This window comes from Alnus glutinosa, chromosome 14, assembly GCF_958979055.1.
Source record: "Alnus glutinosa chromosome 14, dhAlnGlut1.1, whole genome shotgun sequence".
NCBI lineage: Eukaryota > Viridiplantae > Streptophyta > Magnoliopsida > Fagales > Betulaceae > Alnus > Alnus glutinosa.
The window spans coordinates 9,515,088-9,587,176 of record NC_084899.1 but is presented as its reverse complement, the minus strand read 5'-3'; the positions used below and the strand labels follow the sequence as shown (position 1 = coordinate 9,587,176).

The following is a 72,089-nucleotide window of genomic DNA, read 5'->3' as shown; positions in this document are numbered from 1 at the left end:
AAATCCTTACTCAGTTGCAGCATCCTTCGTTTGGGGGCCATGTCTACCTTTAAACACATTAAAATGGGTTAGATCCAATCATAGATAAAATATACAATATGCAGCAACATAAAGGATATGCTTAAAAATAAAATAAAATTGATGACTATAAGTAAATCATTCTAAACACCATATATTTGGACACAGTTTAATAGTTTAACCATATTTCTACATACAATTATTATGTTGCTTCGGTGGCCGATACATTAGTACATGCACAATCAATGTCATCAAAATCAACGTCTCCCATAACGTTAACGTTGAAAGGCTCGTGCTCATGATAATTGTTAGCCTCAACATAGTAATCACTTTCACCATTGCCAACATCATACACGTTTCTTGGTTTTGTCCTTACAACAACATCCCAATTTGGATGTTTGGGATCGTGGACATAATACACCTACGATCCTTGATTTGGTAGAACGAATGGATCATCGGTAATTCGCGCACCCGTGTGTACTAGGTTCTTGAAATTTAGAAGATCGAATCTATATTCATCCTTTTTGTATCCCTTATTCGGTTGAATGTCGACCCAATCGCACTTGAAGAGCACATACTGCGTCAAGTCGTAGTATGTAACCTCGATTATTCGAATTAGCTTATCATAGTAGGTAGGACCATCTTTAACGGTGACACACACCCCACTGTTTTGACTTTTTTTTCTTCATCAACATCCAGGGTGCGATACAACACGCCATTAACCACATACCACTTGTATTCTACAGCATCGAGCATTGGGCCTTTGGCATGACTTACAAGTTTCTCTCTCAATTCCATTATACTCTCTTCGTCCAACTTATCAACTTGTGATTAGGACAATTTATTAAAAAAATGATTTCATGATACTTTTTTAGGCACTTAATTATTCAAACGAACATTATTCTTACGTGTGACTTGTACCAACTACAGAATTGGTCCTTGTGTTGCTTCATCAACTTTTGATGCGATGTATGTTCCCTATTGTTTGTTTCCATTAGCGACTCCATGTGCATCCTATACGTCAACATAAGATGTATTGGGTTACTTTCCATTGCATTTATAGCTATATAATACGTATTTAGTAATGCAACTCACTGCGAAATAGGAGGTAATCGTCGAAATTGAATAAAATATATCGGTGTGCTTGCTCAAACGTGAGCACATCAAGTTTTAACCGCTTGCTCGCCCCTCTCGACTCATCTTGGTGTCTTGGGGCCTTGTTGTGGACCGTAGGCGCGTTGACTAAAAAGTGCGAGCAAAACATCAACAATTCGTCCATAAATGTAACCCTGTGCAATAGACCCTTCTGGTGCAACCTTATTACGAATGGTACGTTTATATCGACCGAGGCACCTGCATTAAAGTTAGACCATGAGACCGTAACAGAAGAAAGATATATAGTAATAGGCCATTCGCTTGAATAATAAGTGAACATAATTTTAATATTACCTCTCAACAGGATACATCCACCTGCAGTGTATCGGTCAGCCTAGTTTACATTCACGGACTAAATGTATACTACGTGCACCATAACTGTAAAAAAACCCAGAGGGAATATTAATTCCAATTTGCACAAGATTATGAGTATTTGATTCTCTAGACGATCCAGATCTTCCACCCGTAGTGTTTTAGAACAAATGTCCCTAAAAAACCCACATAGCTCGATTAAAGGCTTCACAACATCATCTGATAAGGTTTTTCAAAGTGCAATTGGCAGGAGTTGTTGCATGATTATGTGATTCTCATGACTTTTCAAACCCCTAACAGTACGCTCCTTGAGCTTGACACAACGTGACACATTTGAAGAATATCCATCTAGCACTCTAACATCATGTAACACTTGCAAGAAGTCAGTTTTCTCTTTTTTCGTCATTGTGAAACTAGTTTCGGGCAAATATGTTTTGCCGTTTTCCACGGTAAATGGATGAAGTTCTAGTCTCAAATTCATCTCACGCAAGTCTTAACGTGCTTCGAGTTTGTCTTTGGTTTTCCCCTTCATGTTCTATAGTGTCCCAAGTATGTTATCAACAACATTTTTTTTTTGTGCATCACATCAATGTTATGGTGTAGTAACTGATCTTTCTAGTAAGACAAATCGTATAATACACTTCACCTCTTCCAATCAACTTCCATGCTGGACAGCTTCTGTCTAGTACTTGCCTGTTTCACAACACATTCAAATTGTCTCATGATCTCATCGCCATCCGGCACTTTGGGAAGACTATCCATTTCTTGCACACCGTTGAATCGTCTCTTGTTTCTTCTCCATGGATGATCTAGAGGCAACCATCGCCTATGCCCAATAAAGCACCATTTTGTACCATAAGTTAGCCACGTTGATTGCGTTGAATGCCTATAACATGGACATGCTTTCCGCCCATGTGTACTCCAGCCTGAAAAATCACTGTATGCCGGGAAGTCATTTATCGTCCACACTAAGGCCGAAGGCCGAACGCATTGTGAAATATTTTTTTGAGGTTACATCAAAAGTGTGTACCCCTACTTTCCATAGTTCCTTCAACTCACTTACAAGGGGCGCTAGGTACACATCTATATTCTGTCCTAGTACACTCGAACTAGGGATAATCAAGCTTAACATAAAATACTGTTGTTTCATGCACATCCAGGGTGGCAAGTTGTAAGGTACTAACATTACCGGCCAAGTATTGTGACTAGATGACATGTTCCCAAAAGGATTAAAGCCATCTAACGCTAAACCTAGCCTCACATTTCACTGGTCTGATGCGAAGTCTGGATAACGTGAATCGAATGCCTTCCATGCTTCTCCATCGGCCAGATGCCTCAAAACACCGTCATTTGTACGGCCTTGAGTGTCCCACTTCATATGTGGCTATGTATGATATGACATAAACAACCTTTGCAGCCTTGGTATCAGAGGAAACCAATGCAACACTTTGACCGGGGTTTTTTTCAAACTTTTTGTTGACCCGTCCTCATTAGTTACATCATCCTTCCACCTAAACTCATTGCACGATATACATTTGTCCAACTTTTCATTTTCCCTCCAAAACAGCATACAACCTTTGCGACAAGCTGATATCTTCTCGTACCCAAGGCCCAAATCCCTTATGTACTTTTTCACCTCATATGTGTCTTTAGGCAAACTTGCATTCGAAGGCATCAACTCATTGATGAATTCAAGCATCATGGAGAATGATGTATTGCTCCAACCGCTCATACACTTCATATTATATAGACGTACAATAGCTCCCAATTTGTTATGTTTTGTATTTTCATGGAGTAGCGTATCAGTATCCTTTAGTAAATCATCTAATTTATTCGCCCCCTTGTTAGAGTCTTCAATTTCAGTCTCCACAGATTCGGATTCGGCTTCAACTCCCACTTAAGACCCACCCGTTTCTACACAAATATCGTGCATCACAAAAACGTCATTAAGCAGCATGTCTTGCATACCATTGGACCTGCCATGTAGTGGAATGCTATCCATGCACATTGTACTAGGAGCTTCAGATATTGCAACTTTATCAGCGGGAGGGACAAGTGGTTCCCCATGAATTATCCACTTGATGTAACCCTCAATAATCTTGGCAACTGACGTTAAATTGGCAAACACAACTTCATTGGACCATGTTTTGCCCAACAAACACTTCTTACAGGGGCACACAATGAACCCTTTTTTCTTCGAATGTTCACTTGTAAATTTCACAAATGCCATAACCTCATGAATATACTCTCGCGAACTTTTCGACTTTCTCATCTATTAGTATTTTATATTGGCTACATTCTGAATAACCAAAAACACTTTATGTAATGGTTGCGTTTTAACAAGATGGTCGGTTTTCAATTCAGAATCTTCATGTATTCAGACAATGTATCTAATCACAAGCTTCTAGAAAGATGTCTATGAAGAGTCCTTGCAAAATCCAAGACAAAACAGCCGGTTCCTGTGTAACCGTCCGGACGGGCCTTTGAAGGCGTCCGGACGCCCGTCAGTGTCCAGTAGATAACAATGAAGATGTCCGGACGTCAGAGCAACACCGTCCGGACGCTAGGTCAATCAGTATTCAACAAGGAGTTTGATTTCAGAAGTCGACACTATTTGGGAAGTCTCTGCAAGCCGTCCGAACGACGTGGCAACACGTCCAGACGATGTTCAGTAGTTTAGAATATTCCAGAGTTCCGTTCGAACGCGGAAAGGATTTTAGCGAAGACCGTTTGGACACTTGGTCAAGCCGTCCGGACGTGAACCTGATAAAGATAGAATTGCGCTGTTTCTGAAAGGATATCGTAGAAAACCGTCTTGACGAGGCTAATTTCTATCCGGACGCTCGCTAGCCAAAGCCCAAATCTTAGAGTTTTAGGTTTCTTGTAAGCCTATAAATAGAGGGCCCTAGGCTTGTGTTTTGTACAGAATTCAACAATGAATTCCATAGTGCTTAGAGAGGATGTTTAGGGAGAATCAAAGATCCACTAGCTCTCAAGCCATTGCTAGTGTGTGCTCAACTGTTCGTGTAAAGTCTGTCTTAGGGGTCAGCCTTAAGGTAAAGGAATCCATCAAAAACCCCTTCACATGGAAGATATGGTTGGGAAGTGTTCATGATGTGCTTCGTGTCAAAGTTAAAGGTATGACTACTGCATAAGGTTATGTGAGTACGAGTGTCTTGTAACTAGCTTTGTTTTTGGATAGTGGATTTCCTGGGTTTGGCTTCCTCGAAGTGGTTTTTTCTCTTCACAGAGTTTCCACTTCGTAACAAATATCTTGTCTTATTTAAATTTCGCATTTAAGATATTTGTTTACACACAAACACACACATTTGGTTTAAATTAGAAGTTAATATTTATTCTCAATTGGTATCAGAGCTTGGTACACTCTGGTTATGATTTATTTCTCGAGTGTGATCTTTTATTGACTTCTTTATTTCTAATGGAAAAATCTTGTGATATGAGTAATAATAATACTACATCTTCTTCACATACTATGCCTACTCATAGAACTATGTTTGTTAAGCCTGGCATGTCTACTCATTATTCATCTAGTAGGAATAGAAATAAAAGGTACAAATCTATCCCTACTGATAAGTCTTGAATTATTCGATTCAAGACCCTTTAATTTGCATTTGTTATGCCTAGTTCTTGTTGTATATATAATGTGTTGTTGTATTTTTTGTGTTTTGTCTTATTTTCAGGTCTTAATTGAAATCTAATTCAAAATACTTGAAATAGACTTGAAAATACATCAAGGGTATTTTAGTCATTTCCAGAGTTCGAGATTGTTCCTGCGAGTTGAAGAATTGGCTTAGGCAATTAGATCGATCGACTTTAAATGAGATCGATCGAAATAAAATTAGATCGATCGAAAGTTAGATCGATCGAAATAAAATTCAATCGATCGAAGTTCATCAGTCGAAGAAAAATCGATCCTGCGAAATGCGATCGATCGAACTAGGACAAGCTCGATTGCGATCAAACGAAATGCGATCGATCGACTTTATAATCGATCGATCGAATCTTCCGTCTTCCAGAAGATCAGATATTTCAAGATCTTTTGAATTCTTGATGCAATTGTTGGATTTTGTGGACAGAAATGGACGCTGACCAACTCTGAATACTTGGCTAGTATTAATTCTTGATGGTCTTTTGTAAATCCAATTCTCTATATATATGAGATGAAGGATTTAGGTTTAGACATGCATCTTTTGGGGATTTCGGATTTGCTCAGGTGTATCACTTAAATTCTAGTATTTTTCATTTCCTTTAATGCACGTTTTCTGGGCTTAGTTCCAGAGAGCTTGTCTCCTTTCTTTTTCTTCCTTGTTCTTCATGTTCTAGCTTAGGTTTTATTTTCTTTTGTAATCCAAATTTTATGATTTTAATCTAGTTATTTTTAGTTCATTTTCTTCTTGTTCCTTTACTGTTTTCCTTAGATTTCATGCATAGATTATATTCAATTATGCATAGCTAATTTAGTTCTTAGGGTTTGATCAAAATCCTATCCAAAAACCATGAAGTGTTCTTGATGTTCTTGAGAATTTCTTAATATGTTTGATGATTGTGTAAGGCTAGAGGATTGCAAAACCCATGCTAAAAGGTTTTGCCTTCAATATTTCAATCTAATTATTCATGAAAAAGAGTTATGCTTGTCTATGAGTTTGCTTAGATTCATGATTAAAACCAACATTTTTGAAAGAGAATGATGTCTTGTGCAATGATGCTTGATGAGTGCCAAATATTGTCTATTTGGACCCCTTGATTTACATAAGTTAGACCTTTAGCCTTGTTTTTTTCTGATGCTTTGGTTAGTTTTTGTGTTTTTATGTTTTGTAGGTTAATGAGTGAGGAATGGCAAAATTCGGAAGTTCTGAAGAATTCGATCGATCAAACTTAAAAGTCGATCGATCGAATTTTTCCCGAAGTCGATCGATCGAAATTTCCTAGAACTTACTTTTGCAGAAGCGCGCCAGAACACCTAATCAGGAGCTTCTCCATGACAAAAAGCAGTTCTCCCTCTGATTTTCGCAGCAGAACACGCTGGTTGCATGACCTTGGTTGTCTCTAGCAAGAGAAGAACCCTAGAGGGGGTTAGAGGAGTCATTTTACATGGGTTTCTAACCCTAATTTCCCTCTATTCAAGCCATAGCCATACCTCCTTGTTGAGAGAGTTCAGAGAACAGTAGCTAGGTTTAATTTTGTGCATTTTGTAGTGTATTCCAGTAGCTTTTGTTCTTAGACACTTTCTTTTTGTAAAGCTTTCCTTTTATTTCTATGGTTGTTCTTCATTTTCTTGTGGTGTTCTTAGTCATGGAAGGCTAGTCACCTCAACTAAGGTTGAGGATGAAACCTTTCCATTGATGACACTCACACTCTTGTTATAATACTTGCACATTTGATGATATATCATATTTGTTATTCAAGTTCTATTCATTTAAATGCTTAATCTTTTGCAATGAATGTGGTTGTTGGTAGATATAGGACATTTAATGTGTTTCAACCGATGGATACATTGTTTTATCGGTTTGAATGATGATATCCATTGTGATTTATTCATTGAATGGATACATTGGATGATTTGATTTCAAATGGGTACTCTTTGTGATTTATCTTTGAGTTGGATTCATTTAATGGTTCTAGAGTATGTGGTTGAGAAACTTGAATGACACCCTAAGCTTAATGTTCTTTGGGTGTTCAAGTGGAAACCAAGAGTGTGAGTTATTGGATTTGGTTTGATAGATTCCTTAGCCTTAGTTCCTTTTAATTTGCATATTTCATTCCATCTCTTTTATTTAGTCTTTTGCTCTTGAATCAATCCTCAAACCTTTGGAACTAGGTTAAAATGAAGTTGATTAAACAAGACACCAACATTTGACCATTTCCCTGTGGATTCGACTTCGCACTTGCATAACGCTATATTGCAAACGATTCGTGCACTTGCGAGTACTCATTAAAACACACATCAAGTTTTTTGACATGATGTGTGTTTTCTCATTAGAGTCACCTTATAGGGTATGCTAGGGAGCACCAGTCATTTCATACCTTTGGTAGTGTAAAATGTCTTTCCATTGTAGTTTAATCTTTACATGGAATAGACCGGTGCAAAACTAGATACCTTATCATTATGGCCTAGTTAGGGTTTGCATGTATTGTGTATGCTTATTAGGAGGTGTTGTAGAGTAGTAAGCTAGGGAGCATTAATCACTCCACACCTTTCATAGTGTAAACGTTTTTCAATTATAGACTAATCTTTACGTGGAGTTAATTAATGTAAAACTAAGTGCTTTATAACTACGTCTTAACGAAAGTGTTTTCATGTCAAGGTCATCGTAATGGTTGACACCCATTACGTGCTCATATCATGCATATTAGGAAGATCCATATAGACTTTAAGCATCTCATTGGTTGAGGATTGGACAAGATCAATACCCTAAGTTTTCTTTAAGTTGTTTTCAATTTCCACTTTCATTTCTTCACTTTATTGTTGTAGCTTCAATTCTACAACCTTTTCTCTTATTTTTACTCTTAAGTTAAGTTAGATACGTTCCTTTAGATATCCTATTACGCAAAACAACCAATAATCTCTGTGGTTCGATCACCCTTACTATAGTACAATTGATTCGTACTATTGCAAGTGGTAAACTTATAAATGTAAAATCCACATAGTTGATTAGCGCACTACCAATTTTCGGCAACAAGAACTAGGTCTAACAAATGCAAATTAAGGGGTCTTAAATCGAATAATTCAAGACTTATCACCTACTTGTCATTATTGTGGTATTATTGGTCATACTCATCCTAACTGCTTTAAAATACACTCTCAGAAGCCATAAGTTAAAAAGCATGTTCTTAGGGATAATGAGCCTAGTATTAGAAATCAGATCAATAATCTATGTGATCAAGTAAAACTCATCAGTGAAAAATTAGAGAATCCTATCCTTTCTAAGAAAAATTATGTTATGTCTAAAAAGGAAAAAGATGTCTCGAATAAACATGTTTGGGTTAAGAAAAGTGACAATCTATGTTTAGTTGCTCATACCGCTTTAAAAGTCCTAGATACTTGCTTGTGGTATTTGGATAGTGCTTGCTCCAAACATATGACAGGTGACAGGGCACTCCTCAAAGATATTCAAATGGCCAGAGGAGGAAGAATTACTTTTCGAGATGGAAGCTAGGCCAAAGTGATTGGAAATGGGCAGATTAACATTCCAAGGATAGAAGTATCTCAAAAAGCCCTATATGTGGAGGGTCTCAAGGCAAATCTTCTCAGTATCAGCCAATTGTATGATGATGACCTAGTTGTCCAATTCTCTTAAAAGGAATGCAACATCTTTGACAGCAATGGAAAGTGGCTAATGGGAGGAGAGAGGACTAGTGACAACTATTATGGCATTCCAAATCTCTCTTCAGATTCTCAAATCATCTGTAATAAAGCTACCATTGATGAAAATGAGCTATGGCATCAGGTATCATTTAAACTTCACCAACATGTTCAAAATTGCAAGCAAGGAAGTTGTCAAAGATCTTCCTAAAATGAAAGATACTGGGAAAGGAGTTTGTGGTCCATGCAAGCTGGGAAAACAGACTCGTACTGCTCATAAGAAGACATTAGGTATCCTTATTTCCCGTAATTTAGAATTGTTACATATGGATCCCATGGGTCCCACCCAAACCTCTAGTCTCGGTGGAAAGAAATATATTCTGGTTATTGTAGATGACTATTCCCGGTACATTTGGGTTCTTCTTCTTCGGGAAAAATATGATGCCTTTGAAGCCGCTCAGTTGTTGTTAAAAAAAAAATCAGATAGAGCAAAATTATCCTATAATGAGGATTCGCAGTGATCATGGCAAAGAATTTAAGAATGCTTGGTTTGAAGAATACTGTCACTCATATGGCATTTAGTAGGAGTTTTCTTCTCCTATTACTCCTCAACAAAATGGGGTTGTGGAGCGAAAAAATAGAGTTTTCTAGGAAATGGCTCGAGTAATGATTCACTCTCAAAATCTTGCTCAACATTTTTGGGGAGAAGCTATAAATACTGCATGTCATATCATCAATAGAGTCTACTTGAGGCCAAAAACTAACAAGAATCCATACGAGATTTGGCAAGGTAAGAAACCCACTATTAAATATTTCTGGACTTTTGGTAGTAAATGCTATATTCTACGAGACAGGGAAAATCTGGGAAAGTTTGATCCCAAAAGTGATGAAGGCATATTCTTGGGATACTCCACCAACAGTCGTGCCTACAGAGCCTATAACACCAGAACAGAAACAGTGATGGAGTCCATAAATGTGGTCATTGATGATGAGATTAGGACACATAGCAAGGGGGAGATTTCTCAGTCCACCCTAGAGACATTACCTTCTCCCACAGATAATGTAAGCGAGACTTCCTCTATAGCTGTGAAGCCTGTATCTATTCCTCATGTCTCTCCTACAGCAGCAGATGTTCTTCATGACTCAACTGATGTTGTACCTACTGAGGAAACTGATCCTACATCAAATCAAGATTCAGAGCCGATAAATCCTTCGATTGAACCCGCCTCTTGGGTCAAGCTCAATCATCCTTCCAGGCAGCTTCTTGGGAATCTCAATGAAGGTAGATGGTTGAGAAGCAAAATAATCAACCACTCTAATGAGGTTGCTAATCAAGTTACTTACAATTGCTATCTAGCTCAGTTTGAACCAAAGAAAGTGGAAGAAGCCTTACAAGATGACAGCTGGGTTACTGTTATGCATGATGAATTGCATCAGTTCTCTCGTAATGATGTCTGGACTCTAGTTTCCAGACCATTTGATCAAAATATCATCGGCACAAAGTGGATTTTCAAGAACAAATCAAACGAACATGGGACGGTGATGCAAAACAAAGCACGGCTTATTGCTCAAGGGTTCACTCATATTGAAGGGGCAGATTTTGACAAAACCTTTGCTCTAGTTGCCCGCCTTGAATCTATCAGAATTCTGCTCTCTATATCTTTCCATCTAGGCTTCAAGTTTTAACAGATGGATGTCAAGAGTGCCTTTTCTGAATGGCATTCTTTAGGAAGAAGTTTATGTAGAGCAACCAAAAGGATTTCTGGATCCTCACTATCCTCAACATGTCTACAAACTGAAGAAATCCTTGTATGGTCTCAAACAAGCTCTACGAGCATGGTATAAGAGATTAGCCACTTATCTTCTGGAAAAAGGTTTCACAAGAGGATAGGCAGATCAGACTCTCTTCATCAAAAATCAAGCAAATCACAAACTCATTGAACAAATCTATATAAATGATATCATCTTCGGAGCAACCCTAGATTCTCAAGCTCATGAGTTTGCTGAAAAAATGAAGCAAGAATTTGAGATGAGTATGATAGGTGAGTTGACCTATTTTCTTGGGATGCAAGTCAAACAAACTTCTGAAGGGATATTTATTTCTCAAGCTAAATATGCAAAAGATCTGGTGAAACGTTTCGGTCTGGATGGGAAAAGCCATGCTCGTACTCCCATGAGCACAAATGTCAAGATTAGTGTTGATCTAACAAGCAAGCAAGTAGATCCTACTCTTTACAAAAGTATGATTGGGAGTCTTTTCTATCTTACGGCAAGCCGACCAGAAGGAATCTCATCTTACTGCCGCATCATCAGGTACATAAATGCCACTGTTAATTACGGTATCTATTTTTCTAGAGAAACAAATCTTGTGCTTGCAGGATACTTTGATGCAGATTGGGCTGGCAATGCTAATGATAGGAAAAGCACCTCTGGTGGTTGTTTTTATGTTGGTACAAATCTGGTAGCTTGGATGAGTCAGAAACAAGCCTCAATTTCTCTTTCCACTACAGAAGTTGAGTATATTGCTGCTGGAAGTTGTTGTACCCAATTATTGTGGATGAAAAAATTACTCTATGATTATGGCTTCACTCAAGACACTATGGTCATTCACTGTGACAATACTAGTGCCATAAATATTTCAAAGAATCCAGTTCAGCATTCTCGGACCAAGCACATCGACATCAGGCATCATTTCATTCGTGATCTTGTCGAGTCCAGGGAAGTAGCTCTAATGTTTATTCCCACAGAAAATCAATTGGCTGATATCCTCACCAAACCTCTTGATGGAAGCAGGTTTGAATCTCTTAGAAAAGCCATTGGCATTTGTGACATGTCCTAGACATGTCTTTGCTTCATGCTCGGATAAGACTCTTCTATTTCTCTTAAGTCTCTTCCGTGGGGTGCATGATTTTGTAAAAAATAAAAATAAAAATAAAAAAAATTTGGGGGAATTCGATGCAAGGGTTTTGCTAAAACATTCTTTTCCACTATCTCATGAATATTTATCTATGTTGGCAGTTCACTGTGCTTTGATAAATTATACATTCATATGGTTAAGTTTCTAAATCTGATATGTGCTAATTTTTCCTGTTGCATCTTTATTAGATAATTGATTTTCTCATGCGATGAAAACTGTGCACTATCCAAAGGTTCCCTAAGGTTTTCTTTTCTCTCTTCTGACTTTTAGCTTCTGGATTTTTTTAATGAGAGATTTTTTTTGCTAAGATGGTCAAAATGACCAAACTAGTTGAACCTAGAACCCATAAATTATGGCATTCTTTCTAGGTTGCATCACCAAGTGATACAAAGCATTCAACCGAATAAATATAGATAAATAAAAAGATCCACTACTTTTATGCTATAAATCTGTTCTTGAACTTGTCCCTATAGAAATAATTAGTGACCAAATCATTGTAGAAATAGACGGTCACTAAAGGACAAAGTAAAAAAAGAGTACTGCAGCTTAGGGGGAGTGTATCAGATGAAGGTGGCTAGGCCCTAGTAAAATAAGGTTTGACTTTTAACTGATCTAACATAGATTTTCACTTTCTTTTGAAAATCCGGTTGCTTTAAGTCATATCAGTGAACTTCATACCTTATTGAGAAAGCTTTCACACACACACGCATTGCATGAGTTAAGTTTACTGTTGAAAAAGTTCTATCTGCAGAAAATTTTTGGTCATTGATTACTTAACTCTTTTCTATATGCTTGCATATTTTTTACCAGCTATCTGACTTTTTTCACAGATTTAGATCCATGTGTGTACTGTTTTCTCGTTGACGGCCTAACCTTGTTCGGTTCTTCTATTTTTGTTTTTGGTTATGGTATTAATTAATACTCTGTTTACCCTTTGTCATTGTGTGACAAAAAAGAGGGAGTATTTTTTGTTTATTTTGGTATTTAGACCGGGAATGTATTTCCAAACCGGTCAAGTGTTTTTGTCCCAGAATGGCCAAAGGGAGAGTTTGTTAGTATTTTAATTGGCTACATTCTGGATAACAAAAAAGACTTTATGTAATGGTTGCAATTCAACAAGATGGTCGGTTTTCAATTCAAAATCTTCATGTATTCAAATAATGATCAAATCAAAGAAAGTAACTAATCACAAGCTTCTAGAAGATGTTCATGAAGAGTCCTTGCAAAATTCAAGACAAAATAGCCGGTTCCTGTGCAACCGTCTAGACGAGCATTTGAAGGTGTCCGGACACCCCGCAATGTCTTACAGATAACGATGAAGACGTCCGGACGTCAGAGCAACACTGTCCGGACGCTAGGTCAATCATGGTTCAACACGGAGTTGGATTTCAAAAGTAGACACTGTTTGGGAAGTCTCTGCAAGCCGTCCAGACGACATGGCAGCACGTCCGGACGATGTCTAGTTTTTCAAAATATTCCAGAGTTCCGTTCAAACGCGAAAAGGATTTTAGCGAAGACCGTCCGGACGCTCGGTCAATCCGTCTGGACGTGAACCTGATAAAGATAGAATTACATTGTTTCTGAAAGGATATCGCAGAAAATTGTCTGGATGTGGCTAACTTCCGTCCGGATGCTCGACAGCAAGAGTCCGAATCTCAGCAGTTTTAGGTTTCATCTAAGCCTATAAATAGAGGGCCCTAGGCTTGTATTTTGTACAAAATTCGATAGTGAATTCCATAGTGCTTTGAGAGGGTGTTTAGGGAGAATCGAAGATCTGCTAGCTCTCAATCCGTTGCCGGTGTGTGCTCAACTATTCGTGTGAAGTCTATCTTAGGGGTCAGCCCTAAGGTAAAGGAATCCATCAAAAACCCCTTCAGATGGAAGATCTGGTTGGGAAGCGTTCACGATGGGCTTCTTGTCAGAGTTAAAGGTATGACTACTGCATAAGGGTATGTGAGTATGAGTGTCTTGTAACTAGCTTTGTTTTTGGATAGTGGATTTCCTGAGTTTGGCTGCCCCGGAGTGGTTTTTCTCTTCACAGAGTTTTCACTTCGTAACAAATATCTTGTCTTATTTAAATTCTGCATTTAATATATTTGTTTGCACACAAACACACACACTTGGTTAAATTAGAAGTCAATATTTATTTTCAGTTTCATTGATTTAGTTGTTTCCTAATTGGTTAGCCATAATGACTTACATTTTGTCATTGCTTTTTGCCTAAGAAAACAATTAATAATGACACAAAGGACTCTCTATGAGGCGAAGTCAAATCTAGGCAAAAGAAATATAAGTATTACATTTTGTGATTAACACATAATGTTAGTTTTTGTGTTGGCTGCATTTTGTTGGACAAAATCACTTCTATGTAATGTTGCTGCTTTCACAGGGATGCTGCTTTATCCAGAGTCTATTCTTCAGCTATGTTCTTCGAGAAGATTCTGTGAAGTTTTCAAGGATTTATTTCGGTTCCCTGTCAGCCGTCCGGACGACGTGGTATTTCGTCCGGATGCTCATCAGTCAGCAACATCCGTCCGGACGACGAGATCTTTCCGTTCGGACGCCCATTAGTGTCTAGAAGCTTCGAACAGTTCAAGATTGCATCCGTCCGAACGTAATGGCAAATCGTCCGGACGCTCTTAAGAGTTCGAGAAAATCCCAGTGTTCCAGCGCATCCGTCCGAACGACGTGGTTATACCGTCCGGACGCCATTCAGTGTTTGACAGGAAATAGGGTTTCTGCCTCAAGACACAGTTATGGGAAGACGGCTGCTACCGTCCGGACGATGTGTGATCCCTTCCGGACGATGTCCTCTATAAGGCAAGAACGTGCATACCAAGTTCAACCGTCCGAACGTCATCCTTCATGGTCTAGAAGATCAAGTTTCATATATGGAAATTGCGTGCACCAGTTCAACCGTCCGGACGTTAGCCTTCAAGGTCCAGACACTCCAAGCCTTATTATGATAATTTCGTGCAGCCGAAGTGCAACCGTCTGGACGCTAGGGTAACACCGTCCGGACGCGGCCTTATTATGGAAGCTTTCAATGCTATCTTGGACAGGCGGTTGCAATTGACCATCCGGACGCTCGGTCAAGTCGTCCGGACACCCTCGGGTATTTTGTTCATAACGTTTTACACAAATATCGAATTGGGACGAAATTGGCTTCATTGGAAAGCTTAGAAAAAAATGCTCTAATTTGAGCGTCCAGATGGACCCTAGAAGCGTCTAGACGGCATCCGTCCAGACGGAAAGATTTGCCCGTCCGGACGGCCCTACAGAAAATTCCAGAATACTTTTCGGACAAGTAAAACTTGGCCCGTCCGGACGGCCCAAGGCTCTCGTCTGGACGCGCGTGCCTCAAAATCCGTTTTTGACTCAAAATAGGGTTTCCTAAGCCTATAAATAAGAGGCTCTAAGCTACTTTTAAGACAGAATTCGGTGGTGAATTCTCTATAGCTTAGAGATGTGATATTTCCTCTAAAGCCTTGCCAAGTGTGTGATTTGATCAGCTGTGAAGTCTATCTTAGGGGTTGGCCCTAAGGTAAAGGATTCCATTGAAGACCCTTCAGGTAGGTGAACCTGGTTGGAAAGCGTTCGTGTTGGGTTATACGTTAGAGAGAAAGGTACGACCACTGCATCAGGGGTATGTGAGTGTTACTGCTTTGTATCTAGCTTTGTCTTCTGAATAGTGGATATCCTGGGTTTGGCTGCCCCGGAGTGGTTTTTCTCTTAATTGAGTTTCCACTTCGTCAACAAAATATTTGTCTCCTTTAAATTCCGCATTTAATATTTTGTTGCACACTGTTCACACACACTGTTAAATTTAGAAGTCCATATTATTTTTCACATAACATCAAAGTCAATGCTTTCATAAAACTCATTTAACACAACCACCTCTACATGTAGCATGAATTCGGTTTCTACATGCTTTGATGATTTTATGAAATCCAAATGATGCATTCAGTCATAATCAAATCATAAAAATCATATTGAATGAGTTGATGATAATCATGCTACTTGTGCTATATGATTCAGTCATATCAAAGAAAAATGCTTGCAATTGAAAAATTCTACTTTAGACCCCAAGTTGTTTAAACACAATATTCTCAATTCAATTATCATTTCAGCCACCACATATCAAAACCAAAATCTAAGAAATCAATAAATTAATCAACACAGATTTTAGTAACGAAGTGGAAACTTATTTGAAGAACTCTTCAAATATTAAAACCATGTGATCAAAAAGAGAAAACATGATTTGTATGCATTCGGCCACCCTATAAAATATCATGTTTGTTGTTCAGATCTCATTTTCATATTCTAATTAAGATGTTTAAAAATTGGTTAAGCCATAAGAACATCATGTGATCATATATATGAACATGTCAAGAAAAATACTACTTCATCAAATGGGCCAACCAAGAAAAACATCATGTTATATATTTTTTAATCAGATTTTCTGTGACTTTAAAACATTAGTATTACAACTAAAAACACTTTTTTTTTTTCTACAATAACCATAATTAAGCAGTTTAATTAAACCCTAATTAAGCAGTCAAAGAAATATAAGTATTTCAGCAATTAAACAACTCATACTCAATTACTGCAATATACTAACATCTATATATAACAAGCAAAACAAAAAAAAAAAAAAAAAAAATATCCAAAAAAAAAAAAATTACCTTTAATGGGCGTCGGCCGACGTCGAGGGTGGGGCTCCCGAGCTGAGAGGACTAGGGGTGGCGCTGACACAGAGAGAGAGAGAGAGAGAGAGAGAGAGAGAGAGAGCCGGATGTCCTTACTCGGTGGCCGAAGAAGGTGAGGTAGGGGATTTGAGAGAGAGAGAGCGTCGGAAAAGGTGACCTGATCTACAGCTTGCCGGAGAAGTTGACCTAAGAGCTCGCCGGAGAAGGTGAGGAAGGGGGCCGGCTGGGTCAGAGAGAGAGAGAGAGAAAGAGAGAAGTGAGGAAGCTAGATTGATATCGAGCAATCTGAAATTATTTTTAGAAATAAATTTCTGAAAACCGTCCAGAAATATACAGTCGGTTTGAAGAAAACCGTCTGGAAATAGAAATTTCCAGATGATTTGTTTCAAACCGTCTATATATTTATAGACGGTTGGATGGTTTGCTTCAAACCGTCTGAAAATTTCTACTTTCGGATGGTTTGCTTCAAACCGTCTACATATTTATGGACGATTTACTAAAATGTCCATATTTATTTCTTTGTAGACAGTTTTTTAAAAACCGTCTGTAACAGTTTAATTCTAGATAGTTTTAGAAACCGTCTAGAAAAAACCGTAGTATTACAACTAAAAACACATTTTTTTCTACAATAACCCTAATTAAGCAGTCAAAGAAATATAAGTATTTCAGCAATTAAACAACTCATACTCAATTACAGCAATATACTAACATCTATATATAACAAGCAAAACAAAAATAAAAAAGGAAAAAAAAATATGCAAAAAAAAAAATACCTTTAATGGGCGTCAGCCGATGTCGGGGGTGGGGCTCCCGAGCTGAGAGGAGTCGGGGGAGGCGCTGACACAGAGAGAGAGAGAGAGAGAGAGAGAGAGAGAGAAGTGAGGAAGCTAGATTGATATCGAGCGATCTGAAATTACTTTTTGAAATAAATTTCTTGACGATTTTAGTAAACCGTCCATAAATATACAGTCGATTTGAAGAAAACCGTCCGAAAATAGAAATTTCCAGACGGTTTGTTTCAAACCGTCTATATATTTATAGACGGTTGGATGGTTTGCTTCAAACCGTCTGAAAATTTCTATTTCCGGACGATTTGCTTCAAACCGTCTGTATATTTATGGACGATTTACTAAAACATCTATATTTATTTCTTTGTAGACGATTTTTTAAAAACCGTCTGTAACAGTTTAATTCTAGACAGTTTTAGAAACTTTCTAGAAAAAACCGTCCATAATTAGTAATTTCTTTTTTGTAATGCCAATGCAAAATAGCATTTTGGAAAAAACTTTACTTAACACCTCTGATCTTTCATCACTTTTGTAAAAAAGTATCAAAACTTTAAAAAGTATCAATTTAGTGTATCTATCTTTCAATTTTTTTTTCAATTTCAACACTCCATTAGAATTTTCCGTTAAATCCTATCAAAATTCTCAAAGTGTACCCCTGTGTTTATTTTTTAATAAAAAATTATAAAAAATTTCAAACATTCAAACATAGGTATTTTTGTAAATTCCATTAGATTCTGACCAACACCTAAATCCGAGCAATTTTTTTCTTTTTTATTTTTCCTAAAAAAAATGGGTATTTTGGAAATTTAGAGGCTAGAATTAGGTTTTAATTATTTATATTTTTAATTTATTTTTATTATATATATTGATAATTGGTTACCTGATTATTAACTGGATTTCTAAATCCCTATAACAGGTAACAGCAACCGGCCTAGGCAGTTATCCGATTGCGGTTATTACCAGTTATGCGGTTATCCAGTTAGTAGTTGTTAACGGTTATTAGCGATTAACGGTTATTAGCAGTTAATAACCACCACGCTTGTACACCCCTACTCACTATGGCCTTATAGAAGAACAAAAATCAATTTCAATTATGATTCTACAAATAATTCATTATTTGGAAGAAATTTTTTTTAAAAAAAACCTTTAATTTGTGTTTAATTAAACCATGTATTCCATGTGAGCCACACTTTAATAATTAAGATATTTTTAACATTCTCCCACTTGGCCCTAGCCTCATGACACATGAATTTATTTATGGTGTTGGTGATAATTCAATATTTGTCATAACTTTATTTATTCCAATTTATTCATGGAATACTCCAACTCACTTAAAAAATACTACATATGAATCATGATGGTAATTAAAACTATTATATTATAATTCATCCTTTCTATATTACAATGTACAATACTTCCTAATTGAGTACTTTATGATCAGTCTACACTTTAGGAATGAACTTCCAATAAGTCATTTGGATCTAACTATATTTATATCCCAATGGATAAAATTAATAAATATGCACAAAACTTGATGTTATCCTTTATTTTATAAAGTTATGTTATGATGCTTTGGTATTTTGCTCTGGCTTTTATGTTATGTAGCTTATGTTAGTTTTTGGCAGCATTCTGTTGACAAAATCACTATTATATAACGTTGCTGCTTTCACAGGGATGCCATATATTTCAGAGTCTTCAGATATTCAGAGTTTATTTTTTTGATGTGGAAAAAGCCGTATTATGACAAGTTGCAAGTGTCACAAGCTTAATGAAGGCTATTTCAATGTTCAAAGAAGATTATGTGCAGATTCCAACTCAGAGAAGACCGATCCCAAGCAACCATCCGGACGATGTGGTGTTCCCGTCCAAACACTCTTCAGTTAGCAACATCCGTCCAGACGAAGAGAACTTTCAGTCCGGACGCCCATCAGTGTCTAGAAACTTCGAACTGTTCAAGATTGCATCCATCCAGACATAATGGCAAATTGTCCGGACGCTATTAAATGTTCGAGAAGAATCCTATGTTCAAGTGCATCCATCCGAACGAAGTGGCAATACCGTCTGAACGCCATTCAGTGTTCAACAAGTAGTTGGATTTCATGTTAGACACGGATCGGGAAACAACAACCGTCCGGACAGAAGGGCAACACCATCCGGAAGCATTTCAGGCTTACAAGAAGATTTCTGCGCATGTCTCAGTGTTTTTATCATAACTCTCTGCTCAAGTATCAGGTTGAGACGAAATTGGTGTTGTTAGAAAGCTAAGAAAAAATCCTACAACTTGAATGTCCGGACGGCCTCCTAACAGCCCACCGTCCGGACGGAAAGAGAGTAGCGTCCGGACGGCCTCCAGGATTGCGCTGTTCCTGAAAAGATATTGCAGAAATCTGTCCGGACGGGGCTAAATGTCGTCCGGATGGTCCGCAGTCATAGTCCAATTTTGAGCAGATTTAGGGCTCTGTTTCTGAAGTATATCACAGAAATCCATCCGGATGTGGCAAATTTTCGTCAGGACGCTCGACAGACAGAGTCTAAATCTCAGCAGTTTTTTAGGTCTCTTGAAGCCTATAAATAGAGGGCTCTAGGTCTGTGTTTTGTACAGAATTCGGTGGTGAATTCCATAGTGCTTTGAGAGGGTGTTTAGGGAGAATCGAAGATCCGCTAGCTCTCAAGCCGTTGCTAGTGTGTGCTCAAGTGTTCGTGTGAAGTCTATCTTAGGGGTCTGCCCTAAGGTAAAGAAATCCATCAAAAACCCCTTTCAGGTGGAAGATCTGGTTGGGAAGCGTTTGTGTTGGGCTACACGTCAGAATTAAAGGTATGACTACTACATAGGGTTATGTGAGTACGAGTGTCTTGTAACTAGCTTTGTTTTTGGATAGTGGATTTCCTGGGTTTGGCTGCCCCGGAGTGTTTTTTTTTTCTCTTCATAGAGTTTCCACTTCGTAACAAATATCTTGTCTCATTTAAATTCCGAATTTAAGATATTTGTTTGCACACAACACACTTGGTTTAAATTAGAAATCAATAAATATTTTCAGCTTAGACATGTGGCTATCTTGCTTATGAGTAGAAGAGATGTACCTTCCGCAACAATGTTCTCTGACCAGGGGGTCCATGTAACTCTCTGAGTTATTTGCTTGATAAATAAGCTCGAGAATGTTATGGTGACACTCTGAGTTAATTATTAGTTAATTAATTTCAGGGGCATTATAATATAACCCTTACATCATGGAGAAAAATATATATCTTGAAGTAGATTTTATACTTTCTACACATCTAACAAAATCTGAATCCGAATCCCAACCATTTGCAAATGGTTAATGTGTATGTAGGTCAAGCTATAGTAATTGGTTTTTTGCAAATACCGTATAAGTTTCTTCATAAGTCTCTAGTGTTCTAAATTAACCTAGGTTGCTTTGGTATTGACCCAATATTCCCAATGCCAAGCCAATGTTAGTTCTAGTGCAGGCTTGTGCATACATTAGGCTGCCTACTACAAATGTATATAGAATACTTTTTATCTGCTCTTATTCCAAATTCATTTTAGAGACATCAATCTTTACTGAATTTATCGCCTTTAATAATAGGTGCTACAGAAGATGTATAGTCCTCCATTTTGAATCTCTCTAAAACCTTTTAAATGTAAGACCTCTGAGACAGTTGTAATACTCTTTGTTTTATGTCTCTACGAATCTTTATGCCAATAAAATAAGAAGCACCTTTAGCCAAATTCTTCATTTCAAAGTTTTGAGAGATGAAATATTTAGATTCATATAGCTAACCTAAATCATTGCTTGCAAGCAAAATATTATATACGTATAAGACCAAAAGGATAACTTTATTCACACTGACCTTAAGGTACATATATACACTGATCGACAAGGTTCTCAATAAAGCCGTCTGAAGTAATAAACTTGTAATATTTTATATACTATTGACGTGAGGCCTGTTTTAGCCCATAAATAGATTTCCTTAATTTGCAAGCCTTTTTACTATTATCATCAAAACATTTATATTGTGTCATGTAAACCTCTTCTTCAAGATCCTCATTCAGAAAAGTCATTTTCACATTCATTTAATGTAGCTCAAGATTAAAATGAGCTACTAATATCATGATTATCCTAAATGAATCATTTTTAGACACTGAAGAGAATGTTTCATGAAAATCAATGTTTTTCTTTTAAGTAAAACCATTGGTTACAAATCCAACTTTATATAGTTCAACATTACCAGAAACATCCCTTTTTATTTTGTAAACTCATTTGCGCATGCTTATGGTTACAACTCCTTTTGATAAGTCAATAAAATCTTAAACTTTATTTTTAGCTATTTATTCCATCTCTTCCTTTGTGACATTGAACGAGAACATGAAATTTCTCAGCATGAACAAGACTTGATTTTTAATTTTGAGCCTTTATAAAATGGGGGCCTTAGTTGCCTACCCAAAACCCAAGTAATCTCGTTATATAGAAGCCTCATTTTGTTGTACCTAATTGTCCTACGTGGCTTTCCAAAATTAAAAATCAAGTCTTGTTCATTAGCCTTTTGAAGTGGACGCCCATGATAGAGATCGTTCATGAATCAGACATTTAATGTTACAATGTACTCGTTTATATTAAACGACGAGTTATTTATTTATTTATTTATTCATCGGACTGCATTTTGCCGTCCTCTCCTCATTATATATATGATGCATTTTATTACTTAGTTTTCCCTTTTGGTATTTGGAAAAAAGTAAATTAAAAATCAAAAAAAAAAAAAAAAAAAGGAGACGGGGGAGGGAAATGCTTAGGGAATTATATGCTTACAACTACTGAAAGCATAATGCGTGTTAGATATTATATTTTTATGAGAAAAGTAGACATATCTCTCTCAAATTATAATTTTATTGTCAATGTCTCTCTCAAACTACCAATTGTATCAATATTCTTTCACAAACTACAAAAAAAATGTTAATGTCCCCCTAAAACAAACAAAAAGAAAAAAAAAATACCATATTTTTTTTTCAATAAGAAAAAAATGTCCTTATAAATTTGAAAAAAAAAAAAAAAAAAAAAAAAAAAACTAAAAAATAAATAAATAAAAAACGAAAAATTTTAAAAAAAGAAAAATATATATAACTGAAAATTATAAAAACATTTTTTTTATAAAAAAAAAAATGAAGAAATGCCGGTTTTCATTTTTTATTTTTGATCTTTTTTTTTTAATAACTTTTTGTTATTTTAGATTTTTTTAATAATTTTTTTAAAAAAATTAATAATTTTATGAATGATATTTTTGTCATTATGGTGGACATTTACATGTTTTGGTAGTTCAGAGGGGACATTGACACAATTGGTATTTGGTAATAGTTATGTGTATTTTTTCCTATTTTTATCTTACAATTATTAAACAATATATATATATATATATATATATATATATATATATATATATATATATATATATATATATATATATATATATATTTTATAACAAGGATTAATCCAATGATTAGTTGATAGTGTCACGTATCTCAATATTATTGAACAATTATAGGATAAAAAGTAGCCTCTAGCATTATTCATGGTGAAATAATTAAAAGTATAGGTTTGACTAGTTACGCATCATAATTATTTAACCAATTATATATTGTCACGACATTTTATAAATGACTTTGTGGTAAATACTGTAACAGCCCTAAGAGTAATATTTGAAACTACATTTTTATTCCATAAATATTGTAGTCATAGTCCCAACTAAAGAATAGATTTTTTTTTTTTTTAAGAAAAAAAAAAGAGGGATATAAGAGTTGGTTGAGATTGCCACATGAACATCGTAGAATAATTATAAGATAAAATGTAGTTTCTAGCATGAGAAATGCTACACACTCCCAAGTGCACACTCTCTAATATGGTAGTTAAAATCATCATTAGATCTAAATTCAATAATAATACATTCAAATTTTAGGAATGCTAGAACTCCTTCTAGTGTTCTTCTAATGTCCATTTGGAATGAGATAAAGGTAATTAAAAAATTAAAAAATTGCATCCATGTCATCTAGAAAGACATGGATGTAATTTTTTTTTTATTACATTTATGTCAATTCAGATAGATACCAGAATAACACTAGAAGAAACTCTAATATTCATCTTCAAATTTAATGATAATTTTTATTACCTCATTTGAGAGTCTTTCTAATACTGTTGGGTCAATTATATTCAGGCATTTTGCTTTGTTACATTTAGCGCTAGCGTATGCAAAGGTGAAAGTTTAGGTTGGACAAGTAAATTTTACCAAATAAATGATATTCTTCTTAACTAACATTGAATGGACGAGGTTCTGGATTCTGGTGGTTGTCTTTGGGTGAAAGACAAAGTCATCTTATCCATTCCAAAATCATAGAGATAATTATGCTCAATATCTCAAAATTATAACGTAATACAATGGCAACTTCTAATTGGGCTGCAGTGCCACATGTATTTTGATGGTGCACTAACTCAAACTCTAGGAATGAGAATCTTTAATCTTATTAATATTAATTTTTTGAGTTTTACTGGTGTCTTGATAGATTTGAATCAAGCTATAATTCAATCAGACTAAAGGGAGTGCTTGCGATTTCTGTTGTCTAAACTTGTCCTATGCAACTCATAGAAAAACAGATACTACTGCGTCCTATGGCAGGCCACTTCCATTTTGTCCAAAGGTGTGGGTCAGGCCACCCCTCTTTTTTTAAAATTTTTTTTTTCTTATTTATAGTTTTTAATTTTTATTTTTATTTTTAATTATGCATAAAGATACATGTCAATTTTTTAAGGCATGTAACGTGAATTTTCTTAAATTTTTGGATAAAAGTTTGACTAAAGTTGGACAGAGATGGTACCTCCATCCATTTCCATCTTTAGTCATAAATGAGATACCTTCTATAAAAGAAATACTTGGTTATACACTCTCATCTCACTCCTATCCCACTATTGCCTATATGAACCAATAAATGTGAGAGATAGTAGAAAGAGTGTAGTGGGACCCTGATTTTTTAACATGGTCCACGTAAACAAGAGTGAGATAGTAGTGTGATTGAAGTGTACAACCAAGTATTTCTCCTTTTATAATATGAATTGTACTCCAAAAAGCAAAAAAATAAAGTCATTAAACAAAAAATGGTAAGAGTTATTTAACCCTTAAAATAAATAAAAAAAAAAATGGAGTGATGGGAGTAGTGATGGGTCCATTTTGTTTAAATACTGAAAGAAATTGACGTGAGCCATTCCCATGTCGTTTCTGCTATCACAAGAGAAGAAGTGCATTCACCAATCCATCAATTGCAACAACGTCCGTCTTTCCCCAATCTTTTTCATGGACAATGCTTCAAGTTTCCTTCTCCACACCAACAAACCCTTTTTTGTTAAGAAAAAAGATGACTACATTTTGATGTACTAGTTTTAGAAGATTCTTAGCTCTCCAATCAAGCTCTGCTCAACCCACTTTTTAATGGTCTCACATATTTTAACTAAGTGGTTTATCCAGTAACGCTTTTAAAATTAAAATAAAAATTAATTTTTGCTATCATCTTATCTTAATTGTATAATAATTTTATGACAATTTAATAAAAAAACGATATTTTTAAAATAAAGTTCAAAATAATATATATATATATATATATATATCGCCGTTTAGCAAGAAAAGATTACGTAGGCAGCTAGGCAAATCCCATTTTCCTCAAAGCCAGCAACACATGGCCCACTTTCAAGTTGCAGCCAAATCACGTTATTCTAATCTGCAAAGTACCAAAGCAAAAAGTTTATCCGGAAGAGAGAGAGAGAGAGAGAGAGAGTAACATCTTTATATATATATATATAAGTATATTTTCAGGTATGTTTTTATAAATAAATAAATACATATGAATATCATTTGAATGTGTGTGCAAGAAAATAAAAAATATATAAAGCAGTTGTGTCCTCCACTAACCTCAGTTCCCCACATATTGATGGCGTCCATTGGCAGACTCCTAGTAAACCTCTGTTTCCTACGGATATATGGTCTCCAATGGCAGACTCCTACTAAACATCAGTTTCTTACATATTCATGGCCTCCGTTGCCAGACTCCTACTAAACCTCTGTTTTCCACACCACATTTTTTATATATATAAAGACTCGGATCTTGGTTATTTGATTTAATCTGAAAAATGGCTTCTCAGATTTGGGTGATGGGCATCTGCGTTTGGATGTGTGTGTTCAGCTGTGGCTTCATTTCTGTGAGCTCAAGGACTGTTGGATATGGGGCTGTTTTCATTGATTGGAAAGCAGCCATTGGGAGGATTGATGATGATTTTGTTTGTGCAACGTTGGATTGGTGGCCGCCTGAGAAATGTGACTATGGAACATGCAGCTGGGGTCGTGCTTCTCTGCTCAATCTGGTTTGTTAATTTCTCTTTGGTTCTTTTGTTTTTGAATATTTATGTTGATAATTGCTGCTGCTGCTGCTGCTGCTGCTGGGTTGTTATGTCTTTCTCTGGTTGATATGAGGAAACCGTGATTGTAATTATATTTCATTGATGGGATTGATTCATTTTTCATTTTTTTTTCAATTATATTTATATACACACATTATGTTTCTGTTTTTTCCCTGCATCTGTTCTAATTTCAGTAATGTGGAGTCCTATTTTTGTAAATTGGGTTCTGATTGGATTCTATTGAATTTGTATTATACAGTTTATACTATTCAGTCTTTTTTTATTATTATTATTATTATTATTTTGATCTATTTATTTAGTGTCAATATAATTTGGAAAACTTTTAATTCAGACGCTCATTTCTTCTACTGGACGGATATATATTTCCACATTTTAAAAAAAATTATATTTGCATCTTCAGTCTAAGGATATGGGGTCAGAAGACTATTAATTTCTAATATTCTTTATGTTTCGAGAGTTATTTATTTATTTGTTGACAAATTGATGATATAATGCTTCAATTTTATTTCATCATTCTCATGTGCAGGATCTTGGCAACAATATTCTATTAAATGCCATAAAAGGTGAGAATAGCTTAATATTTAATTGTTTTTCTTTGTCACGTACAGGATTTTCTCTTAATTATCTACTTATTTGCTTTCTCCATTTTTTTTTTTTAAAAAAAAATAAATAAATAAATTTGGAGTCTAAAGATTATTACCATCGAATCCGGTGCAGCTTTTTCTCCGTTGAAACTTCGACTGGGTGGGAGTTTGCAAGATAAGGTGATATATGGTAGTGAAGAAAAGCAGCAACCTTGTATTCCTTTTGCCAACAAAACCTCAGAGATGTTTGGTTTCACCAAGGGTTGCTTACCCATGCATAGATGGGATGAATTAAACAACTTCTTCAACAAATCTGGGTAATTCACAACAATTCATTCTTCCTTCTTTCTTTACCTTCAAATTTTAATCTCTACCCACTTAATTACCGCACTCCTAAGATTCCATGGTTTATTTCAGGGCTAAGATTATTTTCGGCTTAAATGCTCTCTATGGCAAATCTATTCAGTCTGATGGGTCTGCCATTGGAGCTTGGAACTACACTAATGCTGAATCTCTAATACGTTATACTGTCAAAAACAACTACACCATTCATGGTTGGGAACTGGGTAAGAACTATATTTAGTGTATACGACTGTACGTCGTACAACTTGATGATATAACGGGATCTAATGCATGTCTTTGTTGGTCAGGAAATGAATTGAGTGGGGATGGAGTGGAAACAAGAGTTGCAGCAGATCAGTATGCCTTAGACACTATCTCTTTGCAAAGGATAGTCCAAAATATTTACAGTGGGATAGAGCCGAAGCCCCTGATCATAGCACCAGGAGGATTCTTTGATGCAAACTGGTTCAAAGAATTCTTAGACAAGGCAACCACATCTTTGGATGTCGTCACCCACCACATATATAATCTAGGAGCAGGTACAGCAGACTGATTTTTTGACACTTATTTTTCAGTTTCTAGTCCCACAAAATAGATTTAATTGGATAGAATTATTGACCAAAATTACAGGAGTTGATGAGCACCTCGTTGACAAGATCCTTGACCCATCCTATCTTGATGGTGAGGCTAATACGTTTAGGGAACTCCATGACATCCTCAAGACTTCTGCAACTTCAGCAACCGCCTGGGTTGGTGAGGCAGGAGGGGCTTACAACAGTGGCCACAACCTTGTCACCAATGCATTTGTGTTTAGTTTCTGGTACTTGGATCAGCTTGGAATGGCATCCGCCTACAACACAAAGACATACTGCAGACAGTCTTTTATTGGCGGAAACTACGGTTTACTTAACACCACTACCTTTGAACCAAATCCAGACTACTACAGGTTATTGAGAAATTAGTTTGATTTTTCTTAAGCACTATAAGGACATTGTGCTTGATACTCTGCTTTCTTCACTGTACAGTGCTCTTCTTTGGCACCGACTAATGGGAAGGAAAGTTCTGTCGACTAGCTTTTCTGGGACAAAGAAAATACGTGCTTATGCGCACTGCGCAAAACATTCTGTAAGTTTCATCCATATTCAATTATGAAAACAGCTACATTTACTCTATTTATGATCTGATTAGGTTCTACATCATGCAGAAAGGAATCACAATATTGTTAATCAACCTAGACAACAGCACCACTTTCCAGGCCAAAGTAGCCTTCAATAGTAGTTGGAGTTTGCGACACCAGCGCAGGGCTCATAGAAGCCGATACAAGCACAAGACTTGGGGTTTAAGACATAAGCACAGGTTTCATAAAATTCGACCAGCTCATAGAAAAATTGAAAGTGGAAGAGAAGAATACCATCTAACAGCAAAAGATGGGAATTTACACAGCCAAACGATGCTGCTAAATGGAAATGTTTTAACTGTAAATTCATCTGGGGAAATACCTCCTTTGGAGCCTTTGTATGCAAAATCCTCGAACCCAATAAAGGTAGCTCCCTTCTCTATTGTATTTGCTCACATCCCAAATCTAGTTCTCCCTGCTTGCATGTAGGAGGGCACTAGATGGAACTAAATTTGGTGCCATCTAGTAATCATATAAGTTAGAGAATTCAAGGGAAACAATTTTATCCTTTTTTGTTAGTGAAGTATAATTCTTTTTTTTCCTTGTAAACTGCTTTTAATCAATATGAAGTTCTTTCTTTCTATCTCAAATATATCACTTTGGTGGCCTACCAAAGAAAGTCAAATATACAAGACTGTTACATGAGATTCAACAAAGGACACTGCGAATACACGTATGCTATCTTTCCTATGTAGTTATACAACTAAATGGGGGCAATCAGTGATGAGCCAATATCCACTCAATGCCATTTAACAAATCAACTTAGTATTGCATTGTGTCGAGATGGCTTCGATTTGGTTGATTCATTAAGAATATTAAAACGAAAGAATGGAAACAAGGTCAATCTCTCTTGGAAAATGTTTGAGGCTTACTGCTGGCGAACAACAACCATACGAGCGAACCAGTCAAGTAGAAGAAGATTGACGGTGCAAATAATGACATCTACATAATACAGAAAAAAAAAATTATAAACTGAATAATGTAGGGTGAAATGTGAAAGATACGAGTCAAAATAGAGAAAATAAAGCTAGAAAGACAGTACGTTGAACTTACACTCCATGAATGAGTTAAATCAAGAAGATATCCTGTGAGGGCCACACCTACGATGCCAGGTACTGCCCCAACTGTGTTGGTAATACCCTGAATGGAGAAATTTCAAGGAATAACTAACCATTTATATCATCCACAATTGAATTTGTGAAGGTTTAATTGTTTAGAGTTCAGGGAAATTCCTTAGTTGGCTGCACAATTTAGTAAAGTAGGGATATGCTTCAACATGAAGCGCATGCATAGGCATTGTAGAGGAAACAGTGCTATGCATGTGTTGAAACTATTCAAGGAGTTAGTTACGAGTCTACCCAGGATTCCAGAAAATGACAATGATTTTAACAAAGAGCTTAAGCCAGGATGCTAAAACAGGGATGAAAATATGCCGGGAATATTCAACAAACTACAAAGAAAAATTATTGACTTGACTTATCATGATTTTATTTTGATCAATAGTTTGTCATGGTTGTTGTAACATTATTTAAAGATAGCAATATCTTCTTCAATTACTACTTGATGATTAGAGCCAACTCCTTGCACAAGATGGTTAAATACTTGTAATATAAGCAGTGCTTCACTAAGACTGACTGGCTGAAAGAATGAGATTGATAAATTAGAACACTAGATGCAGCGAATTAATTCAGGAACAAAGCTCATGTCCTCTTCTGCACCCAAAAAAAGGCTGAAAAGAAACCTATTACCATTGAAAGAGGTATAAAATTGATTAAACAAATTGTAATGGTAACATGTCATGGATAAACCAACAGATTATTTATACAAGAACCATATATTGAGTTGAATGGAGATTGAGCTGGCAGAGGAGTATGAGATTAATCAAACCAGAATCATACATCTGGAAACTCATGAAGGGATACTTAATAAGAAGTACTAAAAGAGAGAAATTTGGAATTTAGGATGTGTAGTATTACATACCAAAAGTACACTTGCATATTCAGGTGACATATCTTGGTGGGTACAGTAAAGTCCTGTGCCAATCATTGAATTAATAGTCTGCAGGAGGACATTTATCTCCAATATCTTTTGGCTCATACAATCAGTTGGATTGCTAAATACCTGACAGGGCAAAGCTTGAGAGGGCTAAGCCACCAGTGAGAATCCCCACCATTTCCCAATGTGGTAATCCTAGATCCAGAGATGATAGAGTCATGCAAATTGCAGGCGACAAAAAGGCAATTGATTGACAAATCTTTCGTACCTGCATGAATGGAAATAAGTGAATCAGAAATGTTAGGAATCATTTTTTTTTTTCTTTTGAAACAAGCAAATAAAATTCAATGTTAAGAATGAAAGTCATATTAAGGGAAGTTCTAAGGCCACAGCCAAAATTGGCTTGGAGATGCTGTTTGTTCTTATATATCACATGATGCTCCATCCCCCGCCATTTTGGATGCGGATTTAGCATTTTCCTAATATTACAAGCAATAAAAAGTAATCATGGAAATATATCAACTACAAAATTCACATCTATGGCAATTACATTAGCAATTCATAGAAAAAGAATACATATCAGTGTAAGAGATTGTCTTTTTGATTACTGAGGAAACGTAAACTAATCAAATAGATTGGACTTCTTCCAATAACATCATGATTAATATAGGGAGAAAGAAGCAATGGTTCAGTCTCTGCTTACTGTAGTGACTTCCACCCCATTAGCAATCAAGTAGTCAGCAAATTGCGCTGCAACACCAGTAACAAAGATCGAAGCCAGTGGAGGAAGAATAGAAACCTGAAATGCAGTAAATCAGATTCATAAGGACAAGAATTTTAATATAAGCCTTATGTTAAGGAAACCCCACATCAATTGTGCGTGTGCTTTGTTTTCAGTATTTGTATTTGTTAGACTCTCCATCTATTAGCTTAAGCTTTTAGGTTAGATGCTCTAACATAGTATCATAGTCCAGTTGATTGTTCTTGAATTCCATATGCTAAGCCCGTTTGCTCTGTTTCAGTTGGGTCATCAGGATTGTACATCTTGGTCTCAGTTTCTATTGGGTCTGGATGTAGGCGTGTTTTAGAAATCCCACATCAGTTGAGTGCGTACTTTGTTATGGGTATAGATATTGGGTCAATCCACCTGATAGCTTATCCTTTTGAGTTATGCTCTAACAATTTATGCTTGCAATCAAACAGTTAAAATGATGATATCCATGCAACTTTCATACATATAATGGGGAAAGGCTACTCAAATTAGGAGCATTTCAAGCAAACAAAAGATGCTTACATCACATTGTAAAAATAACTTGACATTCCGAAATGTTGCTCCAATGACCATAACTACGAATATAGTTCCAAATTTATCAATCAACTGTTTAAGCCATCAAGCAAATTATTTGTGATCATCTCATGAGCACATTATCTCATTCTATGCAATGCTTACAGTTAATGTCTATTTATCATCTCCAACTTGCTATTACTTCAGGCAGACATTTATGATTCCATGGGAGGCATACTCTTAAGAAATTAACATCTTAAAATGTGGTATTTTGGAAAATGTGTTGAAACAAATTTCTTGTTTTTCTGGGGGCACAATTGTGTACAACTCCTTTTAGCTGGGTGACAACAGTTTTCTCCCAACACTTATCCAATTTGATCATATATAATGACTCGTAAAGCATGATTAAATTTAAAATATGTGACAGCCTGGTGTTTTGAACTGAGTTTAGAGATTGAGTGATTCCACTAACCTAATCTTTTAAGAGAGAAAATTGACCTCTCCAAGGATGAATACAAATTTCCAAACAACGTAAATCCTTATCCATCTTGTTTTATTGCTTTTTTCCTCTTGCCCCTGTGCTCACCCCCTCTCCATATTGCTTGTTCTTTTCTCAATATGGTGCTCTATGTGCAACAATACGTGGCATCATCGGTTCAAAAAAATAGATGCTCAAACATTTCAGAAATTAGATCACCAATCCATCACATTTTGTTAGTTTTATTGGCTTCATTCTGTTGACAAAATCACTATCATGTAATGTTGCTGTCTTAACAGGGATACCGTTTATTTCAAAGTCTTTAAATATTCAGAGTTTATTTCTCTAATATGGAAATAGCCTTATTATGATGAGTTTCAGTGTTACAGGCTTCAAGAAGGCAATTTCAGAGTTCCAAGAAGATTCTGTGAAGTTTTCAACTCAGCAAAAGTCGGATCCCTTGTTTCTGTCTGGACGGTCCAGTGAAGCGTACGGGCGCCCTCCTGTGTCGAGAAGATTCTTTCAGTTCAACGTTGCATGCGTTCAGACGTCAGGGCAACACGTCCGAACGCTCTTCAGTTTTCAAGAAGAATCCAGATTCCAGTTTCAGACACGGATTGGGAAGACAGCTTGCAACCGTCCAGACGCCAGGACAACATCGTCCGGACACAGCCTTAATATGAAAACGCGTGAAGCACGTTATGGAAAGGCGGTTGCACAATTCACCGTCCAGACGCTCTATGATTCCGTCTGGATGTCGCCAAGAGAAATCCGAATCAGACTTGTATCAAGTCTTCTAAGCCTATAAATAGATGCCTCTATGCATGTATTATTCACAGACTTCGGTATTAAATTCTCTAGAGCTTAAAGAGGGTGTTTAGGTAGAAATTATGAAGATTTGCTAGCTTTCAAAGTGCTGCCCAGTGTGTGGTTCTTGTTCGTGCGAAGTTTAGCTTAGGAAAGAGCCATAAACTAAAGGAATCCATTGAAGATCCCTTCAGGTATGAGACCTGGTTAGGAAGTGTTCACATTGGGTTATGTGTCAGAGTGCAAGGTACGATCACTGCATCGGGGTATGTGAGTGTTACTAGCTTTGTCTTCTGAATAGTGAAATTCTTGAGTTTGGCTGCCCCAGAGTAGTTTTTCTTTTAATTGAGTTTTTACTTCGTTAACAAAATATCTATCTCATTTAAATTCCACACTTTGATATTTTGTTACATATTATTCACACACACACACCGTAAATTAGAAATCTTTATTATTTTTCAATTGGTATCAGAACTTGATACACTCTATTTAGATTAAATTCTTGAGTGTGATCTTTTAGACTTTTATATATTTTTACCATGTCTCAAACTCTTAATTTTGTTCATGCCTTTGATGGCACGAATTTTGACTATTGGAAAGCTCGTATACGCTTCTTTTTAAAATCTATTGATGTTTGGAAGATTGTTGAATCTAGTTGGATTAAGCCTGAGGAAACAACTAGCGAACGCACAGTTGCTCAACCAGCGCGCGATTTTCCAATGATAAAGCCCTCCATGCTCTATGTCAAGCGCTTTCACCGTCTGAATTCGCAACAATTTCAAACAGTAAATCTACTCAAGAAGCGTGACAAATCTTAGAAAAATATGAGGGCACCAAACTTGTTAATCTGCCAAGCTCCAGCTATTGATTTCTAGATTTGAAGAAATTAATATGCTAGAGGATGAGACATTCAGTGAGTTTTACACCAGGATCAACGACCTGAGGAACTCGATGGTGAGTCTCGGGAAGACAGTCTCGGATGAAAAACTCATCCAAAAGATTCTAAGGTCTTTGCCATAACGTTTCAGGATCAAAGTTACAACTATTGAAGAAAGCAAAGACTTGGAGTCAATGAAGATTGAAGAGTTGGGAGGATTTCTTCAAACTTATGAGTATTCCCTGCCTCCAGTCAAGAAGACAAAGGCAATTGCCTTCAAGGCCTCTAAGAAGAAGGCCAGAGTCTCATCTGAGGAAGACTCTGATAATGAAGACGATGCAGTGGCAATGCTAGCCAAGAACTTCGGGAGACTGATGAAGAATGATAAATTCAAGAAGTTCACTGAAAGACTGAAGAAGGCCCCTAGAGAATCTAAGCCAGAAGAAGCTGAGAAGAAGGATCTAAGAGGTCCCAGATGTTTTGAGTGCTCAAGCTTTGGGCATATTTGAGCTGACTGTGGGAATCTCAAGCAGGCTAAAAGGAAGGCCTGCAACGCTACTCTCAGTGATGAGTCAGAAGAAGAAGAAGAAGAAACTCCTGATAACCTTTGTGGCTCCACATGAAGATCAGGAGGATTCCCAATCCTACTACTCAGAGCGCAGCGATGAAGACGGGGAAGAACTCAAAGATGCCTATAAAGTCCTCTATATAAAGTTCTTGAAGCTAATGAAGATTTGCAAACAACATGTGCATGAGCTAACAGTCCGCAAACTGAGAAGAGTTTCTTAGTGCTCAAGATTCAAGATCTAGAGGAGAAGTTGTTGGAAGCACAACTACAGTTGGAGAGGGTCACTGATGAGAAACTCACTCATATGCTATTAATTCAGAAGAGTCCAACTAACAAGACCGGACTCGGGTATGTAGCTTCTACCTCTGATATCCCCTTTACTTCAAAGACTGTGTTTGTCAAGCCCACAGTCCCCGAGCCTTCACCTGTCTGCGTGGATAAAGGAAAGGCTGTCATTGGAGGAGAAGGTCCAACTGATACTGAAATCATTAAGAAGCCTCCTACCAAAAGAGGCCCTCATATATGCTATCACTGTGGTGTAAGTGGTCACATTCGACCTAGGTGTCCTCAGCGTCAAGGTCAAAAGAAGCTATCAAGACATGCTCCATTAGGAACTAGACCTCCCATATGCTATCACTGTGGTGTAAGCGGTCACATCTGACCCAAGTGTCCTTAGCATCAAGGCCAGAAGAAGCTATCAAGACATGCTCCATCAGGAACTAGACCTCCAGCAAGATATCAAGCTCCGCAGCATAAACGTCAACAACAGCGATTTGTTCCTGTTAATCAAAAATGGATCCTAAAGAAGAACACATCAAGACACTATAAGGAGACTCTGCAGACGCCCAAAAGAGACCCATCTTATGAAGGGCCGCCCTTTTTTAGTAGTTTTATAAATAGCTTGGTAAGATGGATGGAAAACCAGTTGAAAGACAATCAACCATCACCACAGCAAAGGCAGGATTGGGACAGAAAGGATAAAGACACTCACCCCTCGAGGGGGAATGGACCCACCTAATTAGTGAGGTCACACATGCCTAAGATTTTGGTTCCTAATCCTAGAGCATGTCAGGTTTGCTTGCATTGCATTAGATTTTTCCTATCATATATTTGTTCACATGCTTTGCATTCTTAGGAACCATATTTGTTTTATCCCCATATTTTCTTTTACTATCTTGAGGAAAATTTCTTTAGGCATTTGAAGGGGATGACAGAAAAAGCACGTCGGGAGGCTGCTTTTTTGTCTTGGTATTTCTAAACCTCTCTCCCTGCGAACAAAGTTTATTTTACCATGCATGCTAAGACTAGATATTATATCCTTTTTTCCATAAACATGTTTTTGTTGTTTTTCTGCCTTATTTTTTTTTTAAAAAAAAAAAAAAAAAAAAAAAAAAAAAGAGAGAGAGAGAAGATGCAAAATTTTATTTTTTTCTTGTGATAACTTTTTATATATCGTATGTATTTTTGCCTGATATCTCAGTTCATTGTGCATTGATTGAGTATGCTTATATATGATTGAGAGTTTATGCCTGATATCTGCTAAATTCTCCTGTTGCATCTTGATGCTAGATAGTTGCTTTTCTCATACAATGAAAAATTGTGCTCTATCCAAAGCTCCCCTAAGGTACATTTTTTTTTTAACTCTAATTTTTAGCTTCTGAAAATTCTGATGAGAGATTTTTTTGCTAAAATGGTCAAATTGACCAACTCGCTAGTTGAACCTAGAACTCATAAATTCTAGCATTCTCTCTAGATTGCAGCACTAAGTGATAAAAAGCATTTATTTTAAGTTTATGGATAATTAAAAAGATTCACTGCTTATTGTGCTATAAATCTGTTCTAAAACTTGTCCCTATAAAAACAGTCAGTAACCAAATCATTGCTGAAATAGACGGTCACTAAAGGGATAAGTAAAAAAAAAGTGTTATATCTTAGGGGGAGTGTATCAGATGAGGGTGGCTAGGCCCTAGTAAAATAAGGTTTAACTTTTGACTGATCTAACATTGATTTTCTCTCTTGTTTAGAAAATTCATGTTGCTTTAAATCATATCAGTAAACATCATACCTTATTGAGAAAGCTTTTACACACACATGTATAGCATGAGTTGAGTAATCTATTTAAAATTTCTATCTGCAAGAAAATTTGTGCTTATTGAATACTTAACTCTCAATTATATCTTTGCATATTTTTGAATTGTTATTTGACTATCTTATCAGTTAATTATACATGTGTGTACCGAAGCAAATTTTAGGAAAAATATTTTTCTGCATTTCAGTATGGAGCGTCTAGAGGGACATGTTCTTACGTCCGAACACGCGCAGCCTTGCCGAATGGTGACATGGCAGTAGCCCTCCGGACGGGTACCCTACAGGTTTTAAAATCGCATCTCTTTCTCCTGTGCCGCACAACTCGATTTTTCTCACATTTTTGTGGTTTATTGCGGTTTTGTGCGATTTTCTCACAAGTTTTCGCCATATTTCATCCTCTTTTGTCTTTTTCTACTTATTTTCTCCATCCGAGGTACTTTATTATGTCTTATATATTCTTCTCTTGTGTTATTCATTGTTAAGAATATTAGAAGTATTTGGGGAAATCTTGAGATAAATATTGCATGAAATTGCTTATATTTTCTGCTACTGAGATTGGGTTATATTTTCTGTCATTTGGTTGTACTATTTTGGGCTATTTATTGCATTTTACGTATTTTTGGAAAGTCCATTTTACTGCTATTATAATGCCCATTTTTCGGTTGAACTAACGGGATTTGACATTTTTTTTGTTGGTATTATTGGGAATATTTTCTTTGCATTTTGTTTCAGAAAAATGTCTTCAGGCAGCTCTCAGTGCAGGGTCAGACAAAGGACAGAAGAACGAATTGTTGCCACCAAGGCTCGCATGGAGACTAGGTAGGCCATCCTAGAGAGGAATATTCTCCGAGCAGATATTATAGTTGCTCCATTGGACTTCATTGCCCAGATGATTCAGGACAATCACTGGGGATATCTCTACAGCTGTGCATGCCCGGTGTATCCCCGGCTAGTGCAAGACTTTTATGGGCACTTGGAGGTAATTCAGGATGATGACAGTGGGATCATTCTTTAGACTACTGTTCGAGGGCACACCATGCAAATTGACCATCAGCTTCTCAGCTCTGTAATTGATGTCCTAGTGTTGCCATTTCAGCCAATCCATTCTCTGATGTATTGGAGCCTCCTAGCTTTGAGCATCTTATGGAACATCCCCAGGGCAAGGAGCGAGCACATTCTCATATCAAGATCAGTGCATTCTCTCCACAGCACTGCCTGCTTGCGAAGATTGTTTTACACAATCTATGGCCCACAGCTCGTAGGAGTGAGCTCGTATTGAAGAGGCTCGATTTCTTTATGCCCTGGCTATAAGGATGCCTTTTGGTTTGTGTAAGCACATTCTGAACACCATGCTTGAGATGAGAGACGATCATTCCACAGGTCTAGCTTTTGCGTGCTTAGTCACGCAGATCTGTCTCCAGTCTGTGACAGACATCTCTGTTGAGCACAGGATGAGAGTTAAGGATCCCCTTGGGAATCAGACTCTCATGAAGTCAAATGCTCGGTTGCGATTTGAAGGTCAAGGAGAAGCACCTCAGCCTCCTCCAGTTCAGGTTGATTAGCATACTGCAGCCTCCTCATCTCAAACAGCTCCACCTCCTCCATCTTATGATGATAACTTTGCTCAGATCATGGCTGCCTTGAATTCTATTCATAGAGAGGTTAGCACTATCAATGTTCGAGTCGAGCAGTGTCAGATTGACATCAAGGAGTGCCTTTTGTTCCATCATCCACATAATGATGATGATGATCGAGTGCTGTGATCACTCTTATTTTTTACAGTTGTTTGTTGAACTTCTGTTTATTTGGGCTATTTTTGAGACATTTTACTTTTATTCCTGTTTTTCGATATTTGTAATTTTATAACTGTGGATTTTATATACTCTGTTTACCCTTATCCTTTTGAGACAGCAAGGGGGAGTATTTTTATAACTGTGGCTTTTCTATACTTTGTTTACCTTTTGCCCTTTTGAGACAAAGAGGGGGGAGTATTTTTATTTTTTGACCGAAATTGTATTTTTAAACCGGTCAAGTGATTTTTCCCCAGAATGGCCGAAGGGGGAGTTTGTTGGCTTCATTCTGTTAACAAAATCACTATCATGTAGTGTTGCTGTCCTAACAGGGATACCGTTTATTTCAGAATCTTTAAATATTCAGAGTTTATTTCTCTAATATGGAAAGAGCCTTATTATGACAAGTTTCAGTGTCACAAGCTTCAAGAAGGCAATTTCAGAGTTCCATGAAGATTATGCGAAGTCTCCAACTCAGCAAAAGTCGAATCCCTTGTTTTCGTCCGAACGGTCCAGTGAAGCGTTCAGACACCCTCCTGTGTCGAGAAGATTCTTTCAGTTCAGTGTTGCATACGTCTAGACGTCAGGACAACACGTTTGAACGCTCTTCAATGTTCGAGAAGAATCCAGATTTCAGTTTCAAACACAGATTGGGAAGACAGCTTGCATCCGTCCGAACGCGGCCTTAATATGGAAAAGTGTGAAGTGCGTTATGAAAAAGTGGTTGCACAGTTCACCATCTAAACGCTCTATGACTCCAACCGGACACCGCCTAAAGAAATCCGAATCAGACTTGTATTAGGTTTTCTAAGCCTATAAATAGAGGCCTCTAGGTATGTATTATTCACAGAATTCGGTATTGAATTCTCTAGAGTTTAGAGAGAGTGTTTAGGTAAAAATTGTGAAGATTTATTAGCTCTCTAAGTGCTACCAAGTATGTGGTTCTTGTTCATGTGAAGTTTAGCTTAAGGAGGAGCCCTAAGCTAAAGGAATCCATTGAAGACCCCTTCAGGTTGGAGACCTGGTTGAGAAGTGTTCACGTTGGGTTACGTGTCAAAATGCAAGGTACGATCGCTGCATCGAGGTATGTGAGTGTTACTACTTTGTTACTTTGTCTTTTGAATAGTGGAATTCCTTGGTTTGGCTGCCTCAGAGTGGTTTTTTCTCTTAATTGAGTTTCCACTTCGTTAACAAAATATGTTTCATTTCAATTCTGTACTTTGATATTTTGTTACACATTATTCACACACACACTGTAAATTAAAAGTCTATATTATTTTTCACATTTGATCTCATGAGATACCACTATTCTTTAGATTTTCAAGTTCTGGAAGTAGCATTTCATTGGGATGTTATAGATGGCTTTAGTTTGCACCAGTATTATAGTAAGCAAAACAATTTTGGTCAACCAGCTTTCATACCCTGCTTAAAAAAAAAAAAAAAAAATCATTACCTTTTTTTTTCATAAGCAAACACAATTTATTAAAAAAAAAAAAAAAAAAAGGCAAAAAAGAGCAATCTAAGTACACTTTAAGAATATAAGAGAAACACCTAGCTAGTAGAAGAAAAAAGATCAAGAAAGACATGAAAGCTAGAAATATTTATGTCATAGGCAATTGTCCAATGATCAAGAGTCTCGAAGAAAAAATCCTTAAGTTCTGCCGCCGTTTGTTCGTGGTCTTCAAAACACCGATCATTACTTTCTCTCCAAAGACACCACATAATGCAAGATGGAACCATCTTCCACATTACAACATTTCGAAGCCTACCGAAATACCCTTTCCAACAAGCAAAAAGGTCTACCACACAACTAGGCATAATCCACGCCAGTTCACTGACTCCCCAATATTGTTACACATTCATCACCAATCAAGCACAATACCATGCCACTTTCTAAGATTTCCATGGTTAGAATCTTCTGTAGGCCAGCCAACCAAGCAAAGAATGTCATTCTCAAGGGAGCCTTATTCTACCAAATACTCCTCCAAGGAAAATGAGTTCTATCATGGGAAACAAGGACATTATAGTAAGATTTAACCTCAGTCATCAAACAACCCTTCTTAGAAGGTACCCAACAAAGCTTGCCTTTGCCACCTTGTGTTAATCTCAAGAAATACAACAAATTTAAAAACGAGGTAAAGAAATCCACCTCCTAATCATGAGCCGCTTTAAGAAAGTTAACATTCTATTGATGAGAATCATTAAAAAACTCCAAATGATCTGCCATAGAAGCATCCTTACAATGGCCAAATTGAACGAGTCTGGAAAAGGTGCCTTGAGGGTCTGATCCCTACACCACACATCATGCCAGAATCTAATTTTGGAGCCATCACCGACCTCAAATATAGTATGACTAGAAAACTCCCACCATCCTCCCTTGATATTCTTCCAAAGCCTCACCCCCATACACTTCATTGGAACATCACCCATCCCACACACTGCCATATTTCGAATCTACAACCACTGTCCATAAGGCCTCTCTCTCATGAACACAACACCAAAGCCACTTCCCCAAAGAGCTCACTTGAACGGAAGTAAATTATGGACTCCCAACCCTCCTTCTGAAATCGGAGAACACACGTTAGACTAGGTAACCAAATGGAATTTGAACTCTTCACCAATACCACCCCACCTAAAGTCCTATTGCAACTTCTCTCTGCGGTTGGTAACACCAACCGAGAGGGGAAAAAGAGACATGAAGTAGTCAGATTAGATAAAGCACTTTTAATCAAGGTCACCCTCCCATCCTTTGAAAAATACATCATCTTTCATCCAGTCAAACAACGCTCTATCTTCTCAATAACACCATCCCATATAGATTTGGCCTTAAACAAAGCTCCGAGCGGAAAGCCTAGATATTTCATAGGTAGAGAAGAGACCCTACAACCAAAATGCTAGCTAAGCCTTCCACATTATTGAAATTGCCAACGGGGACCAACTCTGATTTAACTAGATAATCCTAAAACCTGAAACCGCTTCAAAGCATAAGAACAAAAAATGCAAATTGCAAAGGTGATCTGGATTTGCTCTGCAAACAATCAAAGTATCATCCGCAAACAAAAGTGAGATTTTGAAGGGACAAACATTCCTAGACCCTATTGAAAAACTTAAAAGAAACCCCATTCATCATAGCATAAATCATTATACTTAACGCCTTCATAACAATAACGAATAGTAAGGGGTACAAAGGGTCTCTCTGTCTAAAATCATGGGAGTTACTAAAAAAGCCCGGTGGGAAATGATATATAATGCTCAATCCAATTACATCATTTCTCCCTAAAGCCGCATCTCCTCAGCATATAAACAAAAAATTCCAATTTACACAATCATATGCCTTTTCCATATCAAACTTGCAAAGCACATCTGGGTCCTTGAATCTAATCCTGTTATCGTTATCAATGCATTCATTCCCGGATGAAAGCAATCTAAGGCTTATAAATTATCTTCTCCACTTCCATTTTCAACTTGATAGCTAGAATTTTGGCAACAATTTTGTAAACAACCCACTAAGCTAATAGGTTAAAAGTTCTTAATATCAACAGCCTCAGGAATCTTCAGAATAAGAGTGATGCGGGCATTGAAATTTTTTTGAACAAACCTCTAGCGTGAAAATCATGGAAAACACTCATGATATCTACTTAAAGAATACCCCATCAAATTTGGAAGAACGCTATAGTAAAATTGTTAGGTCCCGGAGCCTTATCACCATTCAAAGCTTTCACCACCTCAAATACCCCATCTTCCTCAAAAGGTCTCTCCAACCAAATGGCCTCATCCTTCCCAATGGAACAAAAGAAAGGCCATCCAACCTAGGCCTCCAACTGTGTCGTTCGGTGAACAAGCTATTGTAGAACTACACAATATGATTACTTATCTCAGATTGATCTAAAGAGACTATACCATTAACCTCCAACTATTCAATGTAGTTATTCCTCCTATCCGAGTTGGCCATTCGGTGGAAGAAATTTGTGCAATTGTCACCCTCTTTTAACCATAACGCCCTCAATTTCTACCTCCAACTCGCCTCCTTTAGAAGAGTAATCCTCTCCAAATCATTAGTCAATGTAACCTTCCTCAATTTACCTCCTCACTTAGACCTCTCCCTTCTTCCAAGCCCTCAAGAACCCGTAAATCCTCCATAAGAAACTATTTCTTTCTTTATACATTACCAGACACCTCCTCATTCTAGACTTTTAAGTCAACTTTCAAAGCCTTAAATTTGCAGGCTAAAATATAACTTGAAGAACCTGAAAATGATAAGAAGTCCACCACTGTTTCACCCTTTCTAGGAAACCCTATGATTTTAGTTACCTTACTATTGAAGGACCCAATTTAGAAATTGATCCCAACTTCTTAGCAACAGAAGCAAATCCAACAGTATTCCAGTAGAAACACTATATTGTTATGGGTATCCATACATTAGGAAGGCTGATGTTTCCTGAACAGCTTTAATTGAACATATATTCAATTACATGGTATTTGGTATATTATTTACCAATCCCATATGAAATGTACAACAAACATTTTTTCTATGAATGTCTACAAGAATGTGCTGGAAGAATAAAAGCAATAGAAAACATATTTCATTTAGGCTTACCCATGCTGCTTCCGTCAAATTTAGGTTCAGCTCCTCACTGTATAGCATGAAACTGAAACTTAAGTCCTTTGAAATCATATAAATATGATAAAAGAAAGAAAAAGAAAGTGTGTCTAATGCATATGCTAATGTTTTGAAAGATGGGAACTATAAAGATAACTTAAGACAAAAGAAAAGAAAAAATGTATCAGAACCTCCTTTCAGAAGAATTATTCATTTATACTTGAGGATAATAAAGCTTCGTACAAGTAATTATCCTTGTGTACTAGCTTAGACCTGTTAATGCAGAAACCAGAATATAAAAAGGATAGAACAGATGATGACCAAAAGCAGCCTTTTGGCTTTGGCTCAGGCGGTAAAGGTGGGACAAAATTGGGATGGGTCTTAGGATCAATTCATTTTCCAGCCAAAGGAAACAGAGTGAAGGCTGGGGAGTTTTTGGGTAGGACTCAAAATCTTTCCCAGCCAAAAGAAAAAAATAAATTAATAAATTAATTCATTTATTAATTAAATTAAATTAAAACAAATAATGAGGACCAAAATTTGGACTACCCTGCTTTGCTCAGCATTAATGCATGGTTATTGAAACCCTTCAGCATGTATGGATGATATAACTTCTAAAAGGCAGCAAAAAAAAAAATTGCATTTGCGCTACCTTTTTCACTTCAACGAGCCTGGTCATATTTTATGCCAAAATACCAAAGATAGGTTATTAAAAAAGTTAATTACAAAGCTAGAGAACATGTTATTCTATTCAAATCTATATAAATTAGCCAAGGCCTTTCTCTAAGATGATTTTGATTACTTGGATAATATCTTCCATGCTTTAAGCATTTGGGTAAGTAAAAAAGACGTATTACCCAGCCCTGTACCCCAAAACCCTTGAAGGGAGAAAAAGAAAAAAGATAAGGACAGGCGGAAGGGTGCTGTAAAATAGATCATATCATGCTGACAGGGTTAACAATTTCAGCCTCCAAATTTCCAATTACAGCTTATACATACAAAAATGCACTTGTAAGATAGTTCTTGCTTTTGAATATTGTAGTGGAATATGAAATCTTTTAGATTTTCTTTAAATAAATTCTTTAACTTATATATCATTTGATAAACAATGTTCAACCCTAGTAACAAGAGACACAGATAAGCAGATGCACAAAATCTCAGAGCACTAGTTCAGAAAATAGCCAACAGTAATAGTGAATACGCAAGTCAAATGTCATAAAAGGTACCTAAAATATGTAGGAAGCCAAGACAGACAAGTATAGTGACCCCAACTTCCACAAAAATGAACATATATCATTGCCCATACGGCTTGACTTCGGAAAAATGCCTTCCATGGTACTTCCTATCATACAATATCCAGTAAGAAAACAGGGTAACAATATAAGAGCTATCAAGTTATAATGGTCCGTTTGGGTGTTGAATCCGAATATTATTCGAATTCACTGCGCGAATTACGAGGTTTGACTTTGTGAGATAAAATTTGAAAAATTTTGAAATTTTTTGAAAAAGTTGAATAAAATATAATTTGCTTTTGAAAAAAGTTGAATAATATTCAAAACAAACACACCACGATACCATTAACACTGCTTTTCTTAATATAAGTCAAAGAACAACAGTCCATGCAGTTTATACCTTTAATGAGCCACCTAACTCTCTCAGAGACGTATTCCCAGTTTGTGTCATAAAGGCAGACTGGGACCCGGACCCTGTCAGATAATTAAAAAAAGAAAAAGAAAACACAGGCCATGTGGCAGAAGAACTGATGAAAAAAGTAATCAAAGATGAAACAGCATATGCTTCATAGCACAAGGATTGAAGTATAGGATCAGCATCAGCATCCAGCTTCACATTTATTACATATATAACAATGTCTAGGACATGTCCATTTACATAGTGTGCAAAACAATTATATATTAGCTCATGCATAACCATGAAAACCAAGTGTCAAGGAACAAACCAATAATAGTATACGACAACGTACATTAAAAGGTAATGGTAGTGCTCCTGGCAGTGGCACTAAAGATCTTGGTAATGAAAGAGACTCTGCTGACGTGGTGTTGGCAGTGGTAGAAGTACATGGTTGTTAAATTGGTGCTAATGGTGGCAAAAGTTGAGAAAGTATAAGTATGCTGTGATGATGATAGTGGTAATATAGTGGTTGGACAGTTGGGGTCGCTATGGCCATAGCCACCGGGTTAATGGGGCGTCATTACTGAAAATTTGAAAACTTGGACATGGTAATGAGTAAGCATTGTGAGAAATTCTCAAAATAAATCCTTCTGAAAATTAAGGAAGCGTAACTTGGATATTTAAATAGTTTATTCTCCAAGCACCTGAGCAAGCGTTTCAGGTGGCCTTATCAATTAACAGTTAGACAAAAATGATTAAAATGCATAACAGGTTATGGTGCATTTGCAATATAACAATGCACTTAATTCTGATTAACTGATGTATTTTACATCATCCATATGGCAAGAAATCAGCTTTATTTCCAGACAAAAATATAAAACCAAAGGAGAAAGAATAAATAAAGCCAAAAAAAGGGATTAAGTGCTCACACGAAATTGATTCAGCAGGAAATGAAGCTTTTCCTTGTTCAAGAAATTGAAACCCCAAGAACCTTCATAATTTTTTGGCAATACAAAAAGTAAAGATTTACAAAGTCAAATCAACATACACAAAAAAAGTATCAACAATTACTTCAACCAAGGGAGAATTTGTTTTCTTTTCAAATGAACAAAGATTGCTTTGCTTAATGCACAACTAATTAGTTCCTTAAACTAAACCAGATGCAGGTAAGTTAAATAGTTTCCAACTTTCACATAGCTACTTACCAGGCTAGCCCAAAAAAGCCAAATAGGTAAAAAACAGATTCCCAACCAAAATTTTGGATAAGGGGAGGAGCCAAAAGAAGCCTGCAAGTTTTACTATGTTAGAATTAACCAATAAACAAAAACCTAAGTACTCAATAAAACTTAACAAATGAATGATCAACGAATATATAACTTTGCTACACTTGGCAGATCTAAAATAATTTGAGGGAAGCTCACGTCTGCCTTAGTTTTCTGGCAGAGAAAAGGTCTTAAACTGATAACTAGTATAAGAATATTGTGTGCATATTAGATTCAACTCATATGGAAATAAAGCAGGAACTAGAACTTCTCAGTGAAGCTTTAAAAATCACTATTGGACCTTCAGCAATCAAAAAATATTCTATAAATACACTACCAGGCATGTGAAGAGAGACGAGGAACATTACTGGAGACATTTTAGAAATTCAAATCTTGCTTAAAGAACAATCTATTAGGAAGCCGTTTGTAGTTATTTCTAATCAAATCATACAGTTTAATGGCTAAGAATCTCAGTTCTCAATAAGAATGATTTTATGTGGTCAAGTTTTGTGGTATCATGCCAATTAGATCCATTATCAAACATTAACTTCAATATAAGATAATTCCTTATCTACAAACATTTTAACAAAACATACCCTGAAACACTTCCCACACTCAGCCCACCGAAAACGAATGCTACAGCCCTTGACCGCTCTTCCAATGGTATCAACCTGCAAATGGTGTTGGAGAATGCAAATCAAGTGGAGAAAAAAATGTTCATTAGCACTTTGGTAACACATAACTTACATATAGAAAAAGTGATGCTGACAGCATAAGATATTATCAATAGTAAACACCAATAACAAAGAGCCAAATCATACACCCAAGTTTAACTTCACAGAGAATTGCCAAAAGTGACAACCAGATATTACACCAAGAAACTAGACATTACCATTCCAACTTTTTTTGTCTCCAACAAATTTCTACACTCAATTTCATAAGATCTCTTTTAGTAAGATTTAGTGGCTTACAAGTGTTTTTTGTAAGGAGCTGAATCAGGTACATAGCAGTGAGCCAGTAAAAGAGAAAGAGAAATACCAAAAGTTAACAAGGAAAGACAGAGATAAAGCAAATTATAGCAAGAAAAACAGAGATCATGTCTAAATATCATTCTTCTGATTAACATGCGCCTGGACTAATTTGGATGTCATACATGCCTGGCGATAAGATCAGTTGCAGCCGAAGGGGAAACACCTTCTCCTATTCCAACCTAGATATAACAAGGAAGAGAAATGCTTAGTCCTAAAATAAACTCAGATCAACATGAAAGGTATTCGAGAGACACATGACTAGACTATCATTACTATAAGGCATGGGCAGAGACAAGACAGGCAATGAACTTGAACCTTTTGGTAAGACCCAAGTGTTTTTTAACGTAAAAGACACAACAAAGAGATGCAAAGTTAAGAAAACACTTAACCAGTTTGGATTGAAAAAGGATTCGGAAGGGACTTACATACCAATATTCTTGACATGATTAATCCAGGCATAAATCCAGCAAGCAAAGGAACAATAGCTGTAGCCAATGACCAAGTCAATACCCCAATCTTAAGAACTTTTCTGAACCCAAAAAAAAAAAAAACAAAGAATACAGGTGAGCATGACCCATATATCACATTACCTTACATGCCCAAAAACAAAGATGACATATTTCTGGTGCATGTAACATCTACAAATCTTTTCCATCTATGAGTAAAAAAACTGTTTGTTACCATTCTGTTTCTATATTACTTTTGCATGTGTTTTGGTTAGTTTTTTAATTAATTTACTTTTATTTAAGTAATTGAAATATCATTAAAAGCGTAATGCACCTAGGTACGCAAAGAATGTATACATGAGAAAATACCCAACTAGAAGAAGAAAAAAGAATAAGGAAATCATGATAATTAATCAACAAAGGAGAACAAAAGCTGTTGTCCAAAGATACGGAGCGTACAAAAATAACGATTTAATTTTCTTCAAAGTTCTCTCATGGCCCTCAAAACTTTTGTCATTCATTTCCCTTCATAGACACTACAAAAGGAACGAATGCACCATCTTCCACACAGTTGCACTCCATACGCTACCGACAGTCCACCAACACGTATATAAGTCAATTACTCCTCTAGGTATAACCCACGACAGCCCAAATTGACTAAACAAAACATCCCATAAGGCACTAGCAACCTCACAATGGTGAAGAAGAAGGTAAACAAACTCCCCACTCCTTTTACACATACGCACCTATCAACCACGATAACATGTTTCCTCAGATTATCTATGGTAAGGATCTTTCCGGGCCGCCGACCAAGCAAAAAATGTCACCCTGAAAGGAACCTTAATCCACCAAACACTCTTCCAAGGGAAACAAAAGCCATCATTGTGAACCAAGACACTATAGAAGGATCTAAAAACGAAAAAACCTCTTTTGGAGGGGATCCACCAAAACTTGTCTTCACCTTCCCGTCTCACTCTAACTGAATACAAAACCTTGAAGAAAAAGGCAAAGACATCCACCTTCCAATCATGAGTCACTCTAGCAAAGCTTACATTCCACTGAGTGGAGCGAACCGAAAACTCAAAGTGAGTAGAAGCATCCTTCGCACAAGCAATGCCAAAATAAATCTGGAAATGCTTCTTTAAAGGCCATATCCCCACACCACAGATCATGCTATAAACTAACCTTGGAGCCATTTCCCGCCTCAAATATAGTATTGCTAGAAAACTTGCGCCAACCCCTCCTAATATTTTTCCGTAAACCCACCCCATACATTCCAAGAGGATCATTAGAACACTACCCACCCCACGAATTGCCAAATTCATCACCACTCTCTACCAAGCCTTTCTCTCATGCACAGTGCCATAGCCATTTCCCTAAGAGAGCTCGATTGAACATCAACAAGTTTCAGACCGCCAACCCTCCTTCAGAGATCGGAGAACAAACCTTGGACCAGCTTTTCTGGTGATATTCAATTCCTCACCTAGCCCACCCGATAAGAAATCACTTTGAAGCTTCTCAATACGGTTGGCAATACCAGCAGGAAGAGGACAGAGGGATGAAAAGTATGTAAGTAAATTGGAAAGTGTAATCTTTACTCTTTATAAGGGTAACCCTATCACCCTTAGACAAATACATCTTTTTTCAACTAGCTAACTGACACTCTATCTTTTCAATAATATCGTTCTAGATAGACTTGGCCTTATAATACCTGTCAATAATATCGTTCTAGATAGACTCTATCTTTCCAACGGAAGACCAATGTACTTCAAAGGCAAAAGGGAAACCTCACAGCCCATAATACCTGTCAACCCATCCACATCAGCAGCATCACCCACAAGAGCCAATTCTGACTTAGCCAAATTAACCTTCAAGCCCAAGACAGCTTCAAAACATAAAAACAAGCACCACGGATGATGTAGATGATCTCGGTGTGCCCCATTGAAAATCAAAGTATCATCCGCAAACAGAAGGCGAGAGATATCAATCACTGTCCCCATGGAGAATCTAAATAATAGTCCCTTACTCACTGCAGTAGAAATCATCCTACTCAAAGCCTCCATCACAATGACAAATAGCAGAGGGGACAAAGGGTCCCCTTGTCTCAAGCCACCAGAGCTATTAAAAAAACGGGTAGGAGTGTTGTTCACCAAAATCGAGAACCGTACCATAGAAATACAATGAGTTATCCAAGAGAACAACTCCCCCCCAAAACCGCACCTCCTTAGCATGTACAACAGAAAATCTCCATTAACATGAACATAGGCTTTTTCTAAGTCCAGCTTGCAGAATACACCCAACTCTCCATATCTTATTCTACTATTAAGGCATTCATTGGCAATAAGAACAAGATCTAGGATCTACCTATCCAAGATGAAAGCATTCAGTGACTTAGAAATAATCTTCTCCAACACCACCTTTAGCTTGTTTGCTAAAATATTGGCAATAATTTTGATAATGCCACTCACAAGGCTAATCGGGCAAAAGCCTTGGAAGTGACAAGAGTCCCACCATTGTTTCACCCTATCCACAAAAACCACAAACTTCAACCACATGTTTCATCCTATGAAAGTCATCACAGTCAAGGAGAATCGAGAAATGATCCGAGCATAGCCTAGGAAGCCTTCTATGGGAAAAACCTGGAAACTGAGCTTTCCAAGCCGGAGAAACGAGATTTTGTTAATCCTAGACCAAGAGGAAGATTCCCAATTATTCGGCCAAGTATAAATACCCCCAACAAGAGGGAGGTCCATCAAGCCCTGATCAAAAATGAAACAAAGAACTCCATCATAGCTGGGCATAAGCGTGCTACTCCCGATCTCTCATTGGGGAACCAAATGACGTTAAAATCACCTCCAATGCACTAAGGTAAGTTCCACCAACTGAGCAAGCCAGCCAACTTATCCCAAAGAAGCCTTCATGCCTATCAGAATTAGGACCATAGACACCCGCAAAAGCGCAGGTGTAATGATCTTCAACGTTTCTAAAGGTAACAGCCAGGGTGAACTCCCTCACACACTCATTGATCTTTTCCACCATGTTCTTATCCCACATGATCAAAATGCCACCTAAAGCCCCTCTAGAATCCAAATAACACCAATCCACATTATGGCAACCCAACAAGCTACGCACTACAATATGGGGACATTACCTCCAGCTTAGTTTCTTGAAAACATACAACATCAACTTTCCATTTTCTGAGTAAATTTCTCACCCTTAGGCATTTATCCCCCTCATTCAGCCTTCTCACATTCCAAAATAAGATTTTAGGCTTCATTAAAAACTGAATAACCCCTCTCCTTTCTACTAGCACGGATAGAAGTCTCAAATTTAGAATCATAATTTATAAAGCATTCAATCTTTTTAATTCCCTGATGCCTTTGCTACCAAGTTTTAGTTAGTTATACCCCATTTACTTTTTCTTTTCTTTTTTTTTGATAAATAATTCATTTTATTGATAAGCGCAGAGGACCCTACTACCCACCTAATTTCGCCAACAATCTAACAACTATGCCTCCCTTGCAAACATCACCCAATGAACTCCAAATAGGGTAAAGATTGCACTCCCTAATTCTCGTGCCACTTTGCAATGGAGTAAAAGATGATCAATAAGTTCCCCGCTCCTCCTACACATGTAGCACCATTCCACCACTATTACTCTTCTCTTTCGTAGATTATCCAATGTCAAAATCTTCCCATGAGCTGCTGTCCACAAAAAAAAAAAAAAAAAAAAGAGAGGAGAAAATACAATTTACCCCACCCCCCACCCACACAAATTTATATTACTATGGCAAAAAAAAATACCATTCGTCTATTTTTTTTCCCTCTTTGGACAAAAATCAAGTCACTTGCGTGACACGTGACTTTTTTCAACCAAAACTTTTGAAAATGCCATGGGGTAAAGTGTAAAAGAAAAAAAAAAAAAAAAAAAAAAAAAAAAAAAAAAAGATGGGGGTGGTCAAGCCACCTCCATTGGGCCAACACACCCACCAATTTTTTCTTTTTCTTTTTTGGTTTTTTGTCTTGTTTTGTTTTTGGTTTTTCTTTTTTTAAAATAATAATAATAATAATAATAATTTAGCATTTACACTTCAACGTTACGTCTATCAAAAAAAAACTTTTAAAAAAAAAAAAAAGTCGCTTTTTTTACACTTTACCCCTCGAGGGCATTTTCGATAGTTTTGGTCGAAAAAAGTCACACACCATGCACGTGACTTGAGTTCCGTTCAAAGAGAAAAAATAAACTGATGGTATTTTTTGCCACAGTAAAGTACATTGAGGGGGTCTATCATCATTTTTGAACAGTTGACGTTAAAACGCAAATGGGTGGATACTTACTCTCAAAGGGACTTTAACTTTCCAAACACTCCTTCTCGGAAAAGAAGAACCCCTCGAAGTAGACAACTCATGAAAGAACGCCTCACCTCAAATTTCTTCCTCTTGGAATGAATCCACCAAATACAATCCGCACTACCTTGTCTCCATCTAAGTTATATCCCATTTCTTAAAAGGGAAATGCTTTTAGATGGATTGATTGTCTTTCATTTAATAGAGTCAATTGTAACTTGGAGATACGATCAGATTCTGTCAAAAAAATAATGGAATGACCTCCAGTACAGAAAGAAATCAAAGAATGACAGTCAAGAAAAATCCCAATACAAAGATATGCTTTTTATTTAATTTTATTTTATTGTTTCTCTTCTATTCAGATTCACGATTTCATTTCTCTCAAATTTCTGTTACGGTCGTCATCATATGAGGCAAAGTGCATTATGCTCAGTAACAGCATTTAAGCTTTGGAATGCTGAAATGCAAGTATAAACTCTGGTCTACAGGACAATTGCAACTGGAAGTTATTGCTCCTTGTTGTGTTCCTTGGGGGATAACAATGAGATCTTTTAGAGAGTTGCATGGAAACGGAGGTTAAATGTGCATTGTCTGCGGCCGAGGATAGCTGTCCAAGATATGTCCATATAAGTGAGTTAGGGATGATGGATAGGTGACAGAATTCCTCAAAGTTCTGGTGGAAGATAGTGGACGGTATCTAGTACTACATGATTGAATGCGGTCTAGAAAAGTTTTCTCTTATTTTTCTCAAATATATGTATGTATTAAGATAGAACAAGTAGTAGACTAAAGATCAATCTGTTTTCATGACTAACACAGCAAAAGTTGAAGGACCTAGGCTTATGTGGTTAAAATTGGACTTCCATTTCATGCCACCTATCATAACACTAGATAGCTCGACTAGATTTCTAACAAGACAGTATTTGTGCATTAGTGACATGTACAATACCACAAAACACAATATCCTTTAGCAGGTTGTTGATTATTGCAATGTGGGAAGGTGGTTTTTGACCAACTCTAGTAGTCCTTGCTAATCAACAGCAGGTCCCAAATTAATCTCTTGCATTAGTAGACGAAGGTTAGAAACTGACCTCCCACCAAATATCTTGGCAAGCCACCCACCAGGTAACTGACTCAATGCATAGCCCCAAAAGAAAGATGACTGCACCAATCCAGCCACCGATGAATTCCACCCAAACTGGTGCGACATTGGAATTATAGCAATACTCAAGTTTACCTGTCCAATACACAACAAACAAAACGAGTTTAATTAAATCTCACCAAGCAGAGATCTGCTAACTATTTGAGCAACATGGTTTTATCATTTCGTCTCTTTCTAAGACAAAAACTGCTGCGCTCATCAATATATATATAAATGCTTTGGTTATTTAACATGCTTATTATGTTGCACTCAATATAACTCAAGGACCCACTTCATATTGATCGGTCAACCATATTTACACCAAACAAATTCGAAGGCATAAAGAAAAACAAAAGAATAGCACCCAAAAAAATTTAAAAATAAAAAATAAAAAATTAAATAAAAGCTGTATACAACTTCGTTCAATTTCACTCCTATATTCCTATGATAATGAACTCAATGATCAACAGAAAAAATTGTTCCTAGAATTGTCCTCAGAGAAGGACAACACTGTATTAGTAATTAACTACCTTATCCGCTTAGCAAAAGAGAGAAAAGGGGGAAAAAAAACCTTATCCATGTTGCAAATAACAAAGGCCAAGGACGTCGTCCCAATGATTTTATATCTCTCAGGAATATTCTTCCATGGCGGCCAATTCCTATGAAAACCCACTTCCCCAGACCCAGTTTCGCCCTCAGAACCCGCCGGCTCCGATTCATTCACGTGGAGTCCCGTGAGTACGCCAGCAACCCTTTCGCTATCTTTGACATTTTCTTTCTCTTTGATGGTACAGCATACCCGGAACCCCGAGCGGTGCCTTGAAGGAAATGAATGCAAGTGATGGAGTTTGAGTACCGAGGCCTTGAAAACTGGGCGTTGTGCATGTGAGACTGTGTCCGTGTTGTTGTGAAGAAAAAAGCGTAAGTATTCAGCTCTTGATGTAAATGTCGCCATTATCTTCACAAAGCTGAGCAGTGAAGAAGTTCTTTGCGTACACTGTAACTTCCGTTAGAATTGTTGGCGGGCAAAGAAGAAGAAGAGCTACGGGCCATGGGCGATGGCTATGTTCGTGAGGACTTGAGGTGGCCACGCAAGAGGGGATTTGTTTGTGGCTGGGATTTAATTGGATGGTTCTTGGAATTTTTGCTTCCTGGGGTACGTTAGCTATTCCCACACGATTGGTCCCATACTCCCATGAGTTTATTTCATCTTTTATTTCTTTCAACAAAAACTACTATATCTCAGCAATTTTGACGAGGAAAAGTATTTTTTTACACGCATTATGATCTATTAATTATAATTTAAAAACAATAAGAAAACTATATTTTACTCCATCAATGTTTCATCCAAATTGTAATTGAGAAATACTACATGTACTTAAACTTTTACAAAGAGAGCCTTACTAATTGATATGGAGCTTATTCATTGGAAATGATCAAAATAATTAATAAAAAGAAATGCTACGAGTACCAATGAATAAGTTTCACATGATTTTAGTAAGGCTCTCTTTGTAAAAGTTTAAGTACATGTAACATTTCTCAATTACAATCTTGCCTCCAAAGAGAAAAAACTTGCAATGCATCCTAACCAAGTATTAAAATTGGGTAATACAGCCAATTCTTCCAAAAATTTCCCTAAAAAAATTAATTTTTTTTTTTTTAAAAAAAAAAAGATTTCAATAAAATTGGGGGTGGCTCATTTGGTTTTTTTCTTTTCTTTTCTTTTCTTTTTTTTTTTAAAAAAAAAAATTGATTTTTAAGGGATATTTTCGAAAGAATTGATTACATTGCAAAATTGTGCATTGCAAGTTTTTTTCACTTTGGAGGCAATATTGCAATTTAGGTGAAACTTTAGGGGGGTAAATTATAGTTTTTCCAAAAAAAAAAAATACTAGGCAAGTGACCGATTTTCCAGTAATGATGGCTATGAACGATCATGTGTGTTGGGAATAATCTCGCTCGGCCCAGCCCACTTCAAGAATTGCGAGCCTCTGAGCCCACATTAGCTCACTTGTGAATATGGGCCCATGGCCCACCAAATATAGACCCGCAAGAACGAATATCTAGGAGCCCTAGGAAGATATAGTCCTGGGACCAGTGCAACGAACTGGGGATCCCTTATATGAGATCCCAAATATTTCTGAATCATGCCCCGTCCCTAGAAATCCAGGATTGACACTAATATTGGATTCGTTGCCGAGAATCTTGCTTCAAGACTGTTGATGAAAGAACCTCGGCCTCAAATGTGGAGGATTCTAGGTCAATGAGGGGCTTTGGCGGTGCTTCTAGGTCATAATGGAAGGAATACGAAACCCTAATGCAGTAAGGGCTCTCCTCATTCAGCCTATAAATAGTCCTATATCTCAGGTATGAAAAGAAAACTGAATTATTGTTCTTTGGCATACTTATCACAAAAACACTGACTTAGGCTTTGGGGGTAGGAACGCCGACCAAACCCCGGCATCTTCTCTTGGCATTGTTTGTTTTGCAGCGATCTAGAGACCAGAAGAAAAGGGAAGGGCGTGTTGTCAAGGCCATACCAGAATTTGTACCAACAGTTTAGCGCCATCTGTGGGAACGTTTTTTCGCTCTCATCTATAAATATCCGATATAGCAATAACTACCCGCTCTGACGGCCGAGTCACTAGGTCGAGAAGATAGGCATCGAAGCCAGCGGCTCAACTGAACCACCTCCGAAAGGCTAGAATGATCCACAACCGCCACCTTTAGTACCTCCCCTAGGTGACTTAGAACAGAACCAGATGACTGCGTTAGAGGCCCAAATAACCTTTTTGACACGACAAAACACAGAGCTACTGCTCTGGATCCCCAAACAATCTCACTCTGATATTAATCAGGAGGACACTTTCTTGTATATCAGGAGGACACTTTCTACAAAGAGAACCGCCTGGGAAAACAAGCCCCCAATGGTGCATCATGACGGGATTAATCTTGGGAGGGATCAAGGAGGAGATGCCAAGTGCTTGGACAAAAAGGTTGCCGACTTGTAGAGGAAGTACGCCAGCATGGCTTGGGAGATGGAGAGAAAGGAAAAGGGCAAAGCTGTTATAATGGAGATGCTCTTGATGGGTGCCGGTACCCCGTTCACTCGGCGGGTGGCTAAATATCGCTTGCTTGAGATGTTCAAAGTCCCCCAGATTGAAAGTTATGTCGGGATTGGGACCCTGTTGAGCACCTTTCAGGGTCCATCTTGACCTGCATGGAACCCCGAATGAAGTTGCTTACCAGGCATTCCTGTTAACTTTGACAGGAAATGCTCATGACTGGTTCAAAAGGCTACCCTGGGAATCTATCAACAAATTTGAAGGGTTGGGTAAAGAATTCTTTAGGCAGTTCATGGCTGCACGAATGCGAAAGAAACCTTCGGGATACTTGTTGACACTGCAAGAGTGATGCAAAGCAACTCTCAAAGACTTCATGTCTCGCTTCAACTCTGAGAAGATGACCGTGCAAGATCCGACCGACGACATGGTTTTCGCAGCCCTCTATCAGGGGTTGTCACCGTAGGATCCACTAATGAGCAAGCTGGCTCGGAAGTAGTCGAGCACATTTCAGGGGTTGATGGATAAGGTGGAAGAATTCATCAACCAAGAGGAAACTCTCAAGGCCATGATTAGTTTAAGAAGGCCTCAAGAAGCAGCCCCAAAGAAGAAGAAGGAGTTCAAGAAAGCAAGCAAGGAGGAGAAAAGCCAGTGAAGAAGTTCCAGGACTACAACTTCACCCCTCTCAACACAAGATTAGCGGATGTCCTCATGGAAATATGAAAGATCCGGATTTTCATCAGCCCTCGAAGATATTAGGAAATCCTCCTCCCCACAACAAAGAGAAGTATTGCGACTTCCACAAAACACCAAGCCACCACACTGAGACTTTGAGGTTACTGATCAAAAAGTTTATTAAGAACAAGAAGCTTATCTGATTCTTAGGGGAGCAGAGAAACCAGCAGGAAAATGGTCGGCCACAGGATCAACCCCAAGACCACATCCTCAAAACTACGAAGCCCAGGAGTATCCGCCTAGGGACAGGCAGCCCCCAAATTACCACCTCAAGGACCTCCTCGACATCACAATAGGGGACGAGATGATTCCCTCCCGGACAATGAAGGGAGAAGAGACGACCGCTGACGAGAAAGGAGCATAATCAACGCTGCCGAGAGTGGGACAATCAAGAAGTTATAGCAGAGATCCGGACTATATCCGGAGGATTTGCAGGAGGAGGTGAAGAATCAGAAGGTGTATACAATAGAAAGGCCCCTGAAGTTCCAGTGGAAAGAGTCCATGGTGATAGGATTCTCGAATGATGATTATGAAGGAGTTTCTTGGCCCCATAGCGATGCCTTAGTGGTTGCCTTGATGATAGAAAATCACAATGTCCATCGGATCTTGGTGGATAACGGGAGTTCAGCGGATACAGTACTAGTCTCTTTCAAAAAATTGAAGCTGAGCCGAGATAAAATAGTCTCCGTTCACTTTCCGCTGATGGGATTCACAGGCAAGCAAGTGCAGTCGCTAGGGTCGATTGAGCTTCCACTAACAATCGGAGCAATCCTGGAGCAGGTGACCATCATGGTAAAATTTCTATTGATAGACCACCCTTCAGCATACAATGCAATCGTCGAAAGGATGGTCCTCAACCAACTTAGGGCCATAACCTCGACCTCGCACCTCAAAATGAAGTTCCCCACTGAGAGTGGAGTAGGCGAAGTGAAGGGCGATCACTAGGCAGCTCGTCAGTGTTATAATGTGACTCTGAAGGACATCCCAGAAAAGGTGAGCCCCGAGATAGGATGTACATTAGAGAAATAGCAATTATAGAGTGAGGAGCCAGTCGAGGAGTTGGAGGAAATCCCGATCGATGATTTCAACAAAAGGGTGAAGATAGGTTCACAAATGAATGGGGAATTGAAAATACAACTAGTGGCCTTTCTCCTGAACAACATCAATGTCTTTGCTTGGAGCCGTGAAGATATGCCGGGAATAGACCCCTCGATTATGGATCACAAGTTAAACGTGGATCCCGATTATCGGCCAGTCAAACAAAAAATAAGATGTTATGTGCTCGAGAGAAACAAGGCAGCTACAGAGGAGGTGGAAAAATTGCTCTAGGCCGGGTTTATCCGGGAAGTATACTATCCAGATTGGTTGGCCAATGTTGTAATGGTGAAAAAGTCCAGCGGCAAGTGGAGAATGTGCATAGACTTTACTAACCTCAATAAGACTTGTCTAAAGGATAGCTTTCCCCTGCCCCGGATAGACTTGCTGGTAGACTCAACTTTGGGCTATGAACTCCTCAGTTTCATGGATGCCTTCTCAGGCTATAATCAAATATGCATGCATGAAATGGACCAAGAAAAGATAGCCTTTATAACTGACCAAGTACTGTATTGCTACAACGTCATGCCGTTTGGGTTAAAAAACCTCTGGACAACGTATCAGCATATATATATAATTTCATAAACGGGTCAACCTACTTGACCCCTCGAGTTGACCCGTTTATTAAATGAGTCAAGTGGGTCGACCCGTTTATGACCTGGACTTGTTTATGCCAAACCATAACCCTTTAATGTCATGTTAGGTTTGCAAGTCATGTCAAAAATTGTCAGCCATAGTTGAACCCTTATTTTTAATGCGTTAATTATATGCCAAAAAACTAGTTATTTTATTAAAGAGTTTAAATTGAATATATATATATATATATATATATATATATATATATATATATATATATATATATATATATATATGTACACACACACACACGGTTAGATCTTGAAATCTAATATAAACCATTAAATAAACACACTACAAGAAATTTGGTGAGTAACAACCACATTAAAGTTGTTGCTAATGTCAAAAAAAATTTATATTAGTAATGACAAGCATGTTGTTGGAAATATTTTGCAGTATTTTCTTCCCGTGCACGTTGTGTAGCAAGAAAGTATCCACGACGATAATATACCATCAACAACGACACTTGTCCTCGCTAATATGTAAACCGCCAGCGATGACACAAATGTCGTTGCTTATTAGCTGCTTATTAGCAATGACTTTAATATGTCGTTTCTAATAATTTATTATCAAAAACGACTACAAGGGTTGTTGCTATTGCTTTGAAAATATTAAAACTAATAAAAATAGAAGCATATTAGCAACAACATGTAGTCGTTGCTGATACCCAATCATCAGGAATGAACATTGTAATCGTTCCTGATAAAAATAAAAACATATCAGCAACAACTTTAAGAGTTGTTGCTGATAGCCTATTAAATTTAAAAATTAAATTTAAAACCCACATTTATATATAGAAAAAAAAATTATTTTTATACTTTTTGAAAAGTTTACTATTTTTTATTTATTATATATGCACTATCTTTATCTATTCTATTTTTAGTAAAGACTTATATATATATATATATATATATATATATATATATATATATATATATTACACAAAGGCATAATTCGTAAAAGTAAGTCACCCTGGTCATGTTCAGCTTTTTATGTCCAGAAGAATGCTGAGCTGGAGAGAGGAGCCCCTAGGTTAGTCATTAACTACAAGCCCCTCAACAAAGTCCTGGAATGGATAAGATATCCAATTCCAAATAAGAGAGACCTGATTAATAGGTTAAGTGGATCCATGATCTTCTCTAAGTTTGACATGAAAAGTGGTTTCTGGCAGATCCAGATTCATGAGAAACATAAGTATAAGACAGCATTTGTCACACCCTTTGGACAATACGAATGGAACGTAATGCCCTTTGGTCTTAAGAATGCCCCTAGTGAGTTCCAGAATATCATGAATGACATTCTTGGTCCCCTGAGTAAATACTCCATAGTTTACATAGATGATGTCCTCATCTTCTCTAAGTCAATTGAAGAACACTGGAAACATTTGAACTCGTTTCTAGAAGTTATCAAATTAAATGGATTGGTTGTTTCTGCTACCAAAATCAAGTTGTTTCAAACCAACATTAGATTTCTTGGTTACAACATCCACCAATCAAAAATAAGCCCAATAAGCAGAGTAATCCAATTTGCTGATAAGTTTCCTGATGAAATCCTTGAGAAATCCCAACTTCAGCGGTTTCTAGGATCCCTCAACTATGTTGCTGATTTCTATCAAAACCTTCGCAAAAAATGCAAGCCATTGTTTGATAGACTTCAAAAGAATCCTCCTCCATGGACTACTGAACACACTTCAGTTGTCAAAGAAATTAAGTCCTATGTCCAGACATTATCCTGTCTTGGCATTCCCACAAATGAGTCCTTTAAAATTGTTGAGACTGATGCCTCCGACATTGGGTACGGTGGTATTCTTAAACAGCAAGTTCATTCCAACCAACCTGAACAAATTGTTCGTTTCCATTCAGGTGTTTGGAATTCAGCCCAGAAGAATTATAGTACTATTAAGAAAGAGATTTTATCTATAGTACTATGCATTTCTAAGTTTCAAGATGACCTCTTGAATCAAAAGTTTTTAATAAGAGTTGATTGCATAAGTGCAAAACATGTTTTAGAAAAAGATGTTCAAAACATTGCATCTAAACAGATTTTTGCTAGATGGCAAGCAATTTTAAGCATATTTGATTTTGACATTGAGTACATTAAGGGAAGTCAGAATTCTATCCTTGATTTCTTAACCCGTGAATTTTTGCAGGGAAAAAATGGCTGATAAGAAGAAAGAAAAGGCTTCTGCCTCTAAGCCCAATCTAAGTTCTAATGCTAAGCCTTTCAACCTCGTCACCCCAAGCCAACTAAGTTCCCAAGATCTCATCCTAAGAAATTCACCTACCCATTTAATGAATCGATATACTACCCTAGGTAGTACCATAAGTCCAAGGCCGTCCTTCCAGTCTGCCTTAATAAGTCCTCCAAGCCCTTTTGATGGTCTTCCCCCTCAAAAGCCCTTCGTAAGATATCCTAAGTCTTCCCCTTACCACATCAAAGAACCTCCCCACAATCTGTTCTTGGTTGAACCTGATTTTAGTCACCTAAAATCCCCTGATGAAATTGCCAAAGCCTATTACCCTCCCCGTTGGCATTTTCCGGCCATCCACCCCGATAAATCCATTGAGTTTTACAGGGACATACTCCTTGTAACTAAGTCCGTCCAAATAAGACCAATTCAATGTCAGAGGATCCCTGGGGAACTATCCATTGGACTGACATTGAGTTACCCAAAGAATGGAGTTTGACCAATGAGAGTTTTAAGCCCGATCTCATAAGTCATAATCTAGGAGACCTAGATTATATCCAGCAGTACTAGGGTCAATAGGAAGGACACTGCCGTCAACGTTATAATCTGAGCATCCGTTATAATCTGAGCATCCTCCCAAGTGGCTGGTTATTAAGCTTGTTCTTATATTGTTTCAAGTTTATCTGTTACACCACTCTCTGTTAAGATTCTAGGGTGAATAGGAAGGACACTGCCGTCAACGTGCTGTCAGCGCAGTTGAGAGTCGAGAGAAGGGCCAGGTAAGTCGGGAGGACACACGGATAGGACACAGGCGTATGACCTAGGAGACCTAGTTGGAGAACAGAGATGAAGTGTGGTAGAGAGATGTCTCGCGGTAGAGAGACCGGAACAGTAGAAGTCTGAGCCAGGTAACCCTAAACTTGTAGCGATGAATAGATTGTTCAGATCTAACTCATCAGTAAGCTCTAGATCCACTCGAATCCCTGAGATTCCAGAGGTAGTCAACGAAGAACACGTTGAATACCATGATGAGGATTCCTTCATTGATGTCAATGATTGGAATGTACCTAAGGTTCCCAGTAGAGAAATCTACAGAAAGAAGTGGTCTGCACTTGTGTTCAAGACTGAACAGCATGTTAAGACTGTAGAGCAAGTCTATGCTCTCAATAAGGAATATGAGTTATGCCAGCTTTTTAGCCCAGAAGCCATTAAGCGACATAGAAGAGAAGGCCACAACTTTATCCACATAGGATTAGTTCAGGTCGTCATTAAGCCCCTAACACGGAGAGGTCTTAAATCCTCTGTTATGTTAGGATTAAGAGATGCCCGTTTCACTGACTGGCAGGATAGTCTCCTCGGAGTCATTGAAGCAACCATGCATGATGGGCCAGTCTATTTTGACTGTTTCCCTGATTTCACCGTAAGTCTAAGTGATCCTCACATCCTTAAGGTTTTAACCCTGAGTATTAGAACCCAAGGATATAAGATTCTAGAAGGTGTTCAACCCCTAGCTTTGATTTACAGGATCTACTATAAGTGCACTGGAACCAACATGAATTTCCAGGCAATTAAGAGAAGCCCAAATGGTCAAACCATGTTGATCCAAAGTAGCCAGAGTAACGCGAATATTCACGTTCCTCGAACTATCCATTGGACTGACATTGAGTTACCCAAAGAATGGAGTTTGACCAATGAGAGTTTTAAGCCCAATCTCATAAGTCATAATCTAGGAGACCTAGATTATATCCAGCAGTACTTGGATGGTACTGTTAAGATAAGTTTCGATCGAGGATCCCAGTCGACCCCTAAGCCAAATCTTCTCATAGAAGAAGTTGCAAGATCTAGTGCATCTAGATCTGAAGTACCAAGGTCTAGGTCTTCTAGACAACCTAAGGATAAGACTCCAGCTAGGCATTCGTTTGCTGGTTCTACCTCTACGGAAGAACTAAAACGACGAGATCTAGAATTGGAAAAAGAACTAAGAAAGCTTAAGTTAAAGGGAGTCCAGACAACCTCCCAAGTGAGTCATCCATGTTATACAGCTGACACACAGCTAGAAGATGAAGAATCCCAGGAAGGCAATGCCTCTCCTACGGAATCTGATTTCATAGTTGAAACGGCTGTAGACCCCCAACTATGTACCATAAGGAAACCTTTTGAGATGGATTCAGATCTGCTCAACAAGGATTTTATGTCAGAGGCAAATTTTGAAAGAAGAAAAGCCTATAAGGAAAGATTCAATCTTGAGCAAAAGAAAGGAATCTTAAGTCACTTTAAAAAACACATAAGTGAAATAGAAATGCATATCTCCTATTTCGATTTTGTAGATGAATTTTACCCTGTAGAAGGCCAGGTCCAAACCATCTCCAAAGAAAAATGGGTAAAAGAAGATAACACAGTTGTTTCTTCAAGTCACCCTCCACAAGAAACCATAGTGTTCCAACATAGAACCACTACGGTTAAGGCCTCACCCTTTAAGGTTGCATCTGAGAATTCAGATGTTAAGAAAGTCATTGAGCAAGCCAATTATACCAACCAGTACCTAAACTCCATAGGAAACCAGTTAGATAAGATTGAGGACAAGCTCGATAATAAGCCTCTCCCAAAAGAGAAACATAAGCCTTTTAAGCAAGAGAAACCAATAGTCAAGTTTCCAGATCTTAAATCAGGAACTAGTCTAAAGGTTAATAAGGAAAAGCCCTTTATTGATAAGATAGAGGATATGCTTAAGGATTTGGTTAAACCCAAACAAGAACAGCCCAGTAGTTCTAAAACTCTGTCTGTTACTAAGATCCCTGAGTCTTCTGAGAATTCATCTGAAACAGAATCCTCTTCGGAGTCTGAGTCTGATGAAAACGTTAGAAAAGTTGAGAAAGCCTTTTCAGCCTTAGAACTGAATAGGATCCATAAGCCGAAGTTCTCCCCTACAAGTCTCACTAAGAATTGGTATCCCAGACCTACCCCTCCAGATATCCAGTTTGAGGAAAGAAACTTCCAAAGCCAATTTGCAGTTTCTGCTGATAAACTATACGAGTGGAACATCGATGGTCTAGCAGAACAGCAAATTCTTGATAAGTTAACCCATATGACCATGGTCTCTAGTAGTTATGTTATGAACCATGATTTAAGCCAACCAGAGGTTGTTGACCTTTTGGTTAAAGGTTTCACAGGAACCCTTCAAGCTTGGTGGGAAAAGCATCTCACCGATGAGTCATAAGCCAGCATTAGAAGTGCTGTCAAAACTGATGAGGAAGGAATCCCCATATTCAATGAGAAAATTGGGTTAGGAGATTCTGATGCTGTCAACACTTTGTTCTATACGATTGTAGAGCATTTTATTGGCACGCCAAGTCACCTTGCGTCTAGGGTCCATGACCAACTGAGTAACCTAAGATGTCCAACCCTGAGCGACTTTAGATGGTATAAGGATGTTTTCCTCTCTAGAGTCATGCTAAGAGAAGATAGCAACCAACCGTTTTGGAAAGAAAAGTTCATAAACGGTCTGCCTCACCTCTTCGCCCATAAGATCAAAGAAGTCTTAGTCAATGAAAACAATGTGATAGAATATGATAATCTCACTTACGGGAATATCATAAGTGCTATCCAAAAAGAAGGTCTTAAGATGTGTATCGATATGAAAATATCGAACCAAGCCAATAAAGATAAGAAGAAGGCTAAGTACGAGATGGGTAATTTCTGTGAGCAATATGGTCTACCTTCGGTAGCACCATCTAAGAAGCATAAGAAGTCTCGTAAGCATGAGGAAGATAGAAAGCATAAGAAACGGTTTAAAAGATTCAAGAAAAGAAGCTTTGAGCCGAATGATTTCTATAAGAAAGATAAGAGAAAACCTAAGAAAAGATTTAAGAAATCTAAGAACAACAAAAATGGTTGTTATAAGTGTGGTAAGTTCGGTCACTTTGCAAAAGATTGCAAAGCAAAGGAAACCATTAAGTCTCTAAAAGTCTCTAACGAAGATAAGGAAAACTTAATAAGAATGTTAGAGATAAAAGACACTGAACCCAGTGACTATGAGTCTGAACTAAGTACTAGTTCAGGTGATGGCAGCTACTGCTCATGCAGTAGCAATGAGTCTGAGTCAGGTCCAAACATAAGTTTCGATTGTAACGACACTTGTTGCAAAACAATTGGTGTTATGACCAAGGAAGAAGAACAAGAAGAGTTGCTTCTTGATCTTATAAGTAAAATTGAGAATCCTGAGTTAAAAAGGCAATATTTAGAAAAGTTAAGAAAACTTCTAACAAAAAGAGAAGTCAATAAGTCTAAAAGCCTTAATATAAGTTTAAGCAACACGCTTAAAAGATTTGATAAACCAAAGGAACAAATCACAATAAAAGATTTGCAACTTGAAGTTAATCAAATTAAGTCTGAGATTAAAATACTTAAGGAAGAAAATCAAGAGTTAAAACAGGATGTTAATCTCTTGAAAATTGAGCACAAGCTTAAGACAGCCGCTAGCAGTCCTAGGAGAACGTGAATATTCGCGTTACTCTGGCTACTTTGGATCAACATGGTTTGACCATTTGGGCTTCTCTTAATTGCCTGGAAATTCATGTTGGTTCTAGTGCACTTATAGTAGATCCTGTAAATCAAAGCTAGGGGTTGAACACCTTCTAGAATCTTATATCCTTGGGTTCTAATACTCAGGGTTAAAACCTTAAGGATGTGAGGATCACTTAGACTTACGGTGAAATCAGGGAAACAGTCAAAATAGACTGGCCCATCATGCATGGTTGCTTCAATGACTCCGAGGAGACTATCCTGCCAGTCAGTGAAACGGGCATCTCTTAATCCTAACATAACAGAGGCTTTAAGACCTCTCCGTGTTAGGGGCTTAATGGCGACCTGAACTAATCCTATGTGGATAAAGTTGTGGCCTTCTCTTCTATGTCGCTTAATGGCTTCTAGGCTAAAAAGCTGGCATAACTCATGTTCCTTATTGAGAGCATAGACTTGCTCTACAGTCTTAACATGCTGTTCAGTCTTGAACGCAAGTGCAGACCACTTCTTTCTGTAGATTTCTCTACTGGGAACCTTAGGTATATTCCAATCATTGACATCAATGAAGGAATCCTCATCATGGTATTCAACGTGTTCTTCGTTGACTACCTCTGGAATCTCAGGGATTCGAGTGGATCTAGAGCTTACTGATGAGTTAGATCTGAACAATCTATTCATCGCTACAAGTTTAGGGTTACCTGGCTCAGACTTCTACTGTTCCGGTCTCTCTACCGCGAGACATCTCTCTACCACACTTCATCTCTGTTCTCCAACTAGGTCTCCTAGGTCATACGCCTGTGTCCTATCCGTGTGTCCTCCCGACTTACCTGGCCCTTCTCTCGGCTCTCAACTGCGCTGACGGCACGTTGACGGCAGTGTCCTTCCTATTCACCCTAGAATCTTAACAGAGAGTGGTGTAACAGATAAACTTGAAACAATATAAGAACAAGCTTAATAACCAGCCACTTGGGCGGATGCTCAGATTATAACAGGAACAAACTCAACAGGAACAAACTCAACAACACTTATGGCTTTGATACCAAAAGGGGGCGGAAGCAGAGAGTGGGGGCTTAATAGAAGATAGTGGTGGTGGTTGTGTGAACAGAGTGATGGTGAGCATAGATGAACAAGTAGATATTCAAAATAATTTGCATATCAAAATCTGAATACAAAATAACAGAGTATTCAAAGATAGAGATCATGAAAATTATACTTAAAGTAATGCTTAGATTCAAAATAACTTAAATGTAAAGACTTACAAATAAACTCAGGCCAGAACGCAGCTGGCGATTACAAGATTAGACTTAGAAACACAAGAAATATACATTTACAAGTGTTTGGATTATGAGAGGTTCAAGTGAGATTACAAAAGAAGTATTTCTGGAAATGAGCTCTCCCTTGAACTTCAGACTTCTGCTCCTTAAATAGGCTTCAGGAGGACTCAGGGGCTGGGATCACGGGATGCCAGCATGCTTAGGCTTGTCAGGCGTGTACCGAAAGCAGATTCTTTCTGCTTTTTCTTCAGGTAACTTGCACCGAAAGCAGGGTAAAACTTTTGATGAATAGTGAAAAAGTCACTATTCATGAATAGTACCATGTCGGGTGGCCGACCGAGTACTGTTTACTATATATATATATATTTTTGTTTTTAAAATGCAAAAACAAAATATTTTAAATCTAAATTAATTGGTTGTTGAAACTAATTTTTAAAACAATAATTTGTTATACAATCAAGGGATTAATCAAACTCTTTGAATTTTTTTTATCTTCTCAATACACTTGTCTGGTTGATCGATGGATTGAACTTTTTAGTCCAATCGTTTTTAATAAAATTGAATTATTTATCAAAGTTTCTTGATTTTTTACACTAGTACGATTGATCATGCTCCAGCATGACTACGCCTTGGAGATTCCAAGAGACCTCAACATGTGATGGATCAATACATTTTGTGAGGGTTTTGTCATGGTCTCCCCTTTCCGGGGGGGCTTAATTATAGTTGTTCTTTCTCACAAAGTCCAGGTATAGCCGTAAGTTGTTGAATGTTTAGGATTTTTTCATCTCCATTGACTCAAACTTTATCTTACACATACGGGTGCTCAATACTCAAATTATTGAAGTCACTGATTAATTAACGGTTTCTCAAAGTATACTTTGAAGGAAATGACAAGGTCCTATTCCTAGCTTGTTTGTGATCAACCGTGATATAACATGCTTTGGATTTTGTATCATCTTGGTGCTCTAGTCTCATCGATTGTGGTAAGATTGAATATTCGATTAAACTCTTTGGATTTTGTATCATCTTAGTACAATAGTCCGATCGATTGTGATATGATCGAATAATTGATCAAGCTTTGTAGATTTTGTATCATCTTAGTGCTCTAGTCTCGTCTATCGTGATAAAATCAAAAAGTTGATAAAACTCTTTGGACTTTTGTACTAATCCGATTGTTTGTGATACGATTAAAGGATCGATCAAAATCTTTGGATTTTGTATCATCTTGGTGATCTAGTTCAATTGATCGTGATAGGATCAATCATCAAATGATTGATCGTGATATGATCGATTACATTCTTTGAATTTTTAATAATCTTGGTGCTTTAGTTTGATCAATCGTGATATGATTGATTAAACTTTATGAATTTTGTATCATCTAGATGTATTAGTTCAATCGTGATTGAAAGGGTGATTGACTCTTTGTGTTTTGTCTAATCTCGATCCATTAGTCTGATCGATAGATTGTGTTTAGGGATGTAAACGAAGCAAAGCTACCCGTGAGCTCGATAAGGCTCGGCTCGTGCGCGACTCGATTATTAAATGAGCTATTCGTGGACACGAAACTATACTTGATTATTAAACAATGCATACCCGTATAAAACCCGGCTCGCTCGTTTAAAGTTCGCGAACATACTTGTAAAAAGGCTCGGCTCGCTTATTAGCTCGACCCGTATATATTTATTAATAAACATATGCATATATATTGATAAAAATAACTTATTTTGTATATCACTTATAATAATTAATTATTGCTATACAATGTATAATTATTAATCATATATATAAGTATCTATATAATATATAATTTAATAATAATAGATAATTAAGATGGTTATATCTATATGATCTAAGAGACTAAGACTCTGAGTCTAATAATTAAGTATCTAATGATTATTGAATTAATAATAAATTATTAATCATATGATTTAATGAAAATCTTTATACTTAATCATATTATTCAAATAATCATATTATATACAATGACAATGTAATTGGTATAATCTCAAATCAAATGATTAGCATTAAAATCAAAAACTTGTTTCTTATAATCACAAATTAAATATAATCATTAGAATTCATATCATTAGATTATATGATCATATGTATTATCATTGGAATTTATATGAAATGCATATGATCTAACAATTTATATGATATTAAATCTTACGTAATATGGTAAATTATATCTTTATTATATAATGTAATAATCATATCAACAATACTTATTTTGTATCATTGTATAATTAAGTGTGATATAAGTTCTAATAATGTACTATGATCTAACAACAATAGGTGATATGATCTAACAATCAATTTGATTTAATTTAAGTATGATCTAACAATTTATATGATATTAAATCTCATGTCATATGACACAATGAATAATGTAATAATCATATCAACAATACTTATTTTGTATCATTGTATAATAAAGTGTGATTTAAGTTATAATAATGTACTATGATCTAACAACTATAGGTGATATGATCTAACAATTCATTTAATTTAATTTAAGTATGATCTAATAATTTGTATGATATTAAATCTCATGTCATATGACACAATGTATATTGTAAAATCATATTAACAATATTATATCATATAAATGTTATTATTAGATACTAAGGAAGTTATGATAAATAATTAAGTATGATTCATAATTTTCATATCATATTATAAATAATCTCATATCACATGATATGAATCATAATTCATAACTATATGTATTTTTTTTTTTTTGAACAAAATAACCGGAGCTACCATGCATTAATTTGAAAATGTCCGAAGGTAAATACAGTGAATAGAGGCACATCAACACCCTATACACTAAGCCAGAAAAATTTGACATGGGTGCTACCTACAAATAAACAAATATTACAAGAACATATGTGATGTGGTCTTTTGTTTACCAAAATATATCAATAATAAAATTAACCACTCGCAATAGAACGAATCATTGTAGGATAAGGCTATAGAGAGGGTGTCGAACCTCAAGGACTGCAGGGGTATTATTATCAAGCTTATCGAGATTAAATATAACTTAATTAAAAATATGTTTGATTTGGTTTTTGTTTTCTAAAAATAAATGCATAAAATTAAAAGACATAAATTTAAAGATAGTAGGGATGAGATAAAGAATAGGGGATTGATTTCACCACTCACCGCATAACAATGGTCAATCATAAATTACCAAGGAAAATTCATACTATGCATGATATAGGACTCGTCTCACTCGAGTAGTCAAGAAATTACCTCTAAAGAATAAGTATAATCCATCTTCGGTTGGCACGGACCGTCCACTTAACCACTAAGATGCGGAACGACCCGTCTTCCCTAGGCATGGACTAACTACGTCTTTAATAGGATATACACACAATCAATGGAATAGTATAACCCATCTTCGGTTGGCACGGACTGTCTACCTAAATTACACTAAACTAGGGTGTAGTACAATCCGTCTTCCCTAGGCATGGTCTATCTAATCCTCTTGATCATATGTCAATTAAAATCGTTGTATAACAATCATTCACATAATGACAGAAAATATGAAGGATTGAGTTCAATCAATATAAAAGACTTTATAAGACAAGATAAGAAATTCATAATGATTGAATATAAACATTAAAATCAATTCTCACAGTTATACAACTATCATGCATAGAGAAAATCCCAAATTAAAATACAATTAAACCATCGTTACTTGGAAAGGGCTACATCAACACCCTTTTAGAAATTTAGCTGCTCATCGTAGTGCTGGGATGGCCTCCTGCCATGGTCTTCTCCTCTTCAACTTGTCAGGCCTCTGAAAATAATTTTCTGTCTAAATCTAAACACAAGCCCAAGCACCAAGCACCAAGCACACATTCTCTTGAAGCTTAGGGGTCTATTTATAGGGAGCATACAAGTCCTAAAGGCCCTTGGAATTTCAGAAAAATCGTCTCTTGAGTCTTCTTGTCCAAGTAGGAGATTGAAACTTCAATCCAAGTAGGAAAATGATTCCAAATTCGGCAAGAATTATAGTCTTTTATTGCGAGAAAATTTTAGCATAGTAAACATTTGAATTAGAGAAAAGCTATTTCTGACATATTTGTTTAATATTTTATTAGCTTTCCAACGCCACCAATTTCATTGTAATCCGATATCTAACGCAAAAGTTATGATCCAAACACTGAGACATATGCAGAATCCAAATTTGAATCCAAATCTGATTTTGACTCTTAGTAGAGAAATTCCGATTTAATCCTTCACTTGATTTGATTAAAGTTAACCACATCATATAGGTATTCTATTATGATTGGTTAAGCTTAAAAAAATTTTATAGGTCTTCTCAAAGTGTGCTTTAAGCCCAAAATTAATGGAATTTATTGCATCTTTATTTAAAACCTGAAAACATTAAAACAACACAAAATCAAACAAATAACAATGCTAAAGAATTAACATATGCAAGTTAAGGGGCTTGAATGTGCAACATTCAGCGCTTGTCAATATGTTTAAGCCACTCTTTAATAATAAAGCACCCCTAACAAAGAAAAGATGGCTGATCTAACTAAGAAGCCATAAAAAGTCAAGTAAAATCCACAAATTTAACAGGTAGACTTTCAAAAACTATTCTAAAAAAACAGATAAAAAAATAACTACATAAAACAACCAACACAAGCCGACGTCGAAAGAGAAATTGCTCGTGTCTTGCAGGAACCGGTGGAAAAACATAGATCTGGCCTCAAAAGTAGATGTAGAAGAAGAAAGCTCAGCCAAACTTTCACCGGCGACACGGACGGAGAGGCCACTTCCCTACGAGACGTCTTATTTTAGCCTTTCTGCCTAAAAAAACAAAAAACAAGAAAAAACACAAAGTTCCATAGCCCTAGAATGACTAGGAGATCTAAAGCTTCATAGCCCTATAATGACTAGGAGAACAAAAGTTTCATAACCTTAGAAGGACTAGGAGAACAAAAGCTTCACTGGATCTAAGCCAGGGGAAAACAAAAACCTTCATAGCCCTAGAAGGATTAGGAGGGAAGCACCATTGGGGAAGGGAGGCGTAAAACCTCCCTCCACCTCAACACCTCTCTTGTTTCTTTTTTTCTTTTTTTCTCTATATGATTTTTAAGTCATAACTATATGTAATTAAAAATTAAGCTATAACAATAAATTATTATAGCCACATAACTACATAAGTTATAACTCATAAGTATACAATTCACACTAAGTAACTAATATAAATTATAACGATTAAGTATCTAGTTACTTAGATAATTTTGATCAATACTTGATACTTCTAGCTTAAGTATAAAATAATGATTAAATATGATTATTGTTATTATTATATGGGAAACTATTGTAAAGTTTATTTGAACAGGAAAGAAAAAAAAAATATTGGTTATCTAAATTTAAGGAAAATCTAAGAGCATCTCCCATCATAATGGCTATTTTAATTAAGAAATGCTAGAACATTTACTGTGGTCATTCTTGGGTCTTTTTGTGCTGACTAGACACATTTTTTTTAATAAAAAAAAGTAAAGCTTGAAACCGGTTCTTTTTATTCCTCTTTTTTCTTTATATTGCGAGGTCAGCATAGAAAACCCAAGAAAGACCACAATAGATGCTCTAACATTTCGCATTTTAACTACTCTCAAATAAATATTTGTCTATTTTAGAGCATCTGCAACAGAATAATAGTAAAAGAGCATCCCCAACAAGCTCGCCAAACTTTAACAAAATTTTAGTTAAAAAAATATACTTTTGTTATTTTAACTACTACTTTTAATAAACTTCTTACACCAAGCTCTCTAAATATTTATCTACTTTAACAAAATATTTTTTTATTATTAGTTTTAAACAACCACTCATGAGGAAAAGTGAAGTGAAAGGGGAGAGAAATTCTAAAAAATGATATAAAAAAATTGAATAGCTAATAAAATTCGTGAGAAACACAATTTTTTTTTTAATTCTAAAAGTATGTCAGCTGTTATTATTATTATTTTTTTGACAATTTTAAATTCTAAAATTGTATATTAACGTGCATTGTCAATTGAAGGAATTGTGTGTGTTATAGAATTTTTTTTTTTTTTAGTTCTAGAGGTATGTCAAATATCCATTGGCTTGTTGGGATGCTACAACTACAAGAACTAAATGAGAGTTGCTTACGTACATATTCAGCATCATGTAGACAATACACATACTTAGCCCAAAAGATCTCAACATTCCTTCCAAGCCATACACGGTAGATATGTAAAACCACAATCATAAACTCCACAAGATTACCCACTTCAGTGATGAACGGTGTAACGACCCACCCCCAATGACACAATATTGTCCGCTTTTTTGGCTCCCCAAACCAGACTTCCCTGGAGGTCACTCATCCTGGGATTGCTCTCGCAGAAGCACGCTTAACTGCGAAGTTCTGATAGGTTCATGATCATCACGGCTTTAAAACGCGTTGTGTCATAAAG

At 36.9% G+C, this 72,089-nt stretch overlaps 2 protein-coding genes across 3 annotated transcripts; one reads left to right on the top strand and one right to left on the bottom strand.

Moving 5' to 3' along the window:
* Positions 1 to 25,169: 25,169 nt before the first annotated feature.
* LOC133856887 (heparanase-like protein 3) lies at positions 25,170 to 28,369 on the top strand. The gene is made up of 8 exons (XM_062291934.1): positions 25,170 to 25,619; positions 26,203 to 26,239; positions 26,394 to 26,577; positions 26,678 to 26,826; positions 26,911 to 27,141; positions 27,233 to 27,548; positions 27,628 to 27,727; positions 27,807 to 28,369. Exons 1-8 carry the CDS (start codon positions 25,389 to 25,391, stop codon positions 28,206 to 28,208), a joined length of 1,650 nt encoding a protein of 549 aa, XP_062147918.1. The 5' UTR covers positions 25,170 to 25,388; the 3' UTR covers positions 28,209 to 28,369.
* On the bottom strand, positions 28,333 to 53,236 carry LOC133856888 (probable anion transporter 6, chloroplastic). 2 transcript variants are annotated; one of them, XM_062291936.1, is made up of 15 exons: positions 52,695 to 53,235; positions 52,074 to 52,219; positions 46,619 to 46,718; positions 46,316 to 46,368; positions 45,755 to 45,829; positions 45,102 to 45,182; positions 44,826 to 44,887; positions 43,900 to 43,973; positions 43,494 to 43,609; positions 42,265 to 42,301; positions 30,478 to 30,573; positions 29,901 to 30,042; positions 29,760 to 29,812; positions 28,833 to 28,919; positions 28,333 to 28,721 (listed from the first exon to the last, which is right to left on the bottom strand). In XM_062291936.1, exons 1-15 carry the CDS (start codon positions 53,076 to 53,078, stop codon positions 28,620 to 28,622), a joined length of 1,608 nt encoding a protein of 535 aa, XP_062147920.1. In that variant the 5' UTR covers positions 53,079 to 53,235; the 3' UTR covers positions 28,333 to 28,619. The 2 variants fall into 2 exon arrangements, with proteins under 2 accessions (XP_062147920.1, XP_062147921.1); XM_062291937.1 differs by lacking the exons at positions 46,316 to 46,368; positions 46,619 to 46,718 and having other exon boundaries at positions 52,695 to 53,236.
* Between the last annotated feature and the right edge of the window lie 18,853 nt (positions 53,237 to 72,089).

Coding starts and splice junctions, on each gene's coding strand:
- LOC133856887 (XM_062291934.1), top strand. CDS start 25,389: ATGGCTTCTCAGATTTGGGTGATGGGCATCTGCGTTTGGATGTGTGTG. Junction 25,620..26,202: donor GTGCTTCTCTGCTCAATCTG/GTTTGTTAATTT, acceptor TCTCATGTGCAG/GATCTTGGCAACAATATTCT. Junction 27,142..27,232: donor CATATATAATCTAGGAGCAG/GTACAGCAGACT, acceptor CCAAAATTACAG/GAGTTGATGAGCACCTCGTT.
- LOC133856888 (XM_062291936.1), bottom strand. CDS start 53,078: ATGGCGACATTTACATCAAGAGCTGAATACTTACGCTTTTTTCTTCAC. Junction 45,183..45,754: donor AGTGTGGGAAGTGTTTCAGG/GTATGTTTTGTT, acceptor TAAAACTTGCAG/GCTTCTTTTGGCTCCTCCCC. Junction 30,043..30,477: donor ATGGGGTGGAAGTCACTACA/GTAAGCAGAGAC, acceptor CCATTCATGCAG/GTACGAAAGATTTGTCAATC.